The sequence below is a fragment of the Pinus tabuliformis genome, chromosome 3_2, assembly GCF_031772625.1.
Source record: "Pinus tabuliformis cultivar Carrire ecotype Pingquan chromosome 3_2, CPIR1, whole genome shotgun sequence".
In the NCBI taxonomy this organism is placed as follows: domain Eukaryota; kingdom Viridiplantae; phylum Streptophyta; class Pinopsida; order Pinales; family Pinaceae; genus Pinus; species Pinus tabuliformis.
Window position 1 is genome coordinate 604299250 of NC_142302.1, and position 72089 is coordinate 604371338.

Genomic DNA, 72089 nt, shown 5'->3' on the forward strand with positions numbered 1-72089 from the left:
CCATCAACGAACGTTGAAGTGCCTCGACTTCGTGGTATGTCCTGAAACTTTCTAGAATTGCAGAATCGTAGTTTGAACCTTGGACCATATCATGCATGGCTTGAGGATGGTTGTTGTTGCTAATTTCAACATTAATATAAGGATGGAAGCCATCTCTGTGACAGGTTTCTCCATAATTTTCAGCTTCAAAAAGCTGACTTGAAGAGTTGTCTTCATGCAAGAGAATAGATGATGAGGAATGGGAAGTACGCTCTCTGATTAGACTATTTTCATCATGGACAACCTCACTGCCTTGTGTCAATTGAGGAGATAGGTCATAGAATGAAGAAGTAAGAGAACATGGAGTATCTCTAATGCACGTGGATGCGTTGTGAATGGTGGGACACACGAGAAAGTGAGGTGAAGAGGAATTTTTGATATGAACATCTTCTTTGACCAGATCGCATCCTAGATATGAGTTAGAGTCTTCATGAGAAAACTGAAGATCACATGATGTGCTTGGGTGCTTGTCATGACATATGGAAGGATGGGAGTGATGACTTCCCAAGAATGGGGGTCGATAAAAATAATTGGTTGTTCATGATGTTCCACCGAGATTAGCAGAATGGGTATCGTTCAAGAACGGAAGCTCATTATTTTGATTGCCACAATTTTGAAACATGGAGGGAATATTGATAGTGTCCTCACCCTTTTTCTCCTCTACCTGTGTAATGTGATTTCCTTACACCTGATCGCAATTTAAGCTAGTGGCTTGAGAATCAAGACCATGTGAACAACTCGCTGGTGAAGTGGATTGATCAAGCAAGTCATGGTACAGGGATTCATGGCTTGTATATTATGGAGGATGGTAGAGATGCAGATTAGATTTGTGACTTGAGTTATGAATGGTGACATCCTCTTGTTGAATGGAGGAGTGAGTCTTCGTTATAGGCTTCCTGAGCCACTCTGGAACTTCCTCCATAGAAGCGGAAGATAGATGAGAAGATGGAATGGGGTCATGCTGCACAGATTTCTCAACTTTGAAATCACCACAAGGGGTCACCCACATCGGGATTGGGGAGGGATGAGGACAAGGAACAAACAGGGTGTTGGGCTCTTTCTCTGCAATTTGAGGTGCCTCATGATCTAAAAGAGTTGGGGAGGAAGGAAAATCAATAGGTTCACTGTATTGAGAACTATGGACCAAGTGCTTAAACTCTTCTCCTAAGAAGTAAAAGTTCACAAGCTATTCAGGAATTTCGTAACAAAGTTGAAGGAAGTGATCAACAAAGTCCTTAACTGATTCATCAGGCTCCATTGTTAAATGGTAGATTTTTTCATGGAAATCCTGGTGGCTATACTCATCCAACATTTTAGTCATCATTTCAATAGGCTGACTAAATGATTTGATAGAGGCAAAGGGTAGTGTGTGACACCATTACTTAACATGACCTTTGAACATGAGGGTGAGTAATGCAACCAAGTCATCTCCAGACCTTATTCTGTGATGCTTGCAGAAAGTAATAAATTGGCATACATGGTTACGAAAAGATGGTCCACCCTCCCCACTGAACTTTAACTTGGACAAGTCATGTATAAATTCCACGAGGATGGTACATTTAGAATTTATAGAAAGACATCCTGGGATTATGATGTCAGGAAGAGCAATTTTTGAAATAAGAGATTCAAACCAGTCTCTACAGGCATACCCTGTTCTCTGGCCCTCTATCTAGCGCCATTTTGTTGATGGTGTTGGACCTGCCAACAAAGGGGATCTCCCTAGTATGAAGTCCCAATGAGACCTCACACCGTTTGGTGTAAGAGTCTCGTCCTGTACGATGGTCCGCTTGCCATTATCTTAGAGATTTTCCTTAGCTCTTGTTATTCATCACATGAGAGTGTTATGATTGTAACTTCAAAAAGTTAGGTGAGTATTTCTTGTAACTGCATAATGTAACTTGTGTCCAGGTTCTCTTACGATAAAGGAGAGGGTAAAAGTGAGCCTCTAGATGAGAGGTAGTAGTACCACCCAGGGAGAGATAGAAGTGAAAACAACAAGCATCTATCCAACATCTAGCCGAGTAGTCCATAACAAATGTGATACCCATTAGAACCAATGTGCAAAGGAAAACACATACACCATCCAGCAGAGTAGTCCACATGGGGGGTGACAGTCATTATAATCAAGAAAAACAATATTGTTCTATCTAATGTCCTACGGAGTAGTCCACACAAACGAGACAAGAGTGATAAACAATAGAACACATCTTCAACAATGTAAATACTAAAATAACCAAAGTAGTTCAACTATCTCAGTACAGGTTAAGCAAATATTCATTACAAATGTTTAAAGAGTAGCCTTACAAACATCTACAAAACATGCATGAAAATGTGTTGGCCTGAAACAAACTTCTAAATTAAGCAAAATTCCCAAGACACATCTGCACACCATACATCACTAGTCCCAGTAGTGGGACATTGGAGCCACTCCTCGCTCCTCAAAGAAGAAACTACAAACTCTCAAAGCTATGTGGGAGTAGCCAAGATGAAACATCCTTGCTCATACAATGGGATAGGTATATATATAGCCAAGGGTGATGCTTGACCCTTGTGACTCTGGACTACCCTTGTGACTATTGAAGTTCCGATGACTTTTCAACTCACATGACTCTTCAACTTCTATATGTGTCCATTGGAATTCACTTTACATTACATTAAGTTACAATAGATATGGCCTATAATGGTGATGTGGTCGAGACAACTCATGACACAACTTAAAATGACACTGCTGACATGCAATGGTTGACTGTGGTGTCCATGTCAAGTTGCTGAGATCCTGAGCGATGGATGTACTCTTGGTGTGCTTTTTCTTTTCCTCTGTATGGCATAGTGTTGTGGGATCTTCGATGGTCTTGGTCTTGCTTGATGGTTCAATGCATGTGTTCCTTTGGGTTGTTTCTCGATATGCTTGGGACATCCATCTAGTTGCAAGCAAGTCTTCTAGCATGTGCGCTCCTTCTTCATCCCCTTCGTCATCTCACCATGATCTACTAGTGTACCTATTCTTGCAATTGACTCATGATGAGATGACATCAAATCCAAAACTTCATAGTCTTAGCATGATGCATTGTTCTCATGTTCTGGGTGAAAGGGAGGGAGGGTAACTCATTGAGACTGTGTAGAGCGCAGATCAGGCAGGAATGAGACATTCTAGGAGGACAACCTGCATCATCGGGAAAAATGCATAGTGGTCATTGGGCAGAAGGATTGCACAATGAAAGGCACCAGTGTCAGTTGCAAGGCACGACTCGAAAGGGAGACATCTTTGCACAATTTTATGAGGGAAGACAAACTGGGGCAGCAGAGGGATTATTGGGCAGTCTTGTGAAGTTTCCAGAGGGAACACATAGCAGGGATGCAGAGGGACTATTGGTCATTACTTCACAATTTCAAGGAGGAAGATAAAGCAGGGTTACAGAGGGACCTGTTGAACATGACTGTGTAATTTCTAGGAATAGTGAAGGATACAAAGCAGGGGAACTACCAAATATGTTTGCGCAATTTCTGGAGGCAGGGCAGAGCAAGGCAACAAGTAACCACCTGGGCATGTCTATGCAATTTTGGGGAATAGTGTGGACCCAAGTGTCAGAGCAGTGAAGGCTTCCAGTGAGTTGATGACTATGCTTGAGAAATTCACAGTTCAGTTGGACAAGGAGGCAGTTCCTACCAAAATCTGGGAGGTAGACAAGTTTCTTACCTCCGCGATTGCATAATGCAGTTAAATTGGAGGACAACCTCAAGCACTACACAGTTCCAGGGAGCAGAGAAGGGTCACTGAGGGATGAGACTATGTAGTGTAGCTCAGTTGAGGTCTGGTGGAAGAGGGTTGTTCGATCAGTCATATTTTCAGGAAAATGGCTTAGTGTCGAAAGCAAGTGAACTTGTGTAGACTTACATTGTTATCATACACTTAACATACTTGATGATGAGATAACATAGACCGCTATGACAATAAGAGAAAACATGCCCTCGGTGGGACTGTCTTAGAGCTGAGAGCGACATGTGCATTACTTGTGATAGACCTTCGAACGATCATGGCAAACCTTGCACGATAGTGCTTACAACTTTGTGTGTGAGTACGACGGGTGTTTACATAGCGAAGACAACCCATACACATAAAGACAAAGCTTCAAACTCACCAGAATAATTTCACAAGCATGATAAATCAATCAACATGCCAAAAGACGATCGTTGGTCAAACAAGAAAAAGGGTGGAAAGACTTCAAAAGAGCTCATCGGTTGAGCTCGAGTGTTTGTGACCATCAAAAGAAAAACCAAGGATCTCTCCAGAATTTGGATGCAAGCCAAAATTTTGGAGGCTGTTGTAGCCACTACAACATTAACCTCACTTGTTTTTACTATTTTATAGTTCTCTTAATATAACTCTTTCATTAGGGGAATTTTGAGGTCTAAAATGGATCTGCTAAGGAAATTATAAAATAATAGTGGAAATAATCAAATAAGATTAGATTACATCATTAAACTTTAGAGGGGAAAAAGAAAAACTATTTTTTCAACTTGTATTTACTCCCAAGTTTACTCAAATTTCGACCATAAACACTCGATGGATGCATAATTTGATTCCTCATCCAAGGAGAACCCATGTTGCATACTTTCTATGAACCCTTCTACATGAAAAATGTTATTGCAATCACGTTTTTTCATGTATTTTTCATTTCCCATGTAGAGGGGAACATCAAAAGCATGCAACATGGGTACTAGGATGATGAATCAAATTTTGCAGCCACTGAGTAGTCCCGCTCGAAATTTGAGTAAAACCTCAGGGGGATAAGTTGAAATACAAGTTGGAAAAGAAGTTTTATTATTTTATTATTTTTAAATTATTTTTTTTTACTCCAAAAATGGTAAATCATCCCCCATGGTTGACATCATCATCTTGAATCCTATTGGTTCTCATAAAGTTTATTTTGGTTGTACATTTTCCTTAGGAGGCCCCTTTTAGACCTTAACATTTCCCTAATACTTATTTTATTTTACCTTTTGTATATATATATATATATATATATATATATATATATATATATACTCAAGTATTATTGTCTACTATTTTATTTATTTATTACTTCACATTTTCCCTACTTTCTCTATTGAACTAGTATAACTAGTAAGCATTGAAATTTTCCACAACACTCGAGAAATCTCAAGGAATATTTTTCCTTTTTCCCACTTTCTGAACTGGGCATTAGCCTCATCCGTCTGTGCCATAGCCGAACATTGGCCCCAAGTCTCGTGCCTGACTTAGGCCTCATCTACCCCAAGGCAAGTACCTGACTCAGTACTCCATGCAGTAGTACTCCAAGCATCTCAGAAGGTTGGTCCACTCCCTCTGCACTCACTAAGGTGTACGGCTGTAGGCATCGAAGTCCTTACACCCCCACCAGATTTCAACATCCCAATCCATTATCAGGCACTTGGCCTACAATATTAGTCACTTGGCCACCTCAAGATGGTCCCATAGCCCCTCAAGAGGTATCCATCAAGAGCTATACAAGACAAAAGAACCACTAGCATATGTAATGTTGATTGAATTTGTCCCCAGCGCATATGGTGTTACATATTCTCCCTCGCAGGTATGGGCTCCCACGAGATCATCAAATAAACTGGCCCTCTTGGCCCCTTTGTGGAGTTCCTATCAGTCCCCACATCTCAACATGCATCCAATGCATTAGTTATAATCATAACATCATAGAAAATAATCCACATGTCAACTCTTACATGTCATTGTGATAACAAAACATCATTGTTAATCACCACATTCTAAATGGAATTCACATGCATGTCACAAAATATGCATGTAATTACCACATGCTTCACATCAGAATATCCTCATAATTTATAACATAAACCTATCAACATCAATGACATATCATCATATATTAAATGAACCACATGTCAATATACCTCATATCATAACATCATAAATATGACAATCATTTCAATACATATGAAATACAAACGAATAATACACTATAAGCATTCTTATTATAAATTAATTTCATTTTATTATATAAATAATGCATACAAACTATGAAATTAGATTATTCAACATCTCTCTAGGATCTAGGCTACCTAACCAATACTATTAGTCTCATGTTTTCTTTAGGATACCAATTACTTTTCAATAATCATTTCCACTTCTTTCAACTAGGAAGTTGACCATTTACATCGTAGTTATACTCACCTAAGTACATCGTTAAATTTCAAATGAGCCTCATCATATTTAGCCTTAATCTCTCATCAGATATTCTTCTTTCCCCAAGAAAATTTTAGTGAAATTCATTGTTAAGATATATCGGGTGTACAATCATTCTTTAAATCGTCAATATCAAATTGAAATCCCATGTTCACTATACATATTTTACTTATCCAAATGACACACATACACTAGGCTATCATTATTTAAGTCTTATTTCAAGATTAGTCGACTTGCATGAGGGCTTGTTGTCCCCTGGTGATTTATCCATCACTCGTATAATTGTCATTGTTCATCCTAAAAAGGTTTTCTTATCTCATCAAGTTATCACTTAATCTCTTTTATCGTAGATTCACGCATCTTCAAGTAGGACTGAGGATTCTTCCACCTTAATTTTCATTCATTAAATATTTAGTTTTGAATTTGAAATGCTTGAAATTCTTGGAACCACAACTATTTAACATAAAATTTCTAAAACATGAGTAGAGATGACTTACCTGTACTGACGATATTCCTTACTTCTGCCTTTAGAGTTGAATTCTCTTTGAATTCTGATATCCGCAACAATTTTTTTGGGGATTACTCTCCACCCAACTATAGGCTCAATTGTATATAATCTTTCTACAACTCGCCACCCCTGAGCCATCAATCAACATACTACTGCCAAGGAATCCTTTGTCTCACAACCCTTTTCTCCCAAGAGAATGGATAATGGGATGATGAATCTCATCTTCCTCATCATCTATTAAATAGACCAAACAATGGAAAGGGGTCCACATGGACACATTTCATGTGTAACCATGCCAATTTTTATTTCTTTATTTTAAGTTTTATTTAATTTAATATTTATCTTAATTTAATTATTTTTTAATTTATTATTTTTTACTTTCTGTTAATTTCACTTGTTTTTATAGTTCTCTTAATTTAACTCTTTCTTATTTTATTTTACTTTTTGTTAACTTTACTTATTTATACTATTTTTATAATTTACTTTTATATATAAAACTCTAGTATTATTATTTACTATTTTATTTATTTATTATTATTATCCTTTCTTTAATTTTTTATTTATTTATTTACCATTATTATCTTTTCTTTATTGTTTATCGTTTATTTATTTATTTTTTAATATGATATTATTATTTTTATTATTACATTACATTCCCTGCATGGTTTACACACTCCAATTCCCTGCATGGTTTACACACTCCAATTATCAAGTGTGCCTCCAACGTAGTCATGTTGCATCTCCTCAACAAGCTTGCATGGCTCAACCGACATGTGCCCTTTTGTTCCCTCAAGAGACGTTGTGCATCAAGACACGTTGTGCCACATTCTCGGCTTACCCACATAACAAACCTACCTTACTCAACTCATATAAGACCTATGGTGACCATAACTCATACCAGAACCCTCACACAAACTCACTATGTTCCAACAATTAGCCTAGTCGACTAGGAAAGCTCATTTGTTTGTTACTCTCGTTCCATCTTGGTTCTGGATTCTCAGTTGTTCTGGGTTCTCTATTTGGTTATCTCTTCGTTCCCATTTGTCTTTGGCTGTTTGAGCCAACCTCGCATGACCCTGTCCTGCTGTGCATCACTGTTCTTTACCCAAAAATTTAACAAAGCCTTGGTGAAACTCCACAACATCGTTTCCAATGTCTCAAATTTTGCGATGTTTTTCATCCTCCAAAACATAGCTTCGCTCGTCCTATAGTGACTCAGTCGCGCATCCCTGAGGGTTTAGGGCCATTGCCTTTTAAAAGCCCCTTGATGTAGCCACTTTTCATCGTCATTTTAACAAACAATGTTGGAAGGAAGAACAGAAGTTTCCACCCATTGCTGCGATTTTACGAGGGTCTTTGTAAGTAGGCGGGTTGGCACTGTGATAAATCCAATCAAACTCTCGTTGCTTTGAATCAAAAGAGATTGGGATATTCGAGGCATATTTGAAGAAACTAACCTTAGAGCAGTTTGACGATTTTTTCACCATAATTGTATGATTTAAAGAGTGTGATCTATAGATTGGAAACGAAACATCACTAGCCAACAAAAAACGTTAAGGAATTGAGCCATCAAAAGAATAAGGTGAGTTTCCATTCATAGGAATCTGCACAAAAAAGGAGTCATAGCTCATTTTTTAAGTAAAACTGTCATACTAAAAGAGTAGTCACTAATAGTAGTATTTTTGAAGTGTCTTGTTAAAAGGTTAATTTGTATTAATTCATATTATATGGATAGATGGATTATTATTTATGAACCAATTTGTTTTGGACACAACCATTTTGGAGATATTTATTAAGTGTTTTTTATATTATATTAAAAAACCAAAAAGAGAAAACTAATGAGGATTAGGAATTAGGAGGAATTAGGAAAATATAAAAGGTAAGGAAAAATTATTTAGAGGTTTAAGAAAACATTAAAAAATAAAATATTTGGAAAAAAATAAAAATAAAGTTAATTGGAAAAAAAGATAAAATAAGGAGAAATAAAAGACAGGGTTTTCCATTATTTATATTTCCATCAATAAAGAGGTTCTTATGCTTTGGAGTTTCACATTCACACAATTATATGTTATTTTCTTCATAAACATGGATTTCTTTGGAAACTTTTATCTTCCTCCTATTTTTGTTGCTAAAGTTATGATTTTTAGGCCATTAAGGTGAGAACTACGCTAGATGCATAAGAGCCATGGGATACTTTATTAAATGGGTTTTAACAACAACCAAATAAAGAAGTTCACGAGGTCATGACACAAGATCAAAATGATCAAATTATAGTCAAGAAGAAGGATGATGTAGTAGCATAGTCTCATTCAACAAGGTTTGGAAAACAACATTCTTCAAAAGGTTCTAGTACCAACCAAGGCCAAATAAGCTTTGAATATATTGGAGATGGAATATAGTGAAAGGGGGAGTAACATTGATCACATTGAGATAAGCCACAGAAAAATACAATTGTTAATGAAGAACCCATTATAAAGGGAGATGTTATGGAAACGTTTTTGAAGCATAACAAGGTATAGAGGACATGGAGACTATAATTAGACTAAACACTATAGATAAATATTTTGAAAACATTGTGGAAGAAAGAGATGACTTTGTGCAAGATAGAGAATCAACATGACGTAGAAAGTGAAGTCCATATCGTGGATACATGTGTGTAAGGTGAAATTGAAGTTCAATATGTTGAAATTGAAGTCACTTTTGTAGTAGAAGTAACAACATGTGAGAAAAAAGTAGTTGTGAAAGTTAAATTTGATTATGAGGCTAAATTAATATATCCCAAAGAGGCATGAAAAGAACAAACATGATGAGGAAAGTAACTACAATAAAATAACGGATCTAATAAATGAAGGAAACCATTGGAGTTGTTCAAGACTTTATCATTGAAAATAGAAGAGGATATGAATGAAATCAAAGATTTTATTTTTTATCTTACATAGATTCACATGCAATTTTAATTAATAGTAGGTAAGTCACAAGTAGATGTAAAATAAGAACTAGATGAAAATGACACTATAGGAAAAGAAATAATGAAGAAGAATAGTATAATAAAGCTAAAGATAAAGTAGAAGAAAACACATGTAGACTACAAAGCTTGGAGCATAAGAAAAAAAAATCTTCTACAACATAGAGCTTAAGAAAACTTATATCAACATGTAGAGGTAAGACCAATCATTTACCTAATCTCAAGTATTTTAATCCTATTTGAGACTTAGACAAATATACAATAGTGGTCATAATTAAGGGGGAGTGTTGGAATGTGTTAATTACTCCTAGTTTTCTACTAGTGTCTAGTAGTTTTGAGTAGAGTCTAAATTTAGGAAAAATTAGTCACGCACAGGTATATTTATCCTTCTAAAGCTATTTCTATATAATTCTTCATGATATTTCTAGAGGATTTTCTATAAGTTTCTGTTGATGGTGATGGAAATCCTTGAACCAAGGGGTCTCCCCAATGAAGTCCCAATTACATCTTAGATCATTTGGTGTAGGAGCCCCATCCAAAATGTCAGTCTGGTTTCCATATATCTCAAAGATATGCCTTGGCTCTAACTATTGTCATGAGACATGGATGCAATGGTGTCTTCGAAAAGCATGAGAGGTGTGCCTTGTGAGTGTTCAGTTGCAACTGTGTCAAGGTTCTTCTGCTACAGAGAGGGGAGAAAAGTGAGCCTCTATGTGAGAGGTAATAGTACCACCGAAGAAAAGACACACATGAACTAGAAAGATCTATCTAACATCCAGCAGAATAGTCCAGAGTGGATGCAACGGTTGTTACAACCAACAAATAGAGAAATATCTATCTAATATCCCACAAAATAGTCCACAAAGATGGGACAATGATAACAACCATTACACCACATTCTCAATAAGGTACGTATTAAAATAACCAAAATAGTTCAACCATATTAGCACATGTGAAAGCAAACATGAAATACAAACATCTACAGAATAGTATTACAAAAATTCATAGTCCATGCATGAAGAACGTGCTAGCCTTGAAGGCTTTTGTTACTAAGTAAAAGTTTAAAGACACATGTTTACAGTGTACACCACTATCCATAATAATGGGATACTGGAGCCACTCCTTACGTCTCAAAGAACTAGTTGAACTCTCTAATGCCTTGCAGGAGGAGACAAGGTGACAAAGTCCTCTTCTCATACAATGACAAAGTATATATAACCAAGGGTGACTCTTTGACTACCCTCATGAATGTTTAACTTCCTATGCTTTTCCAACTTACATGACTCTTTAGATTCCATGTGTGACATTTGGACTTTCACTTTACAATACATTTGAATACAATATACATGGTTGACAATAGCGATGTGGCATATGACCACTCAAGACATGACATGACATGAAACTACTGACATGGACTGCATGACGATGTGGCAATGTCAAGTCACTCTTGCTCCTAAGTGTTGGATGTATTCTTGAGTATGATTTATCTTCACCTCTACATGGATTGGTGATGTGGAATCTTCAATGGTCTTTTAGTCTTGGATGGTGGTCGCAAACATTTATCCCTTTGTTTTCTCTTGATTGATCAACTTATTTTTTTAGCTACAAGAGAGCCTTTAGGAATGATTCCCTCCTCCTTCGCCTTCTCTATCATCTTTCCATGACTTGATAGTGTACTTGTTTCTGCAATTCACTAATGACGAGACGACATCAATGCAAAAACCCCCTAGTCTAAGATGATGCATTTTGTTCCATCAATTGAGCCTGAGACAAGTGACAGGCTGGGAAGAGGGGCTCATTGACTACGCATTGTGTAGTTCTAACAGTCAAGGGGGAGATCTTGAGCTCAAATACTGCGTAGTGCGCATCTCAAGGAGGCCTGAAGGACAAGACTGCACAGTTTCTGAAGGCAGTGGAGTCAGGTTGAAGGAAGGCATACTGGGAAAGCCAACTACATAGTTTTGGATGTCAAGGGAGATTGTTCTTCTACACATTATAAAATTCCAGCAGCCAAGGAAAAATTTTGAGGGTTGAAGATGCGAAGTGCACAGTTTAAACTAGGCTATGGGACATAATTGCGCAATTCTAGGGGTCAAGGTCAGGAGTTGTGAACAGGAATTGTGCACTGCAATAGCCCTAGAGGATAGGGATTTCCCATTGTGAACTATCAATAAGCAAGGTCATATCTTAGAGGGATGATACTGTGTAGTGTATAGTTTAGTTGGAGCTCGGTGAAGCCAAGTTTCTCGGTCAAGAAGATTTTCTAAAAATAGTTAAGTGTGGGATGGGTGATGAACTATGATGAACCTTGATTTGATCACACATTTAACATAATTTCACAACATGATAATATATATTATCTCAACACATGGAAAAATCATTTCCCATTTTGTGACGACATTACAACATGATACGACAAGTGCAACACTTAATATAGACTTTAGGACGATCATGATGACACTTGTGTGACAGTGCTCAAGACTTTGTGTATGGGTGAAACATATGTTTACATGGTTAGAAGAACTCATATACACAAATATCGACCTTTGAAACCATAAAAATAGGCTTGCAAACTTTGCAAGATAGTTAAACATGTCAAAAGGTGACAGTTAACCCAACATGAAAAAGGGACCAAAGTAATGCGAGAAAGCTCATGAAATGAGCTCTAGTGTTTGCAATAAGAATGTAAATGACCAAGGAATGATTTGAAATTGAGTGTAAGCCAAAATTTTGGAGGGTGTTGCAACAACTACAACACTTGGTGACACACTAGTTGAACTCCAGTTTCTCTGTCTTGGTTAATTTCTTATGTGCAGGGCCTTGGTTCTTCAAGGAGTATTGATTCATTGTGCATATTACATTATCCTTCCTACATACCCCATGAATATACACAATCCAATATATACCTCCCCGATTGAACAAAACATAATATTCATCATAATCACAATGTTTTGAGTTGGGAAGGGTAGTGTGGCTTGAGCTTAAGATTTTCATAGTATAATTTTTCATCTCTGGTGTTGCTACACTACTAGTAGGCCTGGATAGTACCCTAGTGGAGTCATGTAGGAACGCAAGCATTGCTCTGCTTCTAGTGAGCCTAAACAGTATCTTGGCAGAGTTGCTTGCTTCACCTCTTTGCGCCGGAAGCCTTTCTCTTCTTTCACCTTTATTTATTTATTTAAAGAGACCTGTGCATTGGAACTTATTTATTTTGGGGTAGAAGAGGGATCCTGACTTATTGAGAGCAAAAGAGGTTGTTCCTTCAGAGAAGCATATAGAGACCTCTGATTTAGGTTTTCTCATTTAGATTTTTCCCCTTCTCCGTTTCTACTAGTTGGATAAGCTTGGAGACACCGAAAAAAAAATAAAAATAAATAAAAATAAAAAATGAGTATAGGCATGAGGTTTCTGGACTAGACATGGGTTCATGGCTGGACCAAAAATATCATTATGGATGGATCGTATTTTCCGTCAGAACTTCCTCAGCCAAAATATGTAACCAACACAAGGAAGTTAGATAGAAAGTTTGCCAAATGCTGAAGTGTCACAAGGCTCTTTATATTTTTGCCACACACATACTTAGAAGCCACAACATATTCATGCACAAAAGTTATTCACATGATGAAAAAAAAGGAGAAACTCAAGAAGAAAGAAAAGCAAGACGAAAGGAAAGGCAACACATAAGAAGGATAGAAAACCAGAAGCCAAACAAAAGGAAACTAAAAAATAGATGATGTCAGAGGAAAGCGAGAAAAGACAATAGAGGGTAAAGAGAACAAAAAGGATGGGTGTAGGAGGAAAAACTGGAATGCAACTAATCCTACTCCTAACCTAACAACTAGTAGGTTCAAGTCATGTGTAATGAAATTTCTAGTGAAGCCAACATAGTTATTCCAAACCTATATCCAAAAACATACGAACAATTAAAATGGATATAAAGTAATGTGAAAAAGAAAAGATGAGATCATGAATAACTTGCACATAATTTTGAAGTTTTTTCCTGTGGGTGGAAAGATGTATCACAACCACTACTTTCAATGAATTCACATTCTTACCTTTTCGATGAAAACCATAATCAAACAAACCTGGAAAACTTCTTATGAATGCACCTTCGTATGTGTCATCCTACTTAGAAAGCACGAGAAAAGGCCGAAACCTGTTTATTGCAATGTAGCTTTCCGAGGAGGATTGCTCAAACCACTCAACAATTGGATCATAAAATTCATGATGATCCTCTTGAAAACCCTGAATTTTTTGAAAAATGGATTTTCAATTAGAGGCGTGGGATTATAATGAGAATCTTGTGGGGGGAAATAAATCTGATCATATTCAACATTCACGTTGAGATAGTGAGGACCTGACATAAGCACTAGTGAAGGGTGATGTGCCTCAACTGCTCGACAAAAATTTGAATAGTAAGATGTTGAATGATGAATATCGAAGGATGTAAAACAACCATCATTGGATGTATTGATGAGAAAATGATAAAAAAATTACAGTCACCAAACACAGAATAATTATCAGATGAACTGATTAAAGCATCATATCCCCAACTTGTAGTTAACAAAGATAAATCAAATGAAATAGTTTCATAAATGCTCCACATTGTAGAATCATCTTCCTCATGTGACGAGTGTAACAAACCATTTTCTTGTGAATGGTTGCACACTATACTAGCATCGTAATCACCAAGAGAAGTGAACAAGAATGCTACAATAATGAGCACATGAAACTAGCGGGGGTAAGAAAAGTGAAGAATATTTTGACTTGTCAAATAATCCATGCATTCACTGATGCTCAAGGATATTTCCAGTGCGATGAAGAAAATGATCAGCATCAGAATATTTGCAAGAAGAAGAGGATCTGATTCTTTTCGAAAGAGTGTGATAGGTATGACTCCTTTGGCCAAATATAATCTTTAGGATAATAAACTTCACAATTTGATGTTTCTACAAGAGATACACATTCCAAACCTCAGCTTGATACAAGAGACTTGCATGATGATAAAACATCTTGAATCCGATCAAATTTCATATCTTGAAAATTCGAGAGATCATCTCCACAATGCCAAATATATTTCAAGAAAGAATTTACATCAAGTGAAACCGTGTGGAAAGAAGAGTTTTATGAAGACAAAAATATCTGACTTAAGTTGGTGGTCTTACTAGAGCTGCAGGATCCTGGCATAATCATCAAGGACAAATGAAGTGCCCCGACTCCCTGGCAAGTCTCGAAACTTTCCAAAATTGTAAAATCACATCCTGGAGACTGAACCAAATTGCACACGGTGTGAGGATAGATGATTTCATTGATCTTGATGAGATCATGATTAGCCGAGTGGCAACCATCTTTGTCACTGACTTGATCACATTTTTCAACTTCAACAACTATATTACTCAAGTTAAAATATTCATATGATCACAAATCTGAAATGTATGAAATGGGAAAATATCATGTGAAATATGTTTTGGAGAGTTTTCTTCATGCAAGAGAAAATATGATGAGATATGGGAAGAGTACTCAATGATTTGATTGTGTTCATTTTCATCACGGATCATCTCACCACCATGTGATGATTGAGAATTTAACTCATTGGATGAAGAACTTGAAGAGTATGGAGTATCTCTTTCATAAGTACGTGCATCACAAATGGTAGAGCACAAGGGATTGTGAGATGAATAGGAAGTTTCGATACATAAACTTTCTTTTGTTTGATTAGATTCCATATCTAATTTGGTCAAATCAACATGTTCTAGAGGATCCAAAAAATCAGATGATGTACCTAGGCATTTGTGATCGCAGTCATCATCATGGAAATGATTTTTGCCCAAGGATACAGATTGATCGTAAGATTTGGTTGCTTTTGATTCACTTTCGAGATTAGTATATTGACAGTCATTCAAGAATGGAAGTGCATCATCTTGGCATGAAGGATCTTAACAAAAATAAAAAAGATTGAGTGCATCTTGACCTTCCTGCTCCTCTGCCTATCTAAAGTGATTGCCTTGTACCTGATTGTAATTTAGACCAGCAATGCAGAAATTAAGAGAGTGGGAAAGACCAGTTGGTGGAGTAAAATGATCAGGTGGATCAAATACAAAAATTAAAGGCGTGCAGATGATATAGGATCACAAAAATCCTGATCATATGAGAGGCTAGAGTTATGAATGATAACATCGTGTTGCGGAATGGGGAAGTCAGTCTTCCCCATCAGCTTCATGAGTCATTCTGGGATTTCCTCCGTTGAATCTGAGTCATGAGAAATAAAAGAAGAATGAGAAGATGGATTGAGAATATTATTTGCATATTTTTCAGATTTGTTACCATCACAAAGAGGCACCCCTATCAGAACTCAAAAAGGAGGAGGAAAAAGAACAAAAGGAACAGTAAATTCCTCCTCTGAAATTAGAAGTGTCTCATGATTCACAAGAGTTGGGAAAGTAGAAAAATCAAGGAGTTTAGGTTCACTGTGTAAAGAGATAAGAACCAAGCTCTAAAACTCTTGTTTCAAGAAATCCTTGTTCATGTCTTCCTTAGAAATTTCACAACAAAGGTGAAGGAATCGATCAGAAAAATCCTCAACTGATTCATTAGGCTTCATTCTTAAGAGATTCATTCTTTTACATGCATCTCAGTAACTATACCTGTCAAAGGCTTGATGGAGCTTGCTGAGAAAATAATGAATGGAATGGATGGAAGTAGGTGGCAAGCTACGACACCATCGATTAGCACAACCTTGAGGGGTGAGAAAGAAAATCACACAAGAAAACTCTTCATCATTGATATTGTAAGATTCACAAAATTTAAGAAAATAAAAATGTGTTGGGTTATGGATGTTTCATCCTCACAATCAAAATTTAACTTGGACAAGTGATCGAGAGGCTCATCGGGGATTGAAAATTGATAAAGGGAAAAATTGGAGAAACACCATGGGAGTAAGATTTGTGTATAAGCCATTTTAGATAAGAGATTCAAACCAAATGCAATGGGATCAACTTGTCATCTCGCCCTCCTTCTAGTGCCAATGTTGACGATGCTATAAATCCATCAACCAAAGGGTCTCCCTGATGTGAAGTCCCAATTAAACCTCACACCATTTGGTGTAGGAGCCCCATCTGGATTATCGGCTCGGTTGCCATATATCTCAAAGATATGCCTTGGCTCTAACTATCAGCATGAGAGAGGGATGCAATTGTGTCTTCGAAAAGAAAGGGAGGTGTGCATGGTGAGTGTTCAGTTGCAACTGTGTCTAGCTTTTTCTACTGCAAAGAGGGGATGAAAGTGAGACTCTAAGTGAGAGGTAATAGTACCACCGAAGAAGAGATAAACATGAACCAGAAAGATCCATCTAACATACAGTGAAATACTCCACAACGGATGTGACAGTTTGTACAACCAAAAAATCGAGAAACATATGTCTAATATACCATGGAATAGTCCACAAGGATGGGACAATGATAACAACCATCACAACACATTCTCAATAAGATAAGTACTAAAATAACCGAAATCGTTCAACCATCTTAGCACCTGTGAAGGAAAACATGAAATACAAACATTTGTATAATAGTGTTACAAACATTCATAGTTCATGCATGAAGAACGTGCTAGCCTTGAAAGGTTTTGTTATTAAGTAAAAGTTCCAAGACAATTTTTTATAATGTACATCACTGGCCCAATAGTGGGACATTGGAGCCACTCCTTGCTCCTCAAAGTACTAGTTGATCTCTCTAATGCCTCGTGAGAGGATCCAAGGAGGGAAATTCCTCTAATCATACAATGAGGGAGTATATATAACCAAGGGTGACTCTTTGACTACCCTTGGGACTTTTTAACTTCCTATGAATTTCCAACTTACATGACTTTTTACATTCCATGTGTTTCCTTGGAATTCCACTTTAAAATACCTTTGAATACAATATACATGGTCCACAATAATGATGTGGCATATGACCACTCATTACATGACATGACATGACATTGTGACATGGACTGCTTGATGATGTGGAAATGTCAAGTCACTGTTGCTCCTAAGTGTTGGATGTCTTCTTGAAAATTCTTTCTCTTCACCTCCGCATGGCTTGGTGACGCATAATCTTCAATGATCTTTTAGACTTGGATGGTGGTTGCAAACTTCTGTCCCTTTTCTTTCTCTCGATTTATCAACTTATGAGTTCAATTATAAGAGAGTCTTTATGAATGCTTCCCTCCTCCTTGTCCTTCTCCATCATCTTTCCATGATATAATAGTGTACCTATTTTTTCAATCCACTCATGATGAGACAACATCAATTCAAAAACACCCTAGTCTAAGATGATGCATTTTGATCCATAAACTGAGCCCGGGACAAGTGACAAGCTGGGAAGAGGGGCTTAGTGACTGTTCATTGCATAGTTACAATAGTCAGGGGGGAGAGCTTGAGCTATGAGACTACATAGTGTGCAGCTCAGGGAGGTTTGAGGAACTAGACTGTGCATTTTCTAGAGGTAGTGCGGCTAGGTTGAGGGAAAGGACACTAGGAAAGCCAACTCTGCAGTTTTGTATGTCAAGGGAGGTTTGGATTCTACGCATTGCATAGTGTCAATAGCCAAGGAAAAATATTGAGGCTTGAAGATGTGAAGTGCACAGTTTAATCCAGGCTATGGGACATAACTGCTCAGTTCTAGGGGTCAAGGTCAGGAGTTGGGCACAAGAATTGCACAGTGCAGTAGCCCTACAGGACAGGGACTGCACATTGCGCAATATCAAGTAGAAAGGTCACAGTTTAGAGGGCTGAGCTGCACAATGCGCAGTTTGGTTGGGGCCCGATGAAGCTACATTGATCGGTTGGAAATACTTTCCAAAAATGGCTAAGTGTGGGATGGGTGATAAACTGTGATAAACCTTGACTGTGATCACACACTTATCATACTTTAATGACACGACGATATATATCATCCAAACACGTAAAAAAATCATTCCCCTCCGTGTGACTGTTTACGACAAGAAATGACAAGTGCGACACTCAAGATAGACTTTTGGATGACCGTGATGACACTTGTGCAACAATACTCAATACTTTATGTATGGGTGTGACTGATGTTTACATGGTTAGAAAAACTCATAAACACAAATACTAACCTTTGAAACCATGAGAATAGGTTTACAACTTTGCACGACAACCAAACATGTCAAAAGATGATAGTTAACCCAACATGCAAAAGGGACCAAAGTACTACAAGAAATCTCATGAAATGAGCTCTAGTGTTTGCAATAACAATGTAAAAGACCAAGGAAGTCTCTGAAATTCAGTTTAAGCCAAAATTTTGGATGGTGTTGCAGCAACTACAATAGTTTATTATGTCTATTTAATCATATATCCATATGCAATTCAAGCAATTCCAATTCAAGTTACACAACAATTGTATTGTCATGTTGTGTCATTTGTGGTTTCCTCTATCCCCAAAAAACTAAATATTTTTTCCAATAATTATAATATAATAGTCATATTTTTTTATTGATATAGTAGTCAATTGATTATAAACTAGGTATTTTTTATTTTGATACTTTTTCAATTAGAATAAACTTAGACCGGGGTTATCTTTAATGTTGAATAAAAGAACGATTTTCCTACTTCTAAGGTGTTTTCACCTAGATTGTGTGAGGTTTTTTCAAACCTAGGCTATTCTAATTGTTGCATGAATCACCACAATTGTGTGAGGCTTCATTGAACCTCGACTAGTCTGAATATTGGATGAAACAATCATTTTTCCACCTGTAGGATTGTGTGAGGCTTAATTGAACTTGGGATAATCCCAATGTTCGATGAATCACTAGGATTGTATGAGGTTCAGGGAAACCTATGTTAGTTCCAATTTTCATAAATGTATGATATGCCAACCAATGAGATGTTGTCACTAGGGATGTGTGAGGCTTGGTCAAACCTGGACAAACTATGAGACAATTTTATGCCCCAACAATTGGCTTTCACTCTCATCCCTTCCCCCTAACATTGAAACAAATGACCTAAAGAGAATTAAATCTCACATAAAAAGGATGATCTACAACAAAAATAAATATACTAACTTGAACACACAGTGAGACAATTTTATCCCCAAACAAACGGCTTCTACCATCAACCCCTCCCAATAACATTGAAACAAATGACCTAATAAAAATTAAATCTCATATAAACCAAATAATCTACCACGCAAATATATATATATTTAATTAATTAAACTAACCCAAAATATTTTATTAACAAAATATAGCTCAGTTCAAAGCCACTTTAACGTATAACAAACTTCTAGGGATGATCTTTATTGCAACTCCTATAAATGCTTCGTGTTATAATAAAATTTTGAAGTCTATGCCATCATCTCCACCTTGATTCACTTTTCCCACTCTTTAGTTTGTAATCTAATTGAGGCCCATCACTAAAATCTAGCAATACCTTTCGTAAAAACTACTTGCAGGAATATGTCCCTGCAAGCTACCATTGGTAACATGCGTGAGGCTTCTAACGGCTTATACCTCTATGTTTTAATTTCTTGTCAGCTTTGTTGTGTCCCCTCGTTAGAAATCTTGGGCCACATAGAAAAAAAAATTAACCCTCCCCCTCTAGAACATTAAAGGATCTCTAATTGCACGGTAATGATGTTGAAGGAAAGCAAACAAGGATTGAAAATTCTCTAATTATCCCCAAAGATGATGAAGAAAAGCATAATTGTGTGAAGTAACATTGATTGTTCTTTTTCATGACTTATTTCACGTGTAAGAATCAAGAGAAGTTTAAGGAAAATCGTAATAATAAAGAAAGGTTAAGAAACCATATATATATTAATTTAATAAATAAGATTATTTTTATTAAAATGATCTTATATTATATAATATTAAAGTTTGTTTCTAGTGGTTTCTTAGATGGGAAATTATATCAATTTAAAACGATAAAAGTGAATGTCTTGTTTAAAAAAGTTGTTGAAAAAATATCAAGAATAAAACTACTATTATTGTTTCCTCTGATATATGAGAAATGAATCTATGATTTTTTAGGATTAACATAGATCTTTTTTTGAGCTATTCAAATTTTGTGGATGTCGAAATTGAAATATCTAGTGATTACAATGTTTTTATGTTATTGAATGTTTTTTGTTATAGTTTAGACGGGATGGAATTTACTCTCAGAAGTGCAGTGGAACACTAAACATGTTTACTAATTCGAAATTAGTACTTTTTTGTGAGTGAGTATAAAATCATTTATATTAATATAAAAAGTTTTACATTAACTACATAGAGATAATAATGTCCATTTAAGGAAATTTGACACAAACTCGAAGAAGATACTACCATGGAATAGAGAGACTGTACAACATCACCCAACTTGGGGATTTTCTTCAGAATGACTCTTCTTTCCTTTCTTCCTCACAACCTTGGTACAACCTATAGGAGGTGGATCAATCGAGGTAATATGTAGGATATTGTTGAGAGTTGAAGGTGTTTCCTTGTCGATGTCAGAAGAAGCAAATTCATACATGGTTTAACATTCCCTAGGAAACATTTTTCATAACCAATTCCCTCTTTAGAGGGTGAACTGGATTCCAACAGAATCGTCACAAGGTTGTTATGTAGTAACAATTTGATCCTAATATCCCAGAAGCATATCATCATCGGTGCCCTCATCCTCTTGATAAAAAGCAAAAGAAGGTTCACCGTCCATAGGAGGCCTGTCACAAGGTTTCCAATTTTTTTCTTTAGACATTTTGTTGTGCTGCTTATTGGTGGAAATTGACATATGGAAGGAATTGTGTAGATGCCTTGTTTGAAGAAAAACAAGACACTGAAATGTTGTACTCTCATAATCCAGGGATTGGGTCCAATGGTAATATCCGGTTTTTAAATTTATTCTATATAGAACCCCTCTACTAATGTCAATTTCTGCACAAATTCTTCTATAGGTGTATAACCCATACTTTCCTCGGGAGATATCTGGGGGAATATAATGACCGAAGGAACTACCAATTCCCTCAAATACTGAGAAATTCCATAGATAGGTAGGAAAATTTGGAAGCCAAACCCAAATTGGAAGTTTGGTGATGATTGTTGTTGAGGGATCGAAATCTAGAAACTAGGGGGTATGGATAGTCCATCTTTACCCCAAAACAAAGGTTCACTAGTTAGGGCCTTTTGGTAATCCTCCGGTTTGTTGAACTACACTATAAAAAGACCTTAGAAACAAACATAAACTTGCATTTCAAAGTCCGAGCTACATGAATCCACTTATAAAGGTTCACCGAGTGTGGCCAAAATCTATTGAAGCAACAAATGAGGTCCTTCTCCGAGTATATATAAAGGTAGTTCTCCAAAGTAGGGTTCGAAATTTCTACATATGGACCACCCTTAGCTTTGTACACCAGGTATGCCCTAGGTGTAGCCTGGGCATGTTGAGAGTTGGATCCCGACTAGGGCATCCTTGATGAAAGCGACATTGTATCCAAAAATACCCCACCTACCTCCCTTGGAACCTCCATTTATGCATGCAACAAGAGATATGGAGGCTACCTTGAAAATGTTGTAATATATGAGTACTTGATCTATCTGTAGTTGCCTCCCTTTGTAAAGGAGCCTGACCCCACCCTCTTGAATTCTTGTCAATTCATTAATTTTATCTTTGAGCATAAAAATGCCATCAACTACATTGACCATGATGCAAAGGGATTTATTGGACAAAGATCAGAGGAAAATAAATAAATAAAAAATAAAAATAAAACAAATAATGCAAAATTTTGGAGAGAACTGTCCTTGTTTCCTTCCCCAACTGATTGATGCATTTTTTCAAACACATTGCTTTCTTCCTCACCTTGTTTTTCAAATCTAGGACAGAACGCACACTTTTTGGATAGTGTGTATTGGGCCCACACCCTCTTCTTGTCATCACTCCACTTCAACTAGGCAAGTTTGCGTTTTCTAAGTCCATGCTTCAGGGCCTGACTAGTTTCCTGCTCATCTAGTACCCATTGTTGGGACATAACATGGACATTCTCATAAACAAAAATGGTAGACCCATTATGGCTCGAAATCTAGCAATCAAGATTAGCCTAAGTAAAAACGATCGACTTGCACTGTAGTAGAGCGGGCTCGTGTCCAAGCCATGGGAACAAAAACTCTATATGCCCATAGCCAGGTAACGCGATCGAACCCTTAGAAGTCCCGCATCTAGGTCGTGGGAATGAATTGGAGGGAGTGTCATTTTCTAGTCTTTGATATGGGAATCTCATTTTTTGAGGTGTCAATCCTCCCGGGACATGAGCAAGTTATCTTTAATAATTCGAAAATAGTGTTGACTTCAAAGAAAACAATAATTGATTGAAGCTCCTTTAGTGCATAGACATTTTTTTTTCTAAATATCTATTTTTCTTTTGAACATATTTAAATGACATGAAGATGAAATGTTAATAAGGATTTGTATTTTTTTTAAAGAGTACTTTGTTTTGGAGCTATGTTTTTTTTATGTTTTGGGCAAATGTAAGATATGAATGTGCATTAAATCCTAGCCATCGATAATATTGTGATATGCACTGGTAGACTTCTTTTGTTCAAGGAGAATATAAGCAAATTAATTTCTACTGATAAGGATTAAAAGGTATATATTAGTAAAATATAGGCATCTTCATGTTCTTAAACAAGATATGAACAAATTGATTTCTATTGGTATTGGTTGCAAACTATATTTAGGTCATAAATTTGCATTTTTCTAAAGTCTTTGTTAATTATAGCAACAACATTTTTTAACACAACATAAATTTGCTATTTTAATTTATTGATAAGATAAAGTGATTGGATGTCTCTAATGTGAGAGAATGTTGTCTACACAAGTTCATGATGTTTAATGCCCATTATGCCAAATGCTACTCCATTCACTTAAGTTCGTGTGATTGATACATCATTCTTGCAATTTTAATTTCACTAGACATCATTAATGAAGAAAAGAGAAAAATATAAAATAAAACATATTAAGTTTTTGGAACATTAAATTTTCTATTCTAATCATGGCATACCTCATCTAGTAGCCCACACATAGCCTTGCTTCACATTTTTTTAATGTGGTATATTTGAGAATATATTGCTATGCAAAATATTATTGTAATGTAATTTTTGGAAATTATCTTTATAATGTTATTGTCACAAAAATTCTAGTTGTTTCTATTGTTTGCAGGCATTTTCAATATCTTTATTTTAGAATCATGGTCATTTTGGTTGATATTATTATTCCTTCACTTCATTTTTATAGTGCACATCTGATTTCATTTATCATTTAACTTATTCAAGTTTGTCCATAACCTAATTATGGATAAAATGATAGCTTATGGTGCATTGAATAACATTATATTATTGGTTATTTATATTTATATTGACTTACTCATAGCCCAAGTTTTTTCTTGCTCAACATTAAAACCTATAGAACTTTTTTGGTAACCAGGCATGGATGGCAAGCTTGTTGGGTATGCACTAAATAAGATAGGGTTACAAAAATAATAGTTGAATTATTATTTGAAAATCCATATATTCGATATTTTTAAAGTAACTTAATATCTAAATGTATATTTATTTTATTGACTAAGTCTAATGACCATTTAGTTTAGGTTATCTATAGAATAATTTAAAATAACAATGAAACAAATATATAGCTCTAAAATTTGCAATTTGCCATTCATAGAAGATGAAAAGAGGATTTTGGTGCAGGTTGTAAATAGTATAGGATTTAGTGTACATTTAACTATAAGAATTGAATAGCGTTTCATTTTTGATTATGCTTGCATCTAAAGTATTCATCTCAAAAAAAATGTTGTTAAGGTTCCATTGTATTCTTGTTGTTGACTCTGTGAGGTTTGGCCATTTGATATGGATTTGAGTTTTTGGTGTTTTGGTTATGAAGAGTTTTGTTCTTTCAACTCTTGTTTTATATGGTGTGAGTAGTGGTTGGGTAGAGTACAACAATCATAAATTTTATGGATTATTGTGTTGATAATTGTTGTAGGTGTTCTAGGTGTTTTGTTGGGGATTCTCATTTTTTTGTTGAATCACATGGTCTCATCAACTTAACTATATAAAATTTCATATTTTCTTATGCAACTTCTTTTGTCGTAATGTTGTCTGTATAGATCCATTATATTTCTATTATTGTTCTAGTGTGGTTTGGCCTTTCTCCATGATAACATTAAATTCTAGTTTATTTTATTTTTGGTAATTGTAAGCATTATAGGCGTTGGAGCTTATCTTTTTACCATCAAGGCACATGGTGTCATCACCATCACTATACAATTTTTTATTTGTGTATATTATTCTTAATAGTGTCATCTCAAAAATTCTATTATATTCATTTTCTTTATTTGTTTTTAAAATATTCTAGTTGGTATTGTCATCTTTAAGATTCTATCATATTCTTACTACTAATCTATTTGAAATTTTGTTTTGCATCATACCTCGGTAAAACATCGACTTAAATTTCTATTCAAAATCACACCAAGAAAAAGGAAAGTTTTAAAGTAAAGGAAAGTTTTAAAGTAAGAAGTTGAATTGGCAGCAAGTCTGAAAATAAAGAGAAATGTCAATACTATTTATTTTTTAAAATACATTTTCATAAACTATATATACATATACAGAAATTCCCATCTATTTTTTGAAATTGAATCACAATTTCATAAGAGTAAAAATTCTAGCGAGCCAAAATAAATAGAAATGGAAATACTATTTTCGGAAAAGCAACTTCATATGAAAGAAAGCCTATTATGTCTTTTGAATGTTAGATTCTCTATACATATCCAAGGCATATACAATCTTGTATAGTAACCTACATAGCATTGAGTCTCATTCTTATTTAATGTGGTATATTTGTGAATATGGCTATGAAAACGCACGGTTGTCATCTAATTTTGAAATTTTCCTTCGTGGTGTTATTGCAAAAAAAAATTGTTTGTATTTTCCTAAGGCATGTGCATTTTTCCTTTTCTTTTAAGATTATGTTGTTTTTTTTATTGATATTTCTATTAGCTTCATTGTCATAACTTAGGTCTGATCTCATTTATCATTTAACTTATTTAAGGTTGTTCGTAATCTAAATAGGTATAAAAATACAGTTTGTGGTTTATGGTAGAACATTATGTTTTTGTTGATTGAGATTTATACTGGCTTTACTTCCATAGCCCAAGTTTCACCTTGCTCAACATTAGAATAGAACCAACCTAGATTGTTTCTAACCAAGCATGAATGACAAGCTCGTTGGGTATGTATGGAATAAGATACGGTTATAAAAACACTAGAATTATTTGGAAATGTATATATGCAAAATTTTGGTTTTAAGTACTTTGAATTTAAATGTAGATTTATTTCAATGACCATTTAGTTTAAGTTTTGTATAGAATAATTTAAATTAACATGGAAACAAATATGCTTAGATCTAAAATTTGTAATTCATAAAAGATGAAAAATAAGGTCTTGGTGTGGATTATAACTAGTATAAGGTTTAGTCTAGGTTTAACTTTGATAATTGAATAACCTTGTATGTTTAATTATGCTTGCATTTAGAGCATTTATTCCAATAATTTTGTTGCTAAGGTTCCATTATATTCTTGTTGTTGATCCTGTGAGATTTGGTCATTTGATATGGTTTTGTCTTCTTGGTGTTTTGTTCATGAGGTTTGGTTTTTCAACTCTTGTTTTATATGCCTTGAGTAGCCGTTGGATGTATACAAAAATGGTAAATGTTATGGAGTATTGCGTTCTTTATTGTTGTAGATGTTTTAGGTGTTTTTTGAGGTTTATCATTTTTTTTGTTGAATCACATGGTGTGGTGAACTTAACTATATGAAATTTTATATTTGCTTCTAGAGTTTCTCTTTGGTAGTGTTCTCTATATGGTTCCATTATATTCCTATTACTAATATAGCAATCATTGGCCTTTTTCCATACTAAAATTTGCACTAGATGTTGCAAAGGAAACATTGTATGTTGGTAGTGCATATGGAAGTGGAGCATAGATGAAAAAAGACATTATATGTTATGTGTAATAACTATCACCAAATTTGAGTGAAAAAATATTCTTAATGTTAAATGTAATGCAATCAAACAATCTAATCAAAACAGAGCCTTGTGCAACTTCCTTCCCAAGTGCTCAATCCAAGACCTTATTTTCATTGACAATTGCATCACAGACTGAACCTTTGTCTTTCACCGCCTTAGCCATACTGAACCCTTCACCCTTATATGGTAATGGTTCCAATTCAAATTTCTCTACAAGTATTCTACAAAGGAAAATTCATTTATAAACGTATCCATTAGGACAATTAAAGTCTTGGTTCTTTGAATAAGGATTTGTGGCAACCCAAATTTATTGTTTTGTAATCAATTCTACATTAGACGCAGAAATTGTTCCCATGAAATATTGTTCCCTGGGTACTTGAAATACAACCGCTCATGTCTGCAAATGGCAGTGTAAACATAGTGTACCTAAAAAATTCATCAAGCTCTAAGGAGAGAAGCCAAATATGTGTGTAAGACAGTGAATGGACCAAGTTAATATTTCTTTCTTCTGTGTAGCCTCAAATACAATATCCTTGAGAGTGTAGTAAAAATTGTGCACAACTAGCCTAGGAAGCTCTTCATGAAAGGGTTCCTCATGGGGCTGATATTTTGGATTCTTTGTCACTACATCAAATGGACCAATGCAATTTCCCCGCCAATCTGAAGAAGAATATGTTGTAAATTCACTGCATTAGGCAGGAGGGAATCTAACACATTACTAAACATTATTCCATTATCTGCACAGTTATGCTCCCATGTCTCTCTAATAACCTAATAAACCCAGAAGAGATGGGTGACATCCTTAATTGTCGATGTCTTTTCTAAATTTTTCTCTCTATCTAAAACATCACATTGAACATATTCCACTCAACTATCTATATATTGGTCTCGCTTAACCCTCCTAGCAACTCTATAAATTTTCGAAGGTCCAGCAGGAGTCTTAGACAAAGGCAAGATTTATGCCAAGAAATTTAATATAATTCGTGTTACCCCTATTACTAACACTGCTCCTTGTTGCTTCTCAGAATTCTCTTTGGAGCTTTCACTAATGGTTTGGAATTTTCTCTGCATTGAAAGAGGTACGAGTTACCAAAATAAAAATCAACAATGCAATATAATGAAGCAACAACAACAATTCCAAATGCAACAAGATGCTTATCATTTAACCCATCCAAATACAAGTTTGACAAACACATCAAGATTGTGAAGCCCAAGTATGCATATTCAGGTTTCATACATGAACCATTTCTATGTTGTCAAAATACACAGTTGAGATTCACAACCCAAATATACATATCAGACCAGGTTTAAATGGATCTGTGTTAATATTCATATTCAATGCAATGTACCTTCAATTCACCTATACAGACAAAAAGTGTTTAAATCATTTAACGTCACCTAATAGAGCACCTCAATTTGTGTTTGGATTTAGATAGATCTATGTTAATGTTGGTATTCAATGCATTCTACTTTCAATCCACCCACCCATAAATACATCGAGTGTTTATGAATCCTTCACCCTCACCTTATCAAGCACCTCAATTTGTGTGACCTCAACATATGCAACCTAGCATTGATATTGAACTTAGTTTACACAAGTCTATGCTAATTTCCATATTCAATGGACCCTAGATTCAATGAACCCAACCCCCACCATGTATATCACGTGGATCTCTTGGTACAATAACCTAACCCTAAAATCCTAAATAATTATAGGGGAGAAGGAAGAGAGGATAATACTTTCATTAGAGAACTATGTAATAGTGCAATAATCCTAATCATAGAATCATAATAAATTACAGGACCAAAGCACATTATCATTGGTGAATATTTTTGGTTGTAACTATGTGAGAGATATTTTAATCCTACCTGTCTTGAAACCTCTCATGGATCATCAGGAAGCCAGTAAGAAATAACATGGTGTTTTATTTTAGAACTTTGTCTGACAAGAAAAAACATATTTGCAATCTAAGTAATTTAACAAATAAAGTATGGTGCACGATTGTAAAAACGCTACCCCTAAATTACGTTTTCGTTCGACAACGAAGTTTTAGATTTTAGATGTCACAACATACAAATTTTTTTGTGTCTCAAATATGCAAATACAAGTTAGATGCACATCTTCAATCTCAAAGAAGGTTTCAATCCATACTAGTATTCTCAGCCTGTACAGGTAAGTTCTAGCTTCCTATCTATATTAATTCATAAGAAGAAAAATCAACTAAGAAGCTGTAGAATTTCTCATTGTAGATCACCTGATAATGCAATATACTAAAGCAAAATACTTGACCTACTTCTACAAACAAACTTGCGAAATCTTAATCGATTTTGAGAAAGATCAAGTAGAACACAAATATTAGAGAATGAGAAATCAATCACACATGAACACATAAGAATACTCTCGGGAAAGCCTCAGATAAAAACCCTGCTATCTGTATTATCATACAAGTGGAAATATCCCTGGATTACACAAAGCTTTAGCTCACAAGCTATCCAACTCTCAGTACAATCCCTCAAATGTTGCTCATAGACTAAATACACACAACATATGCCTTCCTTCAGTCCTCCAAGCCTCCTATTTCATTACGCAGTTTCTCCTGGGTCCTCTGGCCACCACCTATGTGAATTCATCTCTCACACAACTCACCAAACTCAGAAATAACTGTGTAATCCTCAAGGAATGAATTCCTTCCGCATGCAAGAGATATCCTCAATGGAATATTCTTGCAATTGATAGTACAATGTCCCATCCTCTGATCTCAACTGGGTCTCTAACTGAACTGACATGCATGGTTTATTTATGAGAGAATATTCAGTTATCTGAAGTACACTAGTTACATGCATGCATGCATTAACTAACTGAACTCACAATCAGTTCCGCAAATTGTTGGAGCTAATCTAACTGGACTTAACTCAATTAACTGAGCTAACTGATTACAACTCAAAGTACAACTCATCCTAATCTCCTTAATTAAGGGATAACTTCCTCAATCAAAGGGATAATTGTTGCATGCCTTCACATAGACTTCATGTTTGATTTTCTCCAACTAATTAAATCAAGATGAATTAATTAATTATTTTTCAAACAGCAGCTAAGATCAAATTCGAATTTTAATTCTCAATTTTAGTTTAGGTACTAACTAAAATTGGAATGTATCCCGAAATGTGATTTATAGCAATGCTATTTTTAGCACTTCTATATTTAGCATTTCTTGTTTTTATTTTCAACACTCTCTCTCAACAAGAAAGGGATTATCTGTCACCCCGATCCTATCTCTGTGGAACTCAAATTTGAATTTTGACAATACCATAGTCAAAATATCTGCATCTTGCTCCTTGGTCGAAACATACTGCAACAACATGATCCTCTTCACCACATAGTCTCAAAGATGATGATACCGGATATCGATGTGCTTGGACCTGTCATGAAATACTGGATTCTCAGAGAGTTTGATACAACTTTGATTATCGTAATAGATAACAGTTGGATCCATCCTCTGATCAAATAATCCAACTAGAATTTTCCGCATCCAAATGGCCTCACATGTTGCCTAACTGGTAGCCATGTATTCAGCCTCTATTGAGTGAAGTGAAACTGACCTCTATTTCCTACTATACCAAGAAACTTCAGCTGAACCAAGGTTGAAAATTCCTCCTGAAGTGCTCTTCCGATCTAATGGACTCCCTACCCAATCTGCATCTGTGAAGCCCTAAAGCTTCACTCTCTCTATCTGTTTGTACCATAATCCATACTGAGATGTACCTCTAAGGTATCTCATTACATGCTTCGCTACCTTCCAAAATAGCTTGGTAGGCTGAACCATAGCTTGACTCAGCTGTTTCACCAAAAAGCACAAATCTGGTTGTTTGTTCACTAAATACACCAATGAACCCACAAGCTACCAATAAATAGTAGAATCCTCCTTCCTCCAGTTACCTACTAGAGGAGTCTGCATGGGCTTGCACTTCTCTGTGTGGAATCTCCTGAGTATCTCACTGGCATACTTGCCTTGAGACACAAACACTTCCCCATCCTTCTGCCACACTTCCATGCCTAGAAAGTAGCGCATGAGACCCATGTATTTCATCTCGAACTCTCTTGCAAGGTCCTCCTTGCAAGGCTTGATCAACTGATCATCACCTATCAATATCAAATCATCAACATAAGGAATAATGATCAATGGCTTACCTTCTACCATGATGTTGTAAAGGTTCACATCTACTTCACTCTTTGTGAAGCCTAACCCGGTGAAATAGCTATCGATCCTAGTGCACCAAGAACAAGGTGCTTGCTTCAGCCCGTACAAGGCTCTCCTGAGTTGACACACATGCGACTCACCATCGAAGGTGTCAAATCCTTCTGGCTGTTCTATGTACACCTCTTCCTAAGTCTTGCCATTGATGAACATAGTCTTCACATCCATCTGATGGATCATCCAACCCATCTGTGCTAATAGTGCCAACATTGATCTAATAGATGAGTACCTTGCTATAAGAGCAAAAGTCTCATCATAGTCGATCCCCTCGACCTGTGAGAAACCACGGACAACAAACATTGCCTTATGTTTCTCAACACTACCATCAGCTTCTTGCTTTACCTTGTAAATCCATCAAGAACTCAGCACTGACTTGCCCTCTAGTCTTGGAACAACATTCAAAACATTGTTCTGAACTATGGAGTCATAATCCTCCACCATAGCATCAACCGATACTGGCTTCTGCACTGCTTCCTTGAAGGAAGATGGTTTAGTCTCTATACATTCCCCAACCAGGGCCATGTAACCAGTGTACCACTCAGGTGACCTCCTTTGTCTGCGCTGAGAAGATAGTTGTCTCACATTCTCTCTCGCATCCATCACCAATCTGTCAGCTTCCCTTGAGCATTTCCGCCTATATCTGGAAGACTCTACATGAGTGGATGTCTCCACTCCTGGATGCTCTGCATGCGGCTGCTCCACATGATTCTGAGGCTCCTCCTCCTTAGGAACCAAAAGTTCCTCCTTTGCATGCAACTTGAGCTCCCTCTCAAGGGATACTCACATGGCCTTCTACTCATCGAACTTCAAATCTCTGCATACCATTTTCCTCTAACTGGTAGGCCAGAACACCCGATAGTTGTGGGGTGTATCAGTGTACCCCACAAGTATCCCCAACTCATTTGTTGGCTCTAGCTTATTTTGGGCATCTTTGGTCACATCGCAATAAATCGATGATCCAAAAATCCTAAAGTGACTCACATCTGGTCTCTTCCTAGAGAAGGCCTCCACTAGTGTCTTCATCCCCAGTATATGATGCGGGCTTCTATTCTACAAGTATACTATTGTATTGCATGCCTCAGCCCACAAATGAAGTGGTAGGCCTTGGTAATGCAACATTTCCTAAGCTGCTCCCACAATCATTTTGTTCTTCCTTTTGGACACTCCATTCTGCTATGGGTTATGAGGTGTCACCAACTCCCGTTTAATTCCTTATGTTGCACAAAACTCCTTAAACTGTTGAGAGACATACTCCCCACCATTGTCACTTTGCAAGGCCCTTATTTTCTTTCCAAATTCTTTCTTAACCAAGGCTTTGAACTCACAAAACCTTGAGAAGGTTGATCCTTATATTGCATGAAGTAGATCCAACATCTATGAGAAAAATTATCAATGAAAATAACATAGTACCTTTGTTTAGCCGTGGAGGCTGTCGAGAATGGTCCGCACACATTTGTATGAACTCACTCCAGGATTTCTCTAGCTCAACTGTCTCGAACCTGAAAGGAAGATTTTTCATACTTACCCAAGGTACAACCTTTGCATGTATCCACTTCCTCCAGTTTACCCTTGGGAAGTTTGGTAGAAATCTACTGCATGATCTTCAAGGCCCCATGGTGCAAGTGGCCCAATCTTCTATGCCATAGCTCGCCAATATATTGGCTTTGCACCAACTCTGCTTTGGAACTCAATGCAACATAGTCATCTACCTCCATCTTGTAGAGATTCTTTCCTCGAATCCCAATCCTCTTGGTCTGTCCAGTGTCGATGTGCCTCAAGAATGCCTTTTCTTTACTAAAGACTACATCATAGCCTTTGTCTTCCAACATAGCAACGGATACCAAGTTCTTCTTCAGTCCAGGCACATACTTTACATCACTCAGGGTGAGAGGAGCTCCATGCTCCCTCTGAAACACAACCGTGCCTTCACCTGAAACATGGTACTTTCCATCATCGCCCATCTCTATGCGCATCTGGAAGTCCTTCTCCTCCAAGGTACTGAATGGACTCTTGTCGCCGGTCATGTAGACTGAGGCTCCACTGTCCAGGTACCAAACATAATCCACCATCGATGAAACCATGCATGCGATGAGGGTGAAATCCAATTCGAACTGTGAGGCCAGTGCCTCACCATATGATCCTTTCAAGGATCCCTTCTTGGATTTCTTCTGTGGACAATTTGTAGCATAAAGGCCCACCTCATGACAATGAAATCATTGCACTTTTGATTTGTCAATCTTCTTCCCACCGTGGGAAGAACTTGATTTGGAATGGGAATCCATCCCTTTCCCTTTCCTCACCTTACTCACTAAGGCTAGATTTTCTTCATCATCATGCTTTGATGAAGAACCATCTCTGGTGCTTCTCCTTATCTCCTCCTGCATCAGATCTGACCACAGTCGTTCCCAATCTGGCAGTTTCTCTCTTCCATTTACTGAGTCTTGGTAGCTATGCTAGCTCTTAGGAAGAACGAGGAGAGCAAGACTCACCATGTCATCATCGACTATCGTGATTCCTACACTTCCAAGCTCATTCTTCCCGGTGGTCAGCTTGATCAGATATGTAAATATCATGTCGCCCTTTTCATACTTGATTTTCCGAAGCTTGTCTTTCAGCGCTAGCTTCATCTGATCGTTGCTATTTTGATATAGATCCTTCAATGTTTTCCACATGGAAAACAGTGTCTCCTTACCATGGAGACTCAAGATAATGTGGTCTCGAGCTCCCTCCAAAAGAATCCTCCTCACTCTAGCTACACATTTTTTCCATTCCACCAATTCTTGGGCATTAGCGGCTACTAGCTCGGGGACTTCTTGATCAATGAAGTCCTCTAAACCGTTGTCCTCTAATACCACTTCCATGTGATCCTTCCAGGCTATATAATTCGAGCTGCCATCTAGGGAATACTCGAGTCTCAAACCGTTGAATGCCATTGGTGAAATTTGAGATGTGATAAGAATTCGATTTCTATAATCAAGAACTTCAAACTTTGAACTTCTCCCTTCTTTGTATATTGTTCTCTGCTTTGATCACCTTTGCTCTGATACCATGTAGAATTTCTTACTGTACATCACCTGATAATGCAATATACTAAAGAAAAATACTTGATCTACTTCTACAAACAAACTTGCAGAAGCTTAATCAATTTTGAGCAAGATCAAATAGAATACTTTGGGGAAAGCCTCGGCTAAAAACCCCGCTATCTGTATTATCATACAAGTGGAAATATCTTCGGATTACACAAATATTTAGCTCACAAGCTATCGAGCTCTCTATATAATCCCTCAAATGTTGCTCATAGAATAAATAGACACAACATATGCCTTCCTTCTGCATGCAAGAGATACCCTCAATGGAATATTCTTGCAACTGATAGTACACTATCCCATCCTCTGATATCAACTGGGTCTCTGATTGAACTAATATGCATGGGTTATTTATGAGAGAATATTCAGTTATCTGAAGTACACTAGTTACATACATGCATGCATTAACTAACTAAACTCACAATCAGTTCCATAAACTGTTGGAACTAATCTAACTAGACTTAACTCAATTAACTGAGCTAACTAATTACAACTCAAAGTACAACTCATCCTGATCTCCTTAATTAAGGGATAACTTCCTCAATCAAAGGGATAACTATTGCATGTCTTCACATAGACTTCATGTTTGATTTTCTCCAACTAATTAACTCAAGATGAATTAATTAATTATTTTTCAAACAACTGCTAAGATCAAATTAGAATTTTAATTCTCAATTTTAGTTCAGGGACTAACTAAAATTGGAGTGTATCCCAAAATGCTATTTATAGCAATGTTATTTTTAGAACTTCTATATTTAGCATTTCTTGTTGCTATTTTCAACAAAAGCTTCATACCTGATCTTTTCAATTTCCTAAAAAAATCTTGGAAACTTGATAAGTTTGATTGAATATGATTTTGAACATGAAGTAATAGGTCTTGATACCTGTTCTCCAAGTTAGGTCTCAACTCATGATAAAAGGATAGTGGTAATAACAACCATTTTGTTGTTTTTTATTATCCTACAAACCCATGATTTTTATTTTGCTTGTTTCCAGATTGGTTAAACTTGACTTTTGATTATGAGAAAATACATTCCATAGATCAATCTCATTAGATAATAAAATAAAATGATAATAATAGTCCAACCTTGTTTTTCCAATATTCTACAACTCCATGATTTTGCTTCTTTTGTTTTCAAATTGTTGATGCTAATATCTCTTGTATCATTTTGTTTCTTCCTCATATGGTGAATTTGCCATCCCAATACTGATGAAATGTGGTTATGGGGATTGTCAGTGGTATGTGAGGTTTAATTTGCTTTATCACGGGTTCTAGGTCAACTCCCCAAGCTTTGCCCTGTAAATAGAATGACTAATTTAAAAGTTATCAAGGAGATATTTCAGCATCCAAGCCCTTATAAACAAAGGAGAAGATCTAATCTTCTAGGGATTGATGTTTTTGTCTCTACTATTGATCCAGATAAGGAGCCTCCTCTTATTACTGCCAATACTATTTTTTCTAGTCTTGTAGCTAATTGTCCTGTAGAGAAGCTCTCTTGCTACTTAACTGATGATGGTGGGTCTCTTCTCATTTGAAGCTCTTGTAGAAGCTACAAGTTTTTCTAGAATATGGGTTCCTTTCTGTAGAAAGAATAGCAAAGAGCCTTGCAATCCCAAGAGTTATTTCAACTTAAAATGTGACTTCACAAAAAATGAAGTGTGGAGAGTAGGAGGGTTGAGAGAGAGAACGATGAGTTGAAGGTGAGGATCAATTCATTTCCAAATTCTATTAGGAGAAGATCATATGCTTACAATTCTCATGAAGAGACTCATTCGAAGAGAGCACAAATTGCGTTGGGAGTTGATCCTACAAAGCTAATAAAGGTATTGAAGGCATCTTATTCTTTTTGGGACCATCAAAATCTTTGAATCAGATTGTATGTTAAGTCCCTATAATACTAGTGATTCCCCCATTACTATTGTCATTGTATTCTTATTAATATTGTTGTGCCCCATAGAATCCCTCTATTGTTATTTTTGTGCCTTTATATTATTATTGTTAGGTTGGCTTGGTTATATTGTGAACCCTTAGACTCCTATATATAGAAAGGAGGTTTTGTCATTTGAATCATCAAAGAATTGTTCATTTGTGTAATGTAAAGGAGGTTGCCCCATCGAAGAGGCTAAATTCTAAGGCATTGATCTATCTTTTCTATCTTTTTGTGAGCTGGTTTCATAACATTTGGCATCAAAGCCTTGGATTCTAAGGTTATGCTGCTCCAAACAAGTCATCATGGCATTTGCAATAACTATTTTTCTTTGACGTTTTAAATGCTAAAAAAACCCATTTGGGTTGAAATCATTTTGAACCTCAACTCTGAATTTCAAATCTTTTCACACTATATTTGCAGAGATATGATCTGAGGAAGTTGGCCTTTTTGCAGACTCCTAAATTACATTCCAAACAGGTGACCTGGGGAAAATCGTCATAACTTTTGCTTTGAGAATCAGATTGAAATTTCGTAAGAAGGTATAGAAAGCGGATTGACTATAGTTTTCTTTGTATATTTTTGAAATCCTAAGGTCAAAAAAGTGACACGTGGCACTCATACAAGTTCGCTCTTCTGAAAATGTATATAATCAGGAAATCTTGGGATATTGTGCATAACTCTTTCTCGGAGAATCTAAATTCGATCAGACTGGTGACATTGGAAAGAGGACACAGAGGGCTACTGCAGGTCGCAATTTTAGAACTGGAAGATTTGAAATTATAGAGATACATCAGATGTAATATCAAGCTCCTACACAGTGAAAAAAATGTTGTGTAATTTTTTTAAAATTTTTTACATAAGCTTGGTTTGAAAAATTAGTTTGAAGGAATTCAAAGGGCATAGTGAAGAATTATTATCGGTAATTAATTACCCAAAGAAAGAAAATGGAAACACCTAGTAAGTAACCTGAAAGCTCTAGCATGACTCATGAAGAAGAGGAAGAAATGTAACATGATATATCAAAATTACGAGACCAAGTGCGACAAATGTCACTCGCACAAAAAGTAATAGAATCTAATATGAATGGTTTAAAGAAAGATGTAGAAGCTAAGATGAATGGTTTACAGAAAGGAATGGAAGATAAGATGGATGGTTTAAAGAAAGGCGTAGAAGCTAAGATGAATGACGTGGAAGCTAAGATGGACGATTTGAAGATAGATTTGAAGACATATTTGAAGACAGATTTGACAAAGTTTCTACAAGAAATACTTACTAATAATGAAACGGTAGTAAAGGAAACTCATGATGAAAATAAAATAAATGTTAATCATGATTTCATAGACTCTAACATTGGATCGAAGAGCCACCATGTTCCAAAGATCGATATGAGGAAGTTTGATGGCAAGGATCCTGGAACATGGATATTATAGATGGAGCAACTTTTCGATCTCCATAATGTGCAAAACACACAAAAGGTACATATTGCAACTTTATATTTGGAACCAAATTAGTTTGTATGGTATCGATGACTTTGCTCTTGTAAACAAATTGTCACTTGGGCAATTTTTATGGAAGAAATGATAGCACATTATGAGGATACAAAAAGCAAAACCTTTTTTAGCCAATTGATAAATCTCAAACATAATGGTTCAATGATGGAGCACATTGAGGACTTCCAAAAATTGAACATAAGGGTAAAAGATATTCCAAAGGAGCATAGGATTGATGTGTTCATAGGGTCTTTAAAGGATAATATCCAACATGAGGTTCGACTTTGGGAACCTGATTCATTAGAGAAGGCATTCAAGTTAGCAAGAAAAATGGAAAGCAAAATTATGGCAACCAGGAAGCCTACCACTCACAACTAAAATATGGAAGTGTTGTTGCCCCTAGCCTTCCACACCTACAAAGTCGACACCACAAAAATTGGAAGGAAAACTACCAAAAGGGCTTTTTTATAGTCGTGATAGAAAATACACTAAAGGTTATAAGTGTGCTAAGAATAAATTATTCTACATAGATTGTGAAGAGGAGGAAGAAAAGAAACAAGAAATTTCAAAAGAACAGGATACACTCGAGGATCAAACCCTAGATAAAGAGGAAATGAATCTGACCATATCTTCTAATGCATTGGCTGGAATTACCACTCCTCAAACCATCAAGATAGAAGGACATATCAAGAAGAAAAGGGTAATAGTGTTGATTGATTAAGGAAGTACCCACAACTTTATTCATTGTAAGATAGCAAAAGAATTAAATTGCTTCTTATATCCAGCACCAACGTGTCAAGTGATGGTTGCATGTGGAGGAACCATAAATTTCTCTGGAAAGTGCCATAATATCAAGCTATCCATGGGAGAATATTTATTGAATAGCCCAATGCCTTCCATTCCAATGGGTGGTGCTGATGTTGTACTAGGAGTCCAATGGCTACAATCCTTGGGTACAATAGCTTTTAATTTTCAAGAACTTTTCATGAAATTTTCTATGGAAGGAAAGGAAGTTGAATTAAGGGGTATTGCAGGGAAACCGAGAAAGATAATCAGCTCTAACGGTATGAAAAAGCTTCTAAGGAAGGAACAACAAGGTGTAATTGCACAATTATGTTCACTAGATGTTTCCACACCAAAATCATCTATTTCTCCAGATCTCCAAAAAGTCTTGGACAATCATTCCAATGTATTTGAGACTCCCAAACGTCTCCCACCTATTCTTGATCATGATGACACTATTAATTTGATTCTAGGAAGTGTTCCTCCAAACATCAGGCTGTATAGATATCCCTATGCCCAAAAGAGTGAAATTGAACGTATGGTTGCAGAAATGCTAGAGGGTAGTATAATTCAACCTAGTCAAAGTTCTTTCTTTGCTCCAGTAGTATTGGTGCACAAGAAGGATGGATCTTGGCACATGTGTCGAGATTATAGGGAGCTCAACAAGCTCACTATTAAAGATAAATTTCCCATTCCTGTCATTGATGAATTATTGGATGAATTGTATGGATCAATTTAGTTCGCCAAGTTGGATCTTCATTCAGGATATCATCAAATCATAATGAAGACTGAAGACATTCCGAAAACAACATTTAGAACTCATGAGGGTCATTATGAATTTTTGGTCATGCCTTTTGGTCTTACCAATGCACCTTCTACATTTCAAGGTTTGATTAATTCCATTTTCAAACCCTTAGAAAATTTTTGTTAGTATTTTTTGATGATATACTAATCTACAATAACTCTTGGAAATATCATGTTTAACACATTGACAGGGTGCTCGAACTATTGAAGAAGAAACAATTATATGCAAAAAGCTCCAAATGTTTCTTTGGAGTACAAGAGGTGGAATATCTGGGTCATATTGTATCTCATGAAGGTGTTAAGGTAGACTCTAGCAAAATTAAATCCATTCAGGAATGGAAAATCCCCACATCCATAAAGCATCTGCGAGGATTTCTCGGGTTGACAGGGTATATCGCAAGTTTGTTAAGAATTATGGGAGAATAGCAACACCTCTAATAACATTATTGAAGAAATATGCATTTTCATGGACTCCAAAAGCAACAAAGGCCTTTGAACATCTTAAAGAGGCAATGTGCCAAGCACCAGTCTTAGCTACACCAGACTTCACAAAAACCTTTATTGTGGAATGTGATGCTTCAGGAAATAGAATTGGTGTTGTTTTAATGCAAGATGAAAGACCCATTACTTTCGAAATTCATCCAATCAAGGGAAAGTATTTACACAAAGCTATTTATGAGAAGGAAATGTTGGCAATACTACATGCACTTAAGAAATGGCGACCCTACCTAATGGGAAGACACTTCAAGGTAAAAATGGATCAATATAGTCTTAAATACTTTTTAGAACAAAGATTATCCTTTGAAGAGCAACAAAAATGGGTCACAAAGATGTTGGCCTATGACTTTGAAATCATCTACAAAAAAGGGAAGCAAAATGATGTGGCATATGCACTCTCAAGAAAGGATGAGGATGTGTAAGCATTATTGTGTGCCATTTCTATTTTCCAGCCAGATTGGATAAACAAGATTCCAGTACATCCGATACATTTATCTGGAAAAATGATTCATTATGGTACAAAGATCGCTTATACCTCTGTAAGAATTCCCAACTCAAACAAAAGATTCTTATGGAATTGCACACTTCTCCCTTAAGAGGGCACTCAAAATTTTTAAAAAATACCACAGGGTTAAGAAGGAATTTTTTTGGGATGGTCTTAAATCGGATATTCAAAATTTTGTGGCAGAATGTTTGGTTTGCCAACAAAATAAAGTTGAAACAATTAAGACCCCAAGTCTATTACAACCTTTATCCATTCCAAGCCAACGTTGGGAGGAGGTTTCAATGGATTTTATCACAAGTTTACCCAAGTCTGAAGGAAAGACTGTCATCATGGTGGTAGTTGACAGACTTACCAAGTATGCGCACTTTTTTGCATTATCACATCCTTTTAAAGCCAGTACAATTTCAACTTCATTTATGGAAACAATTCAAAAGCAACATGGAAACCCAAAGATTATTGTAAGTGACAGAGATCCCATTTTCACTAGAAATTTTTGGACATAATTATTTTCTTGTCTTGGTACTCAGTTAGCTCAAAGCTCATCTTATCATCCTCAATATGATGGGCAAACTGAGATAGTAAACAAAATTTTAGAAGGATATCTTCATTGTTTTGTATCTGATAAACAGACATAATGGGTCAAATGGTTGCCTCTGGCTGAATGGTGGTATAACACTTCCTTCCATACTGCAGCAAAAATGACCCCATTTATGGCACTTTATGGATATCAGCCACCATCCATCACATCATATTTAAGAGAAAATTCTAAGGTTCAAGCAGTGGAACATCACATCGAGCATCAACAATAAGTTCTCCAACTCTTAAAGGATAACCTCACATTGGCGCAGAATAGAATGAAACAACAGGTAGATCAACATCGCAGCGAAAGAAGTTTTGATGTAGGTGACTGGGTATTCCTACAGTTACAACCATATAAACAAATGTCCCTCGAGCAAGCTAAGAAGGATAATAAATTATCACCAAAGTATTATGGTCCGTACAAGGTGTTGCAAAAGATTGGTACTATGGCATACAAATTGGAGCTTCCTGCAACTTCTCGAGTGCACCCAGTTTTCCATGTTTCATGTTTAAATAAGGTTATAGGAGACAAGCTCCTAGTTCAAACAATATTTCCAGAACTTGACGAGGAAGTAAAAATTATATTGGAACTGGAAGTAGTCACAGAAACAAGAACTTGATAGCTACGAAATCGATCAATTTCGGAGTATCTCATCAACTGGAAGAACTTATCCGATGAATATTTGACATGGGAGGATGAGAATTTTATACAGAAGCATCCAGAACTACTCAAGCATTGAGGACAACACTTTTTTGAAGGAGAGGAGCATGTTAGGTCCCTATAATACTAGTGATTCCCCCATTATTATTGTCATTGTATCCTTTAATAATATTTTTGTGCCCCTATTGTCCCCATATTATTATTACTGTGTCCCATAGAATCCCTCTATTGTTATTTTTGTGCCTTTGTATTATTATTGTTAGGTCGGCTTGGTTATATTGTGACCCCTTAGACTCCTATGTATAGAAAGGAGGTTTTTTCATTTGAATCAGCAAATAATTGTTCATTTGTGTAATGTAAAGGAGGTTTCCCCCTCAAAGAGGCCGAATTCTAAGGTGTTGATCTATCTTTTCTATCTTTTTGTGAGCTGGTTTCATAACATTGTGCTAGCTCCTTTTCGTATATGACAAAAGGAAAATTATAAGTTCCTCCCTGAGCACTGATCATATTTTTTCATTGGATAGAAACATGTAGTTAACAACTTGAACTTTCATGATATTTTGTAATGACCCTCAAGTGATTCACATGTCTTTGGTTAATGTCAATAAGCTTTGATTTGGTAGAATCCAAATAGATTGTAGCCCTGCCTTTGTGGAAACTAACTGTGATAGTATGAAATATATTGGAGAAACCTTGTGTGGAATTAATAATGGAAGGATTAGATATGGGTAATGACAATTCAAATATGAACAAAAAATTAAAAAAACAAGGTAGTAAGAGATAACTATGTTATTAATACAACTAAGCATGTAACAGATTTAAGAAACTGATATAAGAAAGTGGATTTGTTTATAGGCATTCAATTAAGAGAAACCTTGAGATATCTATTCGAGTAGATTTAGTAAAAAAACATATGCAATGTGTCATGACACATGTTGGCATTTTGGTAGTGTGTTGAACCCTCCTCCTCACCCCTACCCTTCTCTTATAGTAAAATCCTCTTTTGTCATTTGACAGCCTCTACCTTCTCACAAATTGGAATTAGAAAGCACAAGGAAAATATTTTAAGTTGTTGATGGCAAGGTGTAGAATTGTAAGGTGCCAAAAGAGATTTTTGAAAAGAAATTTCAAAGTATAGGAAGTCAAGCAAAGGCCGAAAACCTAGTCTTTTTTGTCTTCTGGATACGTTTTAAAATGTTTTTCCAAGTGATATGTTTATTACAACTATATTTAAGGTAGTATACTTTCAACAAAAAGTATTTTTGATGGTTAGAATTTTGGGTAGAACTTGGATGAAGTTTGAATTTTTAACTTATCTCTTCAAACTAATATTTATATGGTATTCTAGTTATTTGATTCACTGTGACATTTTTAATACAAACCCTATTTATTGTAATTTAAATAAAACCAAAAATTTTATTTGAAATTGCAATAGATTAGTTTGAAGCATCTCAATAACCTCTATTTATTATTGTTCTATCAACTTAGAACCATCTTCCATCTTAAAAATGATGCATCTTCCAATTTTAAAAATGACTTGTTAAACATTGAGAAATATAAAAAGGAAATGAAATAGTAAAATATGTGTGCTTAAAATATTATGTTAAGATAAAAGAAATTGAACAATAATAATCTATACTCTTTAAAAATTATATTAAAATGAGCATACATCATGTCCCTTTTTTTCCTTTTTTGATTTTTTTCCACTTTTCATTATGTTTTTATTTTATTTTCGTTTATTAAGTTCACTTGGTTTTAAAGACTTTGTAAAACAAGCGAATTTTACTCAAACTCCATGTCAGTTTCTATAATAAGAATTGATAAAACCAACATAAATAAAAAAATACAACCAACCAAAAATAAAAACTTTTTATATGTTCAACTCCTATAAATATCTTGGTATCGATCTAAATTATAAGCTTAATTGGAACTCTAATATTTGATGAAAAAACAACTTAGGATGAAAAACATATTAAAACTTGAAAAATTATTGTAAAAAATCTATAGAACTTACGTCGAGATAAAAAGAAATATGTTTCCTCTCACCTTCTAACCTATTTACCCTTTAGGTTGTGAGACTTAAAAAGATGTCGAAATACTTGAATTACAATTGGAGAATTGTAAAAACAATTTGTTATGTATCAAAACACCTAAAACATTATATTTTATAAAAATAAAAGTTGAATAAACATACCAAAACATGCTTCCACCATTGTCTTACAATCGTGCATAACTTATGTTTGAAAAAAAACAAAAAGGGACTTGTATACACGGTTGAAACTTTGGAACTTTCGAAACAACATAACTCCTTAAAATTGAAAATTGAAAATGAGAGATTTGATTTTCTATATAATAATGAATGAACATATATATAAACATTACAGTTCCATCATTATCTTAAAATATTATTTACCCATCTTTAAAAAGAGGTTGGAAAATAAAATTTGACACATTATTAAAACTTTGGAGCATTCAAGACAATATACCCTTTCAGGGCAAGGAAAAATTAAAGGATGTAATTTCTCATACAATGATTAAAATATAAAAAAAAATAAAGATGATAAAAACTCTATTATTATAAAAACATTACCAATTAAAAAAAAATGATAACTACTATACTAAGAACTAACTCTAATTAACTACATAATATTTATAATGGACACTCTCAAAAAGTCATTTAAAAAGAAAAAAATATACTCTATACAATTCAAAAGAAATTAAAGATTAATATCCTTTACACAAAGAAAAAATTTCTAACACATTCTAACACATTACTTAACATTATTTCATTATCTGCACAATTACGCTCCTGTGTCTCTCTACACAATTATGCTCCTATGTCTCTCTACTAACCCAAACAACCCAAAAGAGATGGGTTACATCCTTCAATGGTGAGATCTTTTCTAAAGATTTCTATCTATCTAAAAATTCACATTGAGCATACTCCATTGTACTATCTGGAGACTAATCTAGCTTATCCCTCCTAGTAACTCCATAAACTTTCTAGGGTCCAACATGAGTACCAGACAAAGGCAAGATTTCTTACAAGCAATTTCATTCAATCCCTGTTACCCCTATAACCAACACTGCTCTTTGCTACTTCTTAGATTTATCTCTAGAGCTTTCACTAATGGTTTGGAATTTTCTCTACATTGAAAGAGGTACGCGTTAGTCAAATAGAAATCAACAATGCAATATAATGAAGCAACAAAAACAATTCCATATGCAGCAAGATGCTTATCATTTAACCCATTCAAATACAGGTTTGAAAAAAACATTGAGATTGTGAAGCCCAAGTATGCATATTCAGGTTCATACATGAACTATTTCTATGTTGTCAAAATACAAAGCTGAGATTCATAGCCTAAATATACATATCAAACCAGGTTTAAATTGATCTATATTCATATTCAGTGCAATGTACCTTCAATTAACCTTTATAGACAAAAGGTATTAAATCACTTCACGTCACCCAATGGAGCACCTCAATTTGTATCAATGTTTAGATGGATCTATGTTAATGTTGGTATCCAATGCATTATATTTTTAATCCACCCACCCATGAATATAATGAGTGTTTATGAATCCTTCACCCTCACCTTATCGAGCACCTCAATTTGTGTGATCTCAACGTATGAAACCTAGCATTGATATTGAACTTGGTTTACAAGAGTCTTTTCTAATCTCCATATTCAATGAACCCAATGCCCACCATGTATAAAAAATGTATCTCTTGGTACAAAAACCTAACCTTAAAATCCTAAATTATTATAGGGTATAAGGAAAAGAGGTTGGTACTTTCATTAGAGAACTATGTAACAATGTAATAAAATTAAAACCTGAATAGTAAGAAATTACAAGACATAAGCACATTATCATTGGTGAATATTTTTTGTTGTAACTATGTGAAAGATATTTTAATCCTACCTGTCTCGAAACCTTTCATGGATCACGAGGAAGCTAGTAAGAAATAAAGTGGTGTTCTACTGTAGAACTTTGACTGACAAACGAAAACATATTTGCAATCCAAGTAATTTATGAAAAAATTATGAAGCACAATTATAAAAACATTGCCCCTAATTTACTATTTTGTTTGATAGCGAAGTTTCAGATTTCAGATGTCACAACATACAAATTTTTTTGTGTCTTAAAGATGCAAAGAAAAGTCAAGCTCCATATCTTCAATCTCAAGGGAGGTTCAAATATCTACTAGTATTCTCATCCCTCACAGGTAAATTATATCCTCCTATTTATATTAATTCATAGGAAGCTTCATAAGAAGAAAAACCGACTAAGAAGCTTCATGCTTGATCTTTTCAACTTCATAAACAAATTCTTGGAAACTTGATAAGTTTGATTGAATATGATTTTGAACATGAGAGAATAGGTCTTGATACCTATTCTCCAAGTTAGGTATGAATTGATGATAAAAATATAGTAATAATAACAACCCTTTTCTTGTTTTTTTTATCCTACAAACACATTATTGCTTGTACTTGTTTGCATATTGATTAAAATTGACTTTTGATTATGGGAGAATATGTTCCAATGATCAAGCTATGTTTCATCACATGATAATAATAAAATGATGATAATATTCCCACCTTGTTTTGCCAATGTTCTACAACTCCATGAATTTTGTTGTTTTGTTTGCAGATTGTTGATGCTAATATATCTTAAAGAACTTTGTTTCTTCCTCATATGGCAAATTCGCCATCCCAATAGTGATGCAATTTGGCTATGGGGGTTTTCAGTGGTATGCGAGATTTAATTTTCTTTATCATGGGTTCTTGATCAACTCCCCGTGCTCTTTCTTGTAAATAGAATGACTAATTTGAATATTCTTGAGGAGATATTTGAGCATCCAAGCCCTCATAACCAAAGCGGGAGATATGATCTTCCTGGGATTGATGTGTTTGTCTCTACTGTTGATCCATACAAGGAGCCTCCTCTTATTACTGCCAATATTATTCTTTCTATTCTTGTAGCTAACTATCATGTCAAGAAGCTTCCTTGCTACTTAAATGATGATGGTGGGTCTTATCACATTTTAGGGTCTTGTAGAAGCTACAAGATTTTCTAGAATCTAGGTTCCTTTCTATAGAAAGAATAGCATAGATCCTCGCAATCCCAAGATTTATTTCAACTTAAAATGCGACTTCACCAAAAATGAAGTGAAACCAGATTTTGTGGAGTGTAGGAGGTCCGACAAAGAGCATGATGAGTTTAAGTTGAGAATGAAGTCATTTCCAGATTCTATCAGGAGAAGATCAGATGCTTACAATTCTCATGAATATGTTCATTCAAAGAGAGAAAAAATTGAGTTGGGAGTTGATCCTACAAAGCCACTGAAGGTATTGAAGGCTCGGTATTCTTTCTCGAACCATCAAAATCTTTGAATCTACTTGTGCTCATTCCTTTTTTGCATATGACAAAAAGAGAGTTATAAGTTCCTCCCTGAGCACTGATCATATTTTTTCATTAGATAGAAACATGTAATTAACAACCTAAACCTTCATGACATTTTGTAATGCCCATCAACTGATTCACATGTCTCTCATTATTTTCAACAAGCTTTGCTTTGGTAGAACCCAATTGGAATGCAACTATGCCTTTGTGGAAACTAATTGTGATTGTATGAAAGATATTGGAGAATCCCTATGTGGAATTAATAATTGAAGGATTATATGGGAATATGACAAGTCAAAGTTCAACAAAAAAAAAACAATGTAGCAAGAGATGACTATGTTATTAATACAATTAAGCATGTAGTATATTGGATAAACTAATATAGGAAAGTGGATATGTTTATAGGCATTCAATTAAGAGAAATCTTGAGATCTCTATTCAAATAGATTTGGTAAGAAAAACTTATGCAATGTGTCATGTAACATATTGGAATTTTGGTAGTGTGGTGAACCCTCCTCCTCATGCATACTCTTCTCTTATAATAGAATCCTCTTGTGCCATTTGGGAGCCTCTACCTTCTTACAAAATGGAATTTGAAAGAAAAAGTAAATATTTTTCAAGTTGTTGATGACAAGGTATAGAATTGTAGGGTCCCAAAAGAGATTGTTGCAAAGAAGTGTCAAAGTATAGAAATTCAAGAAAAGTCCAAACACCTAGTTTTTTCTCTCTTTTAGATACATTTTAAAATATTTTCTCAAGTGATATTTTTATTACAACTATATTTAAGGTAGTATAACTTAAAAAAAAAAATCTTTTGGATGGTTATAATTTCAGGTAGAACTTGGATGAAGTTTGAATTTTCAACTTATCTCTTCAACCTAATATTTATATGGCATTCTAGTTATTTGGTTCACTGTGGCATTTTTAATACAAACCCTATTTATTTTCATTTAAATAAAAACAAACATTTTGAAACATATCAATAACCTCATTTTATAATTATTCTATCAACTTAGAACCATCTTCCCTTTTAAAAATGATCCATCTTCCATTTTAAAAATGACTTGTTAAACATTGAGAAACATAAAAGTGAAATGAAATAATAAAATATATGTGCTTAAAATATTATGTTAAGATAAATGAAAATGAATAATAATAATAATCTATACTTTTTAAAAATTATATTAAGATGAGCATACATTATGGCCCCTTTTTTCCCTTTTTGAATTTTTTCCACTTTTACATTAAATTTTTATCTCATTTTCATTTATTAGGTTCACTTTGTTTTATAGACTTTGTAAAACAAATGAATCTTATTCAAAGTTCATATAAATTTCTATAATAAGAATTGATAAAACCAACATAAATTAAAAAGACAACCAACTTAATTTTTTTCAATAATAAAAACTTTATATACGATCAACTTCTATAGATATCTTGGTATCAATCGAAATGATAAGCTTAATTGCAACTTTAATATTGGAAGAAAAAATTAACTTAAGATGAAAAACATATTAAAACTTGAAAATTTATTGTAAAAAATCTATAGAACTTAAGTCCAAATAAAAAAAATTATTTCCTCTCATCTTCTAACTTATTTCTCCTTTAGGTTGTGAGAGTTAATAAAATGTCAAAAAAAATTGAATTAAAATTGAAGAAATGTAAAAGCAATTTGATATTTCTCAAAACACCCAAAACATTATATTTTATAAAAATAAAAATTGAATAAGACCAAAGCTTGATTCCATCATTGTCTTACAATTCTACCTAACTTATTTTTAAAAAGAAAATGAGAAGGGGACTTTGATACATGGTTGAAACTTTGAAACATTCAAAACAATATAACTCTTTCTTAAAAGAGACTTAAAATTGAAAATGGAATATTTAATTTGCTATATATATATATATATATATATATAGTTCGATTATTATCTTATAATCTTATTTACCCATCTTTAAAAAGAGGTTGGAAAAGAAAATTTGACGCATTATTAAAAACCTCGGAGTAGGAAAAATTAAAGTGAAAATTGAAAATGAAAGATGTAATTTCTTATACAATGACTAAAATATCGGAAAAAAAAACTGTATTATTATAAAAACATTACCAATGGTATAAAATATCTTTTTTCTTTATAATTATTTTATTTAGAGTGTTTTTTTTAACTTATTTGATAAGTTTGTGAAAATGTAAAATAAATGTAAATATAAGATTTTATGTTCAAATTCTCAATTATACTCTTGACGATGAATCATACTCTCTGATTATTGATAATTAGAAACGCGTTGATTGAAAAAATTTCATGTGAATTTTATGAAAAAAATTAATATACAAAATACAATATATTAAATGTTAAAATTCACCCTAAAACTAAAAAAATCTAACTATATATGAAATCTTTTATTTAAAAATAAATTCATTTATTTAATCTCCTTACAACTTAATTCACTATGAAATATACCACAATTTTCTAAATAAAATAATTAAATTAGAGCTTGTATTTTATCAGCAAGGATGGTTGAGACAACTTAATCCCCAATATCCGGATAAAATGACAAATTTAAATTGCAAATTCCATATTTTCCAAAAACTTGTCCGAGCCCAACATTGGAAAACGACATAATTTTATTTTTTCATCATTATCTAATGCAATATCGTCCCACCCTTGATATATTTACCTTCATCGGGTTCTCATTGAGTACGAAGTTTGCTGAGATGAATCTTCCGCTGAGTGGACACCTGATTGACGTGAAGCAAGCCCACAATAATAGTAATGCTGGAGGGTAGTAGTAATGGTGGAGGATTTCATGAATTATTCCCATACACGCTCTTAGCCATCACAACTGTTATCAGATTAAAATACAAATTTACAGATGGCAGAATGATATGAAAAAGTCTTATTGTTTCTATCAATTGCTCCTTTACTTTGTGAGAATTCATTCACAGTGCGCGAGAATTGGATGTGTGTAGGATTGGAAGAATAATAAACCAGGTAAGTTTTGAAATCCTCCCTTGTTTCAGAGTATTTATAACGTGTTACAACCCTTTGGCATCCAGTAAACTTTTCCATAGTCTGTTCTTTTAGGTTTGTGTTTGTAGTTAGTGATTAAATAACAGTTGGGTAGCAATGATATGGATAGTGATGCTGAATGGTGGGTCTCACAAACCTTTTATTTAGTCCAAAAGAGCGCTATCATTACTCATATCCTTTGCTGCATGTGACAGGCACAGCCCACCCAAATCCTTTTTTTTTTTCCTTTTGTCTCCAACTTTGCTTACCTTTTCGCTCCTTCATATACCCCATTGCCAGTGATCAGAAGTACTTCATGTCCTTGACACCAATGGTCTAGGGGAGGAAAACTAAACAGAGAAATACAGAGATCAATACGGCTTTTCTAACCGGGGGGGCAGAGTACAACAAGAAAGAAACCCTGTTGAATGGCTTAAAACTCCATCAAACTTCACGAGTGAACCAAAGCCTCATAGACACTAACTGGAGTTCTGGTTTCTGAGAAAGCATTTTTAGTGTTTATTATTGCTTAACGCTTCTCTGTCCCCTTTGGGTGTCCTGGTTTTCACAGGTTTTATAAAAAAATAAGAAGTATCAGGCTGGGTATCAAATTTACAATGATTTTGCTGAAAAGGAGTTGATTCCTATCTCGGCTTTGTTATTGACAAGCTGGCGTCTGTTTTTTCTAAGCTGGGAATTGAGTTTCTCGAATCTTCTATTGGTTTTCCACATTAAAGATCTTATGTGTTCAAAAATATTTTGAAGATAATCATATTATTAGATAGTGTGATTAATTTTGAAAGATTTTTGAGCATATAAAATATGGATCGCAGAAGTTTGAATTCAGTTAGAGAAGATTTTGTTTTCTTTCTTAGGTATCTGTTTTTTATCAATTGCTGTAAAAATTAGATATGTCCAAAAATAGTTGAAATGAAAAATTAATGACAAATATTTTACAAATGACTTATTGCATATAATATTTCTATTCTATCTTGGTCGCATGCATCTAGAAAAGTAAGCAACTGGCAAGTAATGAATTCAAACAAAAAAATTATTAAAAAACCTGTTGCCACTAAACCTATTTCATATAAATTTGTTTTGCAGATGTGCTTAGAATCCAAAGGCACTGCCCACGTTACATTACATGGGCTGCTTGCCAGATCAAAAAAAAATGTCCAAATAAATGCATGCACACTTCATATTTTTCGCAAACAATTCTGTGAAAACTTTTTGGGTACACAAAGTGTTTCTAACATATGAACTAAAGAAGATATGAGATCCAAAATCAGAGAAAGGGAAATTCTAATGTTATTGGAAATTCGATTTAATGTAAAATGAGTAGCATTATTTTTTTTAATATTTAATCCTCCAGAAATTAAATTGATGACATACCTCATATGGAATCCTACACAACATTAAGTCCCATTTTTCCTTAATGTGGGACTTTGTGAGTATGCACCTATGAACACATTGTTTTCGTTTGACATTAGAAAGTATCGTCGTATTGTAGGGTCATATAATTCCTATTTGTCCATGTTGTTTAAAGGTTTGTGGAAAATTTATCTTTTCGTCATGTAATTTTTGGTTGATATTTTTCTTTGCGAGAACAAGTCTAATATTGTTTATCATGTAATTCAACAAAGATTTTTAAGTTAGTTATTGATCATTGAATAAAATTATGATGTTGTCGATATTTTTATTTGCTTGACATACATAACCCAAGTCCTCTCTTTTTTAACATTTGACCTAGGTAATATTGTTTCTCATCCAAGCCGGAAAAGAAGTTCGTTGGTGATCCATCAACTAGCATAATTGTATGAAAGTAATGTTATAATGATGATTTTCATATGAATATTAATTTCACTATAGTTCTTGAGGTTGTTTTGAATTTTCGAAACATTTGTGATAATGTTCATAAGAAAACAGTGTTATTACTTGATTTTGGAAGCGGAAATTTCATCTAATTGTTATTCCTTCTTATTCATGTTATTTAAATATTTCTAAAATAGTTATTTATATATCATGTCATTGTTGTTTGATTTTTCTCTGGGCTTGATTTCCATGGCCTAAGTATTCTCTTTCAGTTTTTGAGCCAACTAAGCTTGTTTATAATAAAAATATTGATAATATTACACTAGTTAATGATGCATTGAATAATATTACGTCATTGTTCGTTGAGATTTGCATTGGATTAAGTTTTATTATCAGAGTGCATAATGCATTCTGTTACTGTCAATATTTGCATACTGACATCAGTGCTCAAAAATCCTCTTTTTATATCATATTAGGGTCCCATTTTGAAATTTTTGTCATTCCACTAGGTCGTCATGCAAAAATTTTGTCATTGAAGGTTGAATAGGGTTTCCTTTACTCATTTTAGAAATTTACCCCTTGCTAGCTCATTTCAACATTGTTGAGTATCCATTGTCCATAAAGTTAATAACATCATGCCATCACATCAGTCATGTCATCTTGAAATTCAGTCCTTCAAGGTCTCATTAGGTCTTTTAGGTTTTTCAAGGTTTCATTAGGTCATTAGGGTTTCCAAGGTTCCAATAAAAATCCATTCCATTGCTTAAGACCGGTAAGTAAAGGATGATCAAATAACATCTCTTCACCATGTGAAGATGATTTGTAAAGAGAAATGCTTATTTCATCATGTAATTTTATGTTCACTATATGTAATAAGTATTATTCCTAAACTGCAAACTCAATCTCTATATGCCAACTTCATTAAAGAAAATTCAAATTCAAAGAGTCCTCAAAGGCATCAATTCAACATTCATTTGCACTCCTACACTCTCAAAGCCTCCTCACAAAAGACAATTTTCGAATTTCAGGCGAAATTGGGAAAAACAGGGCCGAAGGGTGCACTTAGAAACTGGAGGAGGTGTTCAGAACTAGTGTGATGTGTTTTCCATAGAACTCGGTGTATTTTATAAGGGCATTGCGCGCCTGTAAGGAGAGGGTGCGTTTGACCATTTTGTTGCGCCTTTGCTTGAGAACATCCAGAAATTGCCCAAAATGCACCACATTGCTCCAAATCAAATTTTTCCACCAAGGTGCTCCAACAAGAAAGTAGGTTAGAATTACATTATTCCTTTCCTTCACAATTGATTTTATATGGTGTTTTATTTTGTTTTGCAGTCATACTAAGTTCAAAACCTTAGTAAAATAATTCCACTCCTAAATCTCATTTCCTAGCATCACACTATCATTCCTACACTTCAAAACTACCTCTTGTCACCTCTCTCATATCACACATCCCCATTTCCATCTCCTCAATTTGCTCACATCATTCCATACTCTCTACACCTATATTCCATTTCATCATCTCCCTATGGTTTGACTACAATAACTCATGGCAGAAGAAGAGAACAGAAGTCAGAGTGAGGAATAAAGACAGGAGAGGAGGCTATCTAAGAAAGGAGGGAGAATCATTAGACGTGAGCCAACCAATACCAGAGAACTCATGGCATCGTCCATCATTGTGACAGGCTTTAAGAATGTGGGATGTTTTGAGTTTTGTGAGAAAGTACAAGGTCCAACATCATCCTGTGTTGACCAGATTATTTATCACCAACCTCCATGACAACCAAGTAGCCCTTGTTGGTTTCACCTTCACTATATCTCTTGCTATCATATCAGAAACCTCTGGGATCCCAAATGTTGGGGGAAAATGGTTTAAACAAGGAGAATTGGATCATTCTTATTTTGAGCCATATCTTAAACCAAGGTACAAGATTGAGAGAAAGAGGATTTTTCCTTTCTCTTACCTCCTAAACAGATGCGTTCCCATGATAAAAATCATAATGAAGTACTTCACATGTGAGGGTAGGTTTTCTAGGCTCTATTCCTATCATATTTAGCTACTCATGCATTTAACATGAGTTAGAATGCTTAATATGACCTACTATCTTTACCAGGATGTTGACAAGATATCATTCATTGCCCAAAGGTAAGATTATGGTCATCAAATGCAAAGTATATTTCACCACTCCCTCATCAAGATGATAGTCCTACACCACCTTGATCATCTTAACATTGCATGGGACACTTTCATATCCAATGATATTTTCATAGTCCCACCTATTCATCATGGCCAAGAAGTACCTTCACCATCTCATCCATCCACCTCCATTCATCCACCTCAGCTCATACATCATCCATCTTCATCTGATGAATCAACCACATCATCACCTTCATCATCACCATCTCATGAGACTATTCATTCACCTGGCAGAGATGAAGGCAGTGAGGAAGAACACACATTGAGCATGGTGAAGGTAGCAAGCCTAAAGGGGTTAGTTTAAGTACCTTGACACATTCCTATCAGACAGGGCACAAGCAAGTGTGTTCCCCACATATTGTGGGAGGGAACTTACCTTCTTCATTGACAAAGAAGGTACAAAAGTGTAAGGAAAAGGTGACAGAGGTAGAGATTCACCAGTAGGAGGAGAACCTCCATGAGACAGAGCATGATTTTCAGTTAGTTGACCCAAATGATCATGATGATAGTGATAACACAACCATTGTCATCAAGGAGAAGAATGCACTCATAGAAGGGCTCCAGGTCAACTTACAAAAGGCCAAATGCATTATTTCATACTATGAGCAGGAGAACAAGCAATTTGAGGTCAAAAATGAGCTCATGGAGATTCAGCTCATCAAAGCAAAGAGAGAGGTTGAAAGGATAAGGCCTTACTTAATGAGGAATATGGACAATATGGTGAACAGCTTGATGAACAGTTGCCAAGAAGAAGGCCAAGTACTAGAGGCCTAAAGAGAGCTTTGGAGCTAGAAAAGCAAAGGGAGGCAGAACTAGCCAATCAACTCACCCTAAATGAGCAATTTGCCAAAATTGTAAATGAGAACCAGTAACATTAGCTCAATAGGTTGAACACCCATCTTGAGAGCCTCTTAGACAAGGCCAGAAGGGATATTGATATTTAGAGAAGGATGGAAAAGTACTATGCCATGAGAAACAAAATTGCAAGAGCCAAACTCAAAAGAGTCCATGCAAAAATTGAAGCCTTGACTAATCAAGAGGGGAAAAGGAAGCTAGATATTCTTGTCGGGGCATCACTCCATGCCTCAAACATATGATCATCCATCAACCCACAAATTTTGACAATTTTTGAACAAATTTTGCAAGTTATGATTTTCTGTGTTTTTCTAAGGCACTTTTAACGCAGTCAAAGGGTCAAACACACGGCACCTAGGGTGTTGCGCTCTTTTTCGAGGCACCTGATGAATGAAAGGCCAACATATTTGGATTCACAGTGATGAGGACATGAACCCTGTGCATTTTCTAGGAATTTGGAGGCAAACTGGTCAGCCAAAAAGGTCAAAAACCACCAAAAAACCACCTTTTTGCCTCTTTTTTGGCTTGGGCACTGCACGCTTACTAGTCTTGGGATATTGAGTTTTTGATAGATAAAATGAACTCCAAACTGAAAACTAAAGGCATATCTGGAGATTAGACTTGAAGGGCTTTCCAATGAGCTATCTTGAAGAAAATTTGGACACCCAGAAGGCACCCAAAAGTAACCTTAAACTTGGAGGGCACGTCTGACACTAAGAGGGTGTGTTTGACAAAGAGAGGGTGCGTTTGACAACCTTCTCCAATTTTCATTGTTTCTGTCGAAAGTAATTTTCGTCTATGCGAAATTGATGTTTTAATGATTTAATTAGTAATGATGATGTAATTATTATGTTTCTTACTATTATCTAGGGTAAATACATTAGTTAAATGGCCTACATGACTTGTAATGAATCAATTTGCTTAAGCTAGGGATGAGTCACTTTGACCACCCTATACTAGACTAGCTATCAGTTCAGTTTTTCTTGCCACTACTCCTCCTCTCATGGATTCGAACCCTGAGGCTAAGATGAGTTGGTTTGAGGCCTATATTATGTATTTTCTTAGTCATTTTACAGGTTGGACTCTCCTGGATGTTGTAATAGTTTTCAAACTTTGGCATGGAATATATTGGATGAAGTTGCAGTTATTTTGGTGGGATTGTTGTGGCATGGTATTTTGATCTTGTTTCTTCTTCAGTTTCATATGTTTGAATGTTTTTTTCCTTTCATTATCCTTTTCACTCTAATTATGTTTGATTTTCAAGGTGTGATAAGTAGAATTCATCTTTGTATGCTCTGTTTTGGGAAAATCATCATAGATTGTTTCATTTCTTCACTTTAAAAAGAATTCATAACCCTCATGCTATTTTTAGCATCTCACTAGTCTAAACCATCTCATCACTATACTATGAAGTTTAAATTACCATGCCTACCTTGCCCCATCAAATGTATGCAACTCAGATTCACTTTTCCCTGACCTAGTTCATTCTCTGACCTAATTTACTCATCCTTATGACTACCCAACCAAATCAAATCAAACATCCATCTGCACTTTACATCTAGACTAAAACCCTAACTCATCTAGCGCTCTTCGTTGTGATCCTTTGGAGAGAGCCCTCTCCAGCTTGGTAGGGCTAGCTACCAAGTCAAAATATTGGTCTGTGGTTACCTCGGCTAGACTCTTCCCCATCCTTGGAGATCCGGAGGAGTGATAACATACTGGCGCCATTGTTGGGGAATGAAAGATTCATTTTCCCTAGGTATACGACAAAGTTTAGATCTAATTACTAATGGGGGACAGTGATTAGGTACAAGAAGGCTGAAATAATTCACCTAGAAACTCCAGTGTCGACAAACCCAAATGTTCAGAATTTTCATGGCGACTCCACTTTTCAAGAACCAGTAGTTCGAATACCTTCTTGGTAACTTCATTGTTGTCAAGATGAGTTCTACTGCAAGAAGAAATCCTAGGTATGCTCCTATGGATCGATCTCAAATACCTGTATTTCCAAATCCTATGCCTCATGTTCACTGGTTTATAAATCTTCCTGTATTTAAAAATGAACAAGATAATGATGCTACATTTCATTTAATAAGGTTTCATATACATGTATATAGACTAAGAGTTGAGTTTCCTGAGGACTGTCTCATGAAGTTGTTTATGGCTACCCTTGAAGATAAAGCTAGGGTATGGTATGAAGGGTTACCAGAAGAAAGCTTATGTTCTATAAAATATTTCCATAATATGTTTTCCAACCATTATGTGAAGTCTTATCTTTCTTTACAAAAATGTGGTGATTATATTGAAGGTTTCATTGCATATCTTGAAAGTATTGATGATATTGAATGTATGGATGATGAAGAAACCATTAAAGCCTTCTCTAATTTTTCCCTTCAAAAACAGTCTGAAGAAGCCAGACACTTTGATACACAAGATCATAGTGAGCATACAATACCTTCCTCTTTGCTTGAATATGAAGGAATTTTTCATCTTGATAGTCAAAAGGAATCACATGAAATGAATCAACAGTCTGATGAAAATTTATATACTCCTTTACTTTAAATTAATGAAAATGTTCAAAATCCTTGTCAAACTTTAGGAGGGAAAGAAGACAATTACCATTTTAGCTAAAGAAAACAAAAAGTACTATCTCCTCTATCTAAAGATGAGATAGATCAACTCCTAAAAAGTCATGTTATAGCCCAAGTTAATGCAGGTTTTTCGTGTTCACATAGTCAAGAAGGTGTTAGTGAAACTTCTTCCACTTTTGAAAATGAGGACAGTGTTGAAATTAGATTTATAGATCAGCTAACAGATATTTCTTTCTTTCATGAAGATGATATGGTTGTCATGTTTGATAATGTTGACGAATGTTTTTTGTTTAAGAATGACTTAGACTATGAATTTCAGGAGTATGAGCCTGAGAGAGACATTATGCAAGAAATCGAGTCAAAATTTCTCATGCTCGAGGAATTTATAGCCAACACTCAGATAGCAGAAGGTTATACTTCCCTACACCTTCCTATCAATCAACAACCAACTGTTCTTTCAGATCAGAGTGAAGGGAGTACTTGTATTTTTGCTGTTAGATCTCAAGACAAGGCAATGCTTTAGGATTTTCAAGATCCCTTTGATTGTCTTTTGCAAGCATTAGAGAAGATGAATGTTCTCTAGTTTGAAAGATATTGGAGAATCCGTATGTGGAATTAATAATGGAAGGATTATATGGGAATATGACAAGTCAAATTTCAACAAAAAATAAACAAAACAATGTAGCAAATTAGATGGGAGTAATGACAAGTCAAATTTCAACCAAAAAAAAAAAAAAACAATGTAGCAAGAGATAACTACGTTATTAATACAACTAAGCTTGTAGTATATTTGATAAACTAATATAGGAAAGTGGATATGTTTATAGGCATTTAATTAAGAGAAATCTTGAGATCTCTATTCAAATAGATTTGGTAAGAAAAACTTATGCAATGTGTCATGGAACATATTGGAATTTTGGTAGTGTGGTGAACCCTGCTCCTCATGTGTACTCTTCTCTTATAGTAGAATCCTCTTGTGCCATTTGGGAGCCTCTACCTTCTTACAAATTGGAATTGGAAAGAAAAAGTAAATATTTTTCAAGTTGTTGATGACAAGGTATAGAATTGTAGGGTCCCAAAAGAGATTGTTGCAAAGAAGTGTCAAAGTATAGAAAGTCAAGAAAAGGCCAAACACCTAGTTTTTTCTCTCTTTTAGATACATTTTAAAAATATTTTCTCAAGTGATATTTTTATTACAACTATATTTAAGGTAGTATAACTTAAAAAAAAAAAATCTTTTGGATGGTTAGAATTTCGGGTAGAACTTAGATGAAGTTTGAATTTTCAACTTATCTCTTAAAACTTATATTTATATGGCATTCTAGTTATTTGGTTCACTGTGACATTTTTAATACAAACCCTACTTATTTTCATTTAAATAAAAACAAACATTTTGAAACATCTCAATAACCTCATTTTATAATTATTCTATCAAGTTAGAACCATCTTCCCTTTTAAAAATGATCCATCTTCCATTTTAAAAATGACGTGTTAAACATTGAGAAACATAAAAGTGAAATGAAATAATAAAATACATGTGCTTAAAATATTGTGTTAAGATAAATGAAAATGAATAATAATAATAATATAATATACTCTTTAAAAATTATATTAAGATGAGCATACATTATGGCCCCTTTTTTCCCTTTTTTGATTTTTTTCCAATTTTACATTAAGTTTTTATCTCATTTTCGTTTATTAGGTTCACTTTGTTTTATAGACTTTGTAAAACAAGTCTTATTCAAAGTTCATATAAATTCCTATAATAAGAATTAATAAAACCAACATAAATTAAAAAGATAACCAACTTAATTTTTTTCAATAATAAAAACTTTATATATGATCAACTTCTATAGATATCTTGGTATCAATCCAAATGATAAGCTTAATTGCAACTTTAATATTGAAAAAAAAAAATTAAGTTAAAATGAAAAACATATTAAAACGTGAAAATTTATTGTAAAAAATATATAGAACTTAGGTCCACATAAAAAATTATTTCCTCTCATCTTCTAATAAAATGTCAAAAAAAATTGAATTAAAATTGGAGAAATGTAAAAGCAATTTGATATTTCTCAAAACACCCAAAAACATTATACTTTATAAAAATAAAAATTGAATAAGACCAAAACTTGATTCCATCATTGTCTTACAATTCTACCTAACTTATTTTTTAAAAGAAAATGAGAAGGGGACTTCGATACATGGTTGAAACTTTGAAACATTCAAAACAATATAACTCTTTCTTAAAAGAAACTTAAAATTGAAAATTGAAAATGGAATGTCTAATTTGCTATACAGTGATATATATATATATATGTTAGTTCGATTATTATCTTATAATCTTATTTACCTATCTTTAAAAAGAGGTTGGAAAAGAAAACTTGACACATTATTAAAACCTGGGAGTAGGAAAAATTAAAGTGAAAATTGAAAATGAAAGATGTAATTTCTCATGCAATGACTAAAATATCAAAACAAATAAAAATAATATTATTATAAAAACATTACCAATGGTATAAAATATCTTTTTTCTTTATAATTATTTTATTTAGAGTGTTTTTTTAACTTATTTGATAAGTTTGTGAAAATGTAAAATAAATGTAAATATAAGATTTTATGTTCAAATTCTCAATTATAATCTTGATGATGAATCATACTCTGAGATTATTGATGATGAGAAACGTGTTGACTCAAAAAATTTCATGTAATTTTTATGAAAAAAATAAATATACAAAATAAAATATATTAAATGTTAAAATTAACTATAAAACTAACAAAAAAAAATCTAATTATATATAATATATTTTATTTATTTATTTTATTTTATTTTCATTTAATCCCCTTACACCTTAACTCACTTCACTGGGAAATATACCACAATTTTCTAAATAAAATAATTAAGTTAGAGCTTGTGTTTTATGAGCAAGGATGGTTGTGACAACTTAATCCCCAATATCGGGATAAAATGACAAATTTCCTTGACACCAATGGTCTAGGGGAGGAAAACTAAACAGAGAAATACGCAGATCAATACGGGTTTTCTAACAGAAGTACTTGATGTCCTTGACACCAATGGTCTAGAGGAGGAAAACTAAACAGAGAAATACAGAGATCAATACGGCTTTTCTAACAGGTGGGGCAGAGTACAACAAGAAAGAAACCCTGTTGAATGGCTTAAAACTCCATCAAACCTCACGAGTGAACCAAAGCCTCGTTGACACTAACTGGAGTTGTGGTTTCTGAGAAAGCATTTTTAGTGTTTATTATTGCTTTTCCCTTCTCTGTCCCCTTTGGGTGTCCGGGTTATCACAGGTTTCATAAAAAAAATAAAAAGTATCAGGCTGGGTATCCAAATATACAATGATTTTGCTGAAAAGGAGATGATTCCTATCTGGGCTTTGTTATTGAGAAGCTGGCGTCTGCTTTTTCTAAGCTGGGCATTGAGTTTTTTGAATCTTCTATTGCTTTTCCACAGAGAGATCGTATGTGTTCAAAGAAATTTCAGGGGTAATAATAAATTTCAGAGATAATCATATTATTAGATAATGTCTCTTTAACAATTTTGAACACATAAATATGGATCACAGACGTTTGAATTTAATTAGAGAAGATTTGGTTTTCCTTCTTACCTGTCTGTTTTAAAAATTAGATATGTTCTACTGCAGAACCAAAAATAGTAATGAAAAATTAATGATAAATGTTTTAAAAATAACTTATTCACAAATTTTTTCTATTATTTCTTGGTTGCATGCAGCCAGAAAGGTAAGCCACTGGCAAGTAATGAATTAAAAAAAAAAAAATGTTAAAAAGACTTGTTATCATTTAAAGCATATTTCATATGGATTTGTTTCTCAGATAAATGCTGATACTTGAAATCCAAAGTCAATGTGGCTGCTTATAAAATAAACAGAAAGAAATATCCAGATAAATACATGCACAAGCTCATGAAGCTTTTTGGGTGCACAAAGTGTTCATAAATGGCGATTCTAATATATGAATTAAAAAAGATATGAGATCCAAAATCAGAGAAAGCGAAATTCTAATGTTCTTATTGGAAATTCGAATTGATGTGAAATGAATAACATTAAATTTTTGTAATATTTAATCCTCGACGAATTAAATTCATGACATAACTCATATGGAATCCTACACAACATTGAGTCCCATTTTTCTTTAAAACTCCACAACATTGAGTCCCATTCCCATTTTTTTTTAAAACTCCACAACATTGAGTCCCATTTTTCTTTAAAACTCCAGTGTCGACAAATCCAAATGTTCAAAATTTTCATGGCGACTCGACTCTTCGAGAACCAGTAGTTTGAAGACCTTTTTGGCAACTTCATTGTTGTCAAGATGAGTTCTACCGCAAGAAGAAATCCTAGGTATGCTCCTATGGATCGATCTCAAATACCTGGATTTCCAAATCCTATGCCTCATGTTCACTGGTTTACAAATCTTCCTATATTAAAAAATGAACAAGATAATGATGCTACTTTGCATTTAATAAGGTTTCATGTACATGTATGTAGACTAAGAGTTGAGTTTTCTGAGGACTGTCTCATGAAGTTGTTTATGGCTACCCTTGAAGATAAAGCTAGGGTATGGTATGAAGGGTTACCAAAAGAAAGCTTATGTTCTCTAAAATATTTCCATAATATGTTTTCCAACCATTATGTGAAGTTTTATCTTTCTTTACAAAGATGTGGTGATTATAGTGAAGGTTTCATTGCATATCTTGAAAGTATTGATGATATTGAATGTATGGATGATGAAGAAACCACTGAAGCCTTCTCTAATTTTTCCCTTCAAAAACAGTCTGAAGAAGCCAGTCACTTTGATACACAAGATCATAGTGATCATACAATAGCTTCCTCTTTGCTTGAATATGAAGGAATTTTGCATCTTGATAGTGAAAAGGAATCACATGAAATGAATCAACAGTTTGATGAAAATTTATATACTCCTTTATTTTAAATTAATGAAGATATTCAAAATCCTTGTCAAACTTTAGGAGGGAAAGAAGACAATTACCATTTTAGCAAAAGAAGACAAAAAGTACTATCTCCTCTGTCTGAAGATGAGATAGATCAACTCCTAAAAAGTCATCTTACAGCCCAAGTTAATGCAGGTTTGTCATGTTCACATCGTCAAGAAGGTGTTAGTGAAACTTCTTCCACTTTTGAAAATGAGGATAGTCTTGAAATTAGATTTATAGATCAGCTAACAAATATTGCTTTCTTTCATGAAGATGATAGGGCTGTCATGTTTGATAATCTTGACGAATGTTTTTTGTTTAAGAATGACTTAGACTATGAATTTGAGGAGTATGAGCCTGAGAGAGACATTATTCAAGAAATCGAGTCAAAATTTCCCATGCTCAAGGAATTTACAGCCAACACTCAGATAGCAGAAGGTTATACTTCCCTACGCCTTCCTATCAATCAACAACCAACTGTTCTTTCAGATCAGAGTGAAGGAAGTACTTTTTTGTTGTTGGATCTCAAGACAAGGTAATGCTTCAGGATTTTCAAGATCCCTTTGATAGTCTTTTGCAAGCATTAGAGAAGATCAATGTTGTCTAGTTTGTTAGCATAAGCCTTGGTTTCAGCTGTTATTGTGAGTTTCCTACATGTACATCATTCTACCTGGTCAAGGAAAGTGAGAGCAAAATTTTAGTAAGTACCCATTTGCTGGATTGGTTACACTGGAAGGTTCACTTCACATGATCGTACATATTTCTTCAGTAGGCAAGTAGTTGTCATCAAGATTTGAAGCCCTAAAATCTCAATGGTCTACTTCCTTTAATAATTTTTCTAAGTACTTGTGTCAGTTAAGTAAGTCAGTATTGAGTCATTTTTCAGTCAATTTTCAGTTCGTCACAAGTCAGTTTGTGTTATTTGAGTTGTTAGCATTTACTCATGCATTTCAGTTAAGATTTTTACCATATTGGCCCACATGGTGAGGCACTTGGTCTACGGTGTTCTTGAAACCTCCAAGGAGCTGCCAACCCCAATAAGGCCGATGTTAGTGTCAGTATTTCCATACTTCCATCAGTGATAAAAAAATCCTCTTTTTATATCATATTAGGGTCCCATTTTGAAATTTTTCTCATTCCACTAGGTCATCCTGCAAAAATCTGGTCACTGAAGGTTGAATTAGGGTTTCCTTTACTCCTTTTATAAATTTACCCCTTGCTGGCTCATTTCAACCTTGATGAGTATCCATTGTCCATAAAGTTTATGACATCATGTCATCACATCAGTCATGTCATCTTGAAATTCAATCCTTCAAGGTCTCATTAGGTCATTTAGGGTTTTTCAAGGTTTCATTAGGTCAATAGGGTTTCCAAGGTTTTAATAAAACTCCATTCCTTTGCATAAGACTGGCAAGTAAAGGGTGATAAAATAACATCTCTTCACCATGTGAAGATGATTTGTAAAGAGAAATGCTTATTTCAACATGTAATTTTATGTTCACTATATGTAATAAGTATTGTTCCTAAACTGCCAAATCAATCTCTATATGCCAACTTCATTAAAGAAATGTCAAATTCAAAGAGTCCTCAAAAGACATCAATTCAACATTCATTTTCACTCCTACATTCTCAAAGCCTCCTCAACCAAAAGAGAATTTTCGAATTCCAGACGAAATTGGGCAAAACAGGGCTAGAGGGCGTGTTTAGAAACTAGAGGGTGCATTCAGAACTGGTGCTACACGTTTGCCATAAAACTCAGTGTATTTTCTAAGGGCACTGAGTGCATGTAAGGAGAGGGCATGTTTGACCATTTTGTTGTGCCTTTGCCTGAGAACATCCAAAAATTGTGCAAAATGCACTACATTGCTCCAAGCATCAAAATTTTCCACCAAGGTGCTCCAACAAGCAAGTAGGTTAGAATTACATTATTCCTCTCCTTCACAATTGATTTATATGGTGTTTCATTTTGTTTTGGAGTCATACTAATCTTATAACCCTAGTAACATAATTCCACTCCTAAATCTCATTTCCTAGCATCCCACTATCATTCCTACACTTCAAAACTACCCCCTGTCACCTCCCTCATATCACACATCCCCATTTCCATCTCCTCAATTTCCTCACATCATTCCATACTCTCTACAGATATATTCCATTTAATCATCTCCCTAGGGTTCAACTCCAATAACTTATGGTAGAAGAAGAGAATAGAAGTCAAAGTGAGGAAGAAATATAGGAGACGAGGCTATCTAAGAAAGGAGGGAGAACCATTAGACATGAGCCAAAAAATACCAGAGAATTCATGGTATCTCCCATCACTGTGACAGGCTTTAAGCATGTGGGTTGTTTTCAGTTTTTTGAGAAAGTACAAAGGGTCCAACATCATCCTGTGTTGACCAGATTATTTATCACCAACCTCCATGACAACCAGGTAACCCTTTCTAGTGTCACCTTCACTATATCTCCTTATATCATATCAGTATCCTGTGGGATCCCAAATGTTGGGGAAAAATGGTTTAAGCAAGGAGAATTAGATCATTTTTATTATGAGCCATATCTTAAACCAAGGTACAAGAACGAGAGAAAGAGGATGTTTCCTTTCTCTTACCTCCTAGACAGATATGTTCCATGATGAAAATCATCAGCAAGTACTTCACATGTGATGGTAGGTTTTCTAGGCTCTATTCATATTCGGCTACTCATGCATTTCACAAGAGTCAAAATTCTCAATATGCCCTACTATCTTTAGTGGGACATTGACAAGATGTCATTCATTGCCCAAAGGAAATATTATGATCATCAAATCCAAAGTATATTTCACTACTCCGTCATCAAGATGATAGTCCTACACCACCTTGATCATCTTAACATTGCTTGGGACACTTTCATACCCAATGGTATTTTCACAGTCCCACCTATTGAGGGTGGCCAAGAAGTACCTTGATCATCTCATCCATCCACCTCCATTCATCCACCTCAGCCCATAAATCATCCATATTCATATTATGAGTCAACCAAACCACCACCTTCATCATCACCATCTCATGAGACTATTCATTCACCTGGCAGAGATGAAGGCAGTGAGTAAGAACACATTAAGCATGGTGAAAGCAGCAAGCCTAAAGGGGTTGGTTTAGGTACCTTAACACATACCTATTAGAGAGGGAATAGGCAAGTGTTTGTCCCATGGGAGGGGCCTTGCCTTCTTCATCGGCAAATCAGGTATAGAAGGGTAAGGAAAAGGTGATGGAGGCAGAGATTTAGCAGCAGGAGGAGGACCTCCATGAGACAGAGCATGATTTTCAATTAACTGACCCAAATGAGCATTATGACAGTGAGAACACAACCATTGTTATGAAGGAGAAGAATGCACTTATAGGAGGGCTCCAAGTCAACTTGCAAAGGTCCAAATACATTATTTCATACTATGAGAAGGAGAATAGGCAATTTGAGATAAAAAATGAGCTCTTGGAGATTCAACTCATCCAAGAAAAGGGAGAGGCTGAAAAGGCTAAGGCCTTACCTGATGAGGCATATGTACAATATGGTGAACATCTTGATGAACAGGTGCTAAGAATAAGGCCAAGGACTAGAGGACTAAAGAGAGCTTTGGAGCTAGAAAAGCAAAGGGAGGTAGAACTAGCCAATCAGCTCAACCTAAAATGAGAAATTTGCCAAAATGGTAAATGAGAACCAGGAATATTGACTTGAGAGGGTGAAAACCCATATTTAGAGCCTCTTAGACAAGACCAAAAGGGATATTGATATTCAGAGAAGGATGGCAAATTACTATGCCATGAGAAACAAAATTGCAAGAGCAAAACTCAAAAGAGCCCATGCAAAAATTGAAGCCTTGACCAAGCAAGAGGAGAAATGGAGGCTAGATATTCTTGCTGAGGCATCACTCCATGCCTCAAACATATGATCAGCTATCAGTGCACCAATTTTGACATTTTTTGAACAAATTTTGCAAGTTATGATTTTCTGTGTTTTTTAAAAGCATTTTTAACATAGTCAAAGTGTCAAATGCGCAACAAAAGGCCAGCATATTTGGATTCAGAGTGATAAGGACATGCACCCTGTGCATTTTCCAGGCATTTGGAGGCAAACTGGTCAACCAAAAAGGTCAAAAACCACCAAAAAAACCACCTTTCTGCCTCTTTTTTGTCCAGGGCACTGCACGTTTACCAGTCTTGGGAGATTGAGTTTTTGACAGGTAAAATGAGCTCCAAATTAAAAAATGAAGGCATATCTAGAAATTAGACTTGAAGGGGTTTCCAACGAGCTATCTTATAGCAAATTTGGACACTGGTAAGGCACACAAAAGTAGCCATGAACTTGGAGGGTGTGTTTGACACTAAGAGGGCATGTTTGACAGTCTTCTCCAATTTTCATTGTTTTTCTCCAAATTAATTTTCATCTATGGAAAATTGATGTTTTACTGATGTAATTGATAAGGATGATGTAATTAATATGTTTCTTACTGTTATCTAGGGTAAATACACTAGTTAAATGGCCTACATGACTTGTAATGAATCAGTTTTCTTAAGTTAGGGATGAGTCACTTTGACGATCCTATACTCTATATATTAGTTCAGTTTTTCTTGCAACTACTCCTCCTCTCATGGATTCGGCCCCTAAGGCTAGGATGATTTGGTTTGAGGACTATATTATGTATTTCCTTAGTCATTTTACAGAGTCTCTTGGATGTTGTAATAGCTTTCAGACTTTGGCATGGAATATGTTGGATGAAGTTGCAGCTATTTTGGTGGGATTCCTGTGGCATGGTATTTCGATCTTCTTTCTTCTTCAGTTTCATATGTTTGAATGTTTTGTTCCTTTCATGATCTATTTCACTATAATTATGTTTGATTTTCAAGGTGTGATAAGCACAATTCCTCTTTGTATGCTCTGTTTTGGAAAAATCATCATAGATTGTTTCATTTCTTTAGTTTAAAAGGAATCCATGACCATCATGCTCTTTTTATCATCTCACTAGTCTAAACCATCTCATCAATATACTACAAAGTTTAAATTACCTTTCCTACCTTGCCCCATCAGATGTCTACAATTCAAATTCACTTTTCCCTGACCTAGTTCATTCTCTGACCTAATTCGCTCATCCTTGTGACTAGCCAACCAAATCAAATAAAACAACCCTCTGCACTTTACATCTAGCCTAAAACCCTAACCCATCCAGCCCTTCTGGCTGTGATCCTTTGGAGATATCCCTCTCTAACTTGGCAGGGCTAGCTACCAAGTCAAAAGATTGGTATGTGGTTATCTCAGCAGGACTCTTCCTGAGCCTTGGAGATCCGGAGGAGTGATAACACATTCATGCACTATGTTCTTAAAAATTGAAATGTTTAAGTTAGACTAAGAAGTTATTTAGATAATAATGTAAAAGAAAAAATAAACACAATTATAACATGAATGAATTATGTATCTATAATTTGAGTCATTAACTAAATAACTCACTCGATACTTATTTTACAAATCTATTTTTTTCTGTCTTAAAATCAATATTTTTCTTAGGAAATTATTTTCCCTTTTATAGAAATTACTTTTTTTCTCTCTACCATTCATCTAGATTGAATTCTCATATAAGTTTTCTTGGTGCTATTTTGGTAGAAAAATTAGATGGATTGTTTTGTAGGGCTTATTTTAGCAGTAGGTCCCATTTTATAAGATTAGGGATATGTTAAGCCATTTTCATGCATCAAAAAATATTTTTTGGGGTTTCATAGTAAACAAATATTAACACATCCTTGACATTGATCTAAACCCTAACACCTTTCCAACGATCTAATGATAACTTCAATTAGAGCTAGTATGCCAAAGTTATGACTCCTTCAAGTTAACCTAGTTAGATGAATACCATGGTGTGATTAGATGCCACATCAACCCCTATTGTTGAAAATATGTTGCCATTGAAATCAAATAAGTGGCACAACTTAGGTGGTTGCAAGAAAATTGGTCAAAGAGAAAAGGATTTGGAGCCATTATATGTATAGAAGATGAGACGAGTTGTTAGTGTAGGTGGATTAGATAGATAGAGATTAGAAAGAGATTTCCAATAGTTTATTGAAGTCTATAAAAGGCTTTCCAGATCAAAAGATATTGCTAGTCAAAGTTATCAAGATCAAAAGTCGATTTTTTTGTGTTTTAGGCTAGGGCACTAAAACACAATCAGGGTACAGCTACCAAGTAGTGCAGTGTGGGTGCACATGGACCAATCAAATCTAAGGAAGGATGGTGCAACTCCTATCTTGGACACTTAACCCTGATAAAATAAATCTGAGAGGTTTCCAAGGTAGGCATGAGTTTAAAACTCCGGGTGACACGGTGTCAGGAGGGCATGTATGGATGTGAGTGGTGATTGGTGATGCAAGGAACCCACTTAACACGTAGCCCTATTGGTTCATCCCCGGTGGATCCGAAGGACATGGGAGATTTATTCTCAAGGTAACAAGATTGCGGAGATGGTAAACATTCCATATATTGTGGCCAAAATTCTCATCCTAGCCTTTAAATTTTTTATAACGAAATCTGCGAAAAACCAAAGCTCAAACTCCATATAGAAGAGGACAGATACCATGATTTCATTGGAAAAATAAGACACCGTGGAATCCTGACATTAGTATGATGTGGTATCGTTAGGGACATGACATATGGCATGTAGATTTGGAATTTATGGATGGCCAAGTGGTTCGAAAATAGGTCACGTGTGGCACACTGGGAGCAAGACATGTGACAGTAAGTGCATATGTGTGAACATGGTGGCATATGAGCCTGCAGTAATAGTTAATCCTAATGATTTGGTGATTGGTCCATGTGTACATTGTTGGACCATCTCAACATATAATTCGAGAGGATTGATTCCAATGGTATTTCATGAAACACCAATTTTCATTACCAGGGAAATAAGGTTAGGGGCTAAGTGATCGCTCTAGGACTTGGTTCTATACATAAAATAATGAAACTAAGGGTGTGATCATAGTGTTATGAATGTGTCAGCAACTTTGGCCATTTTGTTCCAAATTTGTTGGTTTGGCACCAAAGCTAGCGATGCATTAAAGTTGGTGAACATGACATGAATGAGTTGGAAATGATTTTTGTAGCATGGAGAGACTTGGTGGTATCTTTGCCAGGTTTGGCCAAATATGGTAGTTCGATAGATTTGGAGATATAACTAAAGTTTTTGTTAAATCGTTTAGAATTCCAGAATGATTAAAATTAACAAAGTAACTCAAAGTTTGAGATCAATATAGCAAAGCATAGTATTAAGACTTCATGAACAAATTAAGAAGACTAAAAATAGGTGGAACCTAAGTGACAATTTGAGTTCATGCATGATGAAGAGATGAACTTAACTAAATTTCTAAATTAAAAATATCAACTATAATTTTTTATAGGCAAAATTGAATTAGCAAGAAGGTTGTTGTTGTTATTGTTGGTGTGTGTGGTGAATTGATCAATGATCAAAGATTGATGAAGGTGATTTTATGGTGACTAGGGTGTGTGATTGAGGAGAATTTTATTTGTTTTATGAAAGGGAGTAGCCTTCGTGATTTGATTTTGAAAATGGAATGAAATATGAATCAAGGAAGTCAAGCAAGTAGAAGCTTGCAAATTGGGGATTCGAGATCCATTCAGTAGTGCCCAGTAAACAATCAATGGTAGTATCTCCTTTCAGCAGTAGTTGATAACTAAAGGGTAATACATCCTTTTACTGGTAGGTAATAAATAAGGTTTAGTAGCTCCTTTCAGTGGAAGCTGATAAACTAGGAGTAGTATCTCCTTTTAGTGGTAGTTGATAAATTAGGGAATAGTAGCTTCCTTCTCATGGATACCAAGGAACATTGTAAAAGCACGTTGAAGGTTTCCTTTGTCAAATTAATTAAAGAGAATATTGAGGTCTTTATTTTTTGCATATATGCTTATTGTGTTGATATTTACATGAGTTATTGTTAAAGAAAATGTTGGTGTTTTTTAGTATTCTTTACTTGTGAAATAAAGTTTTAAAATTCTCAAAATATTGATTCATGCCCCCTCTCAGTATTGTCCTGGTTTCTAACAATTTCTATCAGATCAAGGTTTTTTAGATAATTTTTATAGCTAGAATAAATATCAAGGACCATGGAAAACCAATAAGGAGGATTCACCAATAGGGAACCTATGTTCAATGGAAATAACTATGTCATTTGGAAAGTGATACCGGAGGATCCTTAAAGGCCAAATTTTCGAAGTCCTTGAAACCCATCGAAACCTATCTCAAATCGAAGAGCTCGTCGTCCTGAACCCAACGATGTGAATGACACCACACTATGGCACCATATGTGAAAGTTATGGCCCATTGAATTTTTCGACAAAGAACTAAAAACATTTGTAGACAGGAGCCATAAAATGCACTTAGTAGCTGATGTCAGAAATACAGATGGTGACATCATTCATATGACAATGATTTGGAAAATCTAAGGAATATCCCTAGCCAATCCAATGTTGAGAAGTGGGAGGCCTAGATTAGATATATAGGCCCAATACAGGTGCACCACATGATCCAATCACAAGGCACCACCTAGCACCCCATGATTTACAAGTAGGCACGGACCAAGCCAATCATGGTAAGGTGGTTAGCAAAAAATAATTTGGTAGGTAAGACTATTTCTAGGGGTAGTTCCTTAGCGGTTCGATCAAGGTTGGGGATTAGCATAACGGACATGTGTCAACATGACGAAGGGGAGCCAAATGAAGTTTGCGGGCCACCATGTTGGCAGACCCGTCGAACCATAGGATAAACTTGGCATAACATCCAACAGTCAAATGAATAGTTGAAATGGGCCAGAAATGGTTTTCTAACTACCCACATGTCAATTGAAATAGGTCGGCAACAATTTCCTAACTTCTCACCCACATTCAATATCCATTGAACATGAAAACAAGAAATCAGGTCGCTCATGGGGTTTGAACTTCTGACCTCCCCTCATCCACTTGCATTAGTAAATTGGTAGATATATCGTCAATGGATTTTTATGGTCTTCATTGGAAATATCGTCAATGGATTTTTATTTAAACCCTTCACATTGCATGAGCAATGGATGGGCAAAACCTCTACAAGGCACAACCAGGCATGCAGGAACCATGCTAAAGTGGAACCATATGACGCGTTGTATGAGGAGAATATTCAAAGTATATTCCTTATAATATTATGGGAATATTCTGGTGAGGGAATATATAGGGAATCTTTGAGATTCCCTAGAGGCTCAAGGGTCAGAGTCACAGAAACTAGTGAAGTTTATAGTCAAATTTCATGAAATTTCACCATGAATCTAACCTTGTAGTCTATTTCTTTAGTAGAGCTATGAATTTTTAGACCGTCCACATAATTGGTGGTATAAGGTGTAATTTATCCTATGTAAGCATTTTTATTTCATTGAGATTAATGAAAAAGGCCTCCCCACTTTGAGTAGGGCCTAGAGATATAGTCCAATAGGAACAAACTCCATTATCAAGCTTTGTGTCCCGTACACTTTATGGTTTCCTTTTACTTTCCTCTTATTTTATTTCTATGCACTTATGGTTACATTCTATTTAAAATGAAATTTTGAATGTATCTGTGAAGTAAAAAGATCCTAATCAAGTTTGGTACTAGATAAAGTCTTCTTGATGTGGACTACATGAGTGAATTTTAACCAAGAACAAGCTCCAAAAAGGTGAAGGTAAACTTAAGTCCTTTAATCTAGAAGTGGGGTGTAGAACACGAAGAAGGAAAATGACATATGAAGATTTTTGGTTGGAGGCAGAGACGACACCTTTTAGAGCATGGTCAACGCAGTTGACAAAATGTTTACAGAATATGAGAAGA